The 72,089-nt window shown below is 44.7% G+C and overlaps 1 protein-coding gene across 1 annotated transcript; it reads left to right on the top strand.

The window, feature by feature from the left end:
• The first annotated feature begins 52,836 nt into the window (after window positions 1-52,836).
• Window positions 52,837-53,687, top strand: LOC128307190 (uncharacterized). The gene has a single exon (XM_053044928.1). The coding sequence runs from the start codon at window positions 52,981-52,983 to the stop codon at window positions 53,623-53,625; it is 645 nt and encodes a 214-aa protein (XP_052900888.1). The 5' UTR covers window positions 52,837-52,980; the 3' UTR covers window positions 53,626-53,687.
• Window positions 53,688-72,089: the final 18,402 nt, after the last annotated feature.

The raw sequence follows: 72,089 nt of genomic DNA, 5'->3' as shown, positions 1-72,089 counted from the left end.
CCCACCCCCCTAATGCAGGCCCACTTTCCCAGCGGCTTTCACTCCTGCCCTTCCACCCTCAAACACAACGCTCTCCCTCTCCCTCTTTTCACGCACTTTTACTCTCATTCGGGCCAAGGAAATGGGCCGCTGCTGTTTATTTGTCAGCCCCAGGACTAAAGACACACTCTTCGAATGGCGCAACCCTTAGGGTGGGGTGGTGGTGGTGGGTTGGATTGGAGGGGGAACTCTCAGAGAAATGGAAGAGTGAGCCAAAAAAAAAAACAAAAAACAGGGAAGTAATAAAATTACATCCAAAAAACCAGCCTCACCAGAAACCATTTTCCGAATGGAAGTAAACCAATCGGTTGAAGATGGGATGCTGTTGGGGTAGGTGACATCTACTTCGTTTTTCTAACTCTCTCTCTCTCTCTCTCTCGATCTTTATCATGCCCAAAAGGGCAAGAGGTGAAAGGTTAGGGCTGGTTAGGGGTGGTGACTGCCCATTTCCTCTCGGTTCGGTTCATCCCCCTTGCCAAGGTGCCCTTTTAAATGTCATCTTATCATTTGATCATTTGATGGGTTCAATTTTTGCTGCTGCTGTTGTTGGTTGTTTTGATCACAAATGATTCCCGTTCGTTTGCCCGTTGTTTGGTGGTGCTGCGCTGAAAACTAAAAACCGTTCGCGGACATTACCGGTCAGGATACATGGTGTCTCTGTCTCTGTGTGTGTGGTTTTCTTCGGCACATTTTGGTCAACCAATTTGGTTTCATATCAGGGCTTTGTGTTTGTTATGTGCCTGTCGTGTGTGTGTACTGTTTTTGTTGTTGTTTTCTTTGCGATATTTTCCGTGCCATTCTGTGCTTGTGTGTTTGTTCTTGCGTAAAGTCTACCGTCAGCGTAAACTAGGACGCACGGATTGAAGCTGGACATATTCCACCATCCGACTGCATTATATCCATTTTCCTTCCAATGTTTTTCGTTTTTCACCACCCACCGGTTTCGGGGGGTTGGGTTCTTATTTCTTTTTAATGCTGACCTAATTCTTCCCAATCGTTACCGGTATCGCCATCATCATCATCATCATCAACATTATCATCATCGTCGGGAAAATTAGCGCCGGATGGAAGTTTGACGAACCCGGTTTCGAATGAGCGGGGATGAAAAGAATATTCGGTCCACCCCCGCCAACACCGTAGTGGGAGGGAAGGAAGAAGTTTCTTTTTAATATACCTTTTTTTTCTTATCTTAGCTTTTAGGGGGTTGGTGTTGTTGTTTTTTTTCACCGACTGGCACCACGACCAGTGAGGGGGGGGACAGCTAGTGCCGAAAGACACGCATTTACGAATAGGAAACAAAAATTGAGCTGTCATCAACCTTAAACCGTTGGGCAAACAAATCGTTTTGCAGCTGAATGGGTCAGGCCGCGCAGCAGCACGCAATAAATCTTATCCGATTACCGATCGGATTCGCTGTATAGTGTTTGGGAAATTTGATTCCGATTGCGGTGCGATGAAGATTGCGAATATAAATCCGATAGCAAAATATTATTTGTGGGTGGTTTTACGTAACTTCTTGGTGCATATTATATTGAACAGTATGGAAAGCGATCATTTGGCTTTATAGAGCTTTATGTTGTGACTGTGAAATATATATTTAAACAGTGATTATTAATATTGCTTCACAGCTAAGAATTAAATGAGGCTGTCTGTTCTAGGTTACTTTTTAAGCAAGGGAACGAATTGCACACTATTGTGAAATACGTGTAACATGGGGCTCGCACTTGGGCAGCTCGTGTTTCGTATCGCTGGGTGGCTTGGTCGCTCAGGATTCATTTCATTCTTCTTCGTTGATCGTGCTCTAAACAGATGAGAGACAGATGATAAAGAAGATGCATCTTTGGGAAGATCTTATTTATTTATCAAGAATTTTCGTAGGAAAAAGAGCTCCACTGGGGCTGAATCACTCATCACACTCACCTATCTTAGCTTTCTATTAACTTTAACCTGTTGGGACTCCTGATGTTGGGACAGGTTGTTTAAAGTTTCTAAAAGCTCCGATAGTCGGAATATTGGAGGAGCATTTAGAATACCCCGGAGCAGGTGAAGACACATTTAATAAATACGGAACAAAAAACCCCTTTTTTGACTCAATAAACGTTACAGATTTCACAGCGAAAACTCTCACAATATAAAATTCACATTTAGAGTATTATAGCGGTGGGAAAGAAAATTTATTCGTCCTTCACAATTAACATTCGTACATCTCTAAGGAAAACACACATGCTAGAACCATCAAGTAATTTAAATGTAAGTATTTTGGAAAATTCCTGTGACGGTTGACGAATTGCTGAAGACCATCAACGGTACAGAGCTCGAATTCTCAGTACCTTAAATCACGAGGTTCTCATTGAACCAGAGATTTGTCAGTACTTCTAAATAAAACACTTTCGGTAATGCATCCCGCACGGAAGTCCCTCACCCCGGGTTTTCCACGACGTTTGCGGAATGGAAAATAATGCTTCCGAAGCTGATTAGCAACTATTTTCATATCGATTACCGGGAAGCACTCTGGGCGTCTAATGAACCGCAACGGATGAGACTTCTGACGTTTGCCTAAATTCGTTTGCCCAAAATTTGGAGACGGAATGGATAGCTCCATCGTTTCCATATTGCTCGTTTGAATATTGTATGATTATGTTCTTTCGTCTTTATCGATCGCACAACGTGGAGTGCGTGGATCGTTTGATGAGCGATAAATTGGTCCGAAGCGGCACTTTTATCTGACCTTACAAACGAAACCAAAAAAAAAAAAGAAAACAAGAACGAGAACGCTGCTCAGATTGGGGCCTTTCGCATCTCCGTGGAAGAGGAGATTAGAAAGGGGTAAGAATTGGGCTGTACAGAAGAGGGGAAAAAAGCTTGTTTTGCTCCCGGAATCGAAATGCACAGCACGGGAAGACCGATAACCTGGGGCAGAAGGTACGATTTTTGGGTGTGCAATAAAAATTGACGAGCCTCCGGGTTCGGTGAGAGGGGTTATTTTTGTTTCACCGTCAGCAGCGCGAAGCCTGCCGTGCCCTTCGTGCTTCGGAGCCTAAAGAGTTAGCGCCCCGATCAGCGGGCTCGAACACGCTCAAGCTTTCTGCCACCAGCATCATCATCATCATCATCACCATCATCGACCGGTGCAGTATGAATATTTATATGTTTATGTTTTATTTGCGCCTGACAGAGTGGGCTTTCGTCATTGCCGCGCGATGCTGTCGGTTTGTTTTTGGTCTGTGAACCGATTGCGTGTGTCCGAATCAGCAGTTCGGTTGATTTTACGACTTTGCTACCGGTGTTGCCACCGCCGAGACGGAACAGAGATAGCAGACACTTACCGCACACGGAAGCAAGTTGACGGATGCTCCCGGCCATTCGGTGGGGGGAGAGGTTTAATGTCCCGATTGGGGTAGCAAATTTCGGTGATCGACGCGAAAGCAAATGGACTTTCAAGCAGATCCACTTTCGCTGAAGTGATTAACCTGCTGCATAACGGCCGGCGGTAAAGGATCTTATAAATAAACATGCGCCAGCTAATACCCGCTGTGTAACAACAACTGGTGATGGTGATTGCTCCCACACTGCCAGACCTTGCCTGGAAGCGTAAGAAGCTTTTGTTGTCGGTCTGTTAAGTCTTCTCGCTGTGGGGTTTTATACATTTGCGTTTGGTTGTAGCATTTCGATAACATGGGAACTCTCTTTCGTTGGGTTGCGGTTTTTGAAAATCGCTAGCGGACTAATTTTCTACCCCGTCCTTCGGCCATCTTAAGTTTCCATCAAACATGACGCTACGATACCGTGGGCAACAAAGAACGAACAGCGACCCCGCCCATGAAAACCCCAACAGGTCACACACATTTGCGCCAGATCTAGCAGTTTATGTCATTATTGCTACACACCGTTTCCAACACCGCGTGACGTGCAGACGCCACCAAGGTTCGCAAAGACGTCCGTTCCAGAAGCCGCCCGGTCGACCCCTGGCCTGGTCCCCGCCTGGTCGATTGGTTTATCTGTGCCACCGCTCGGCTCGGCTAAAAGTTTTCTCCGGGTGCGAACGTTCGATTTCGGATCAACACACGAAATTCAATTAAGCTCGAAACACGCAGCCGGTCCGACCGGTGGTGGAGTTCTTTGCGTTTTTTTTTCCCCCCTGGGAGGCGTGACTCCATCCCGTTTCGAGTGTCCGACGCGGGAAGAAATCGTGATTGGGCATTTCCGTCCCGAACCGGTCCACGCTGGTTCGTCGCGTGCGGTAGCAAAAGCACCCGGTAGCTAATAAATATTTGAGTCCCGGGCTTTTCAATTTCAGCTTCAGCCGTGTCCTGTCGTGGTTGCGATTTTCGTATTTGGAGCGGGAAGGTGTCATCGTTTCCTACCTGTCCTAACTGCTGCACCAAAAAAAAAAGAAGGTTAAGAAGAGGGTGATAAGGGATGGAAGGGGGGGGGGGGAGGGGCAGGGGGAGGAGAGGGATGGGTGGTGGTAAGGGGGAAAGGAAAAGCGAGAGGAAAAATTAAAGCGAACATCTCCAAGAACCTTGTGTGTGTTTGTATGCGCCATGAACGAATCAGGGAAGCGTGGTGCCGTGACTAGGATCCACCAACCTCATACCACCTTGTCGAGACTTTGTCCAGCTGGCAAGTCTATATTTTCCTCAACGACCCATTCCACTCCATAGTTATTCCCTCAATGTTATCTCCCACCACCCCCTCCCCCCTCTCTTCCCCACCCCAACCCTCCCTCCCACCAACCATGTACCCTTGGGAAGGTTTTGTTGCGGCGGTACGTACGGCGGTCGACGAAACTGACGAGCTTTTCCTTCGGGGAGTCCGTCTGAAAGCTTTACGATAATGGCAAATGGTTTTCGGCTGTGCCGGCAGTGAGCACCATCCGTGCTAGGTGCGGCAGGGCAAGCATACATGAGAAGCCGGAAAAAAGCTGGGATTTACCTTCCTTCGGCCTGCGATGGTGGTAGGCTGGTGGAGGGCCAGGCTAGACGATGTAGTTTTGGGAGATTTCAAACCCCATCACAACTTGTACCACGGTGGCGACTTAAAACTGTTTCGACGTCCTAAACATGTGCGCTGAAAGATTGGTTCCAAATAGCTTGACCCTTGCTGTTCAATGAAGAGAAGCAATGATTACATTTTGCGACTGAAAAAGGAAAAGCAAACAATCATCGCTATACAAATTTTAGTTGGAGGCGACGCTTAACGTTTCCATGGTAACATTATTTCCCACATCCATGGATAATTTTTTTTGTGTGGAGCATTTTTGATTTCACATCTCTTCTTTAAACTCCTTTCTTTCGCTATGCCTTCTATGATCCCCTCGCCAACAATGTATTTTTCCATGCATACTATTGTTTTACCAAATGGAAGTTTTCACGTAGTTTATATCGACCTTCACAGACGCGCAATTTGAGGATGTTTTTAATTGTTGTCTTTGGGTATTTGCGCGTTTTCTACCAGTTTGCGTTCGGATTCTTTACAACATTTTCAAAAAGATTTTAATTTTGGTCGGTAATACAGGGTGAACGGTTTCTAAAACGACAAAACTGGTGCAAAATCCTTTTCGAGCCGTACCCCTGTACCCAGGACTGACTATTTTTTCTTCTATCGGCACAACAATCTTAAGAGGTGTCTTAAGAGCGGCCTGACATTTTTGACTTTCTGTGACTTTATTTACCCGTAGCTGAATGTACAGTCCAAAGTACGGGGGATTGGTCCTGGATGACATTTTGATCCCGGTCCGTTCGTATGAAGACCGGCGCTGCTACACCATCATGCCACCGGGCCGACCGATGGCTTCTAAGTGCCAAGTGAGGGCAGGACACACTATCCTGATTCATACAAATTAAAGAAGACCAGAAACGGCCACTGATCCCACAAAGGTAGCAGCATAGAAAAGGATACATCTATAAAGGTATTTAAGACGCTGTTTTACTGCTCATTCGCTGCAATTCTTCAAATTTTTACTATCAGATTAGCGAGAGTGTTTCATAAGCAGTTGCTGTGGTTGTTGTACTCTATTCTACTTCTCTGTTTATATAGAGGAAATTTTTATCAAACCAGACAACCAGGAGTCTGGAGACACAGAATTTTGTGGAGTTAAGTCCCAATGGTCAAGACGCAATGAAAAGCAAATAGACAAAATATGTAATATCGCCATAAACTTTAAGAAACCTAAATTGAATTAAAAGCTCGCTAAAATCATTGGCATTTTGAAATCGTCAGTTCAAATCACATCAGCCAAGAGAACTTACATTCATTATCATCTTGATCATTGTACTTCATCGGATATTTCGGGTTTGCGATAGCAGAATTGTTACCGTCTATGTTTGGAGTTTTTACGAAACAAAAAGATTTTTAGTAGGGTAAACATTTTTTTTTATATTGTCAGTGTTTCAATAATCCATTACACAAGCTAAGCACAACATCAAGAGATCTTGGCCTGCTAATACTGGGCTTTTTTAACTTTATTTACCCGTAACCTCTAGAATTGTTCCTGGGAACGAGGGATTGGTCCGGATGCAAGTTTGTACCGGTACTATCGAATGAAGACTGGCGCCGTTACCAAATACACTACCAGGCACATCTGATAAAATGGCACAGATCATCAGATTTCATATGATCTAAACATGTATGTGCCTGTTACTGGAAAGGCATGACTCAAATATACTGTATCGGTGGGAGAAGTCAGATAAAATCATTGGTAATCAGTGGTACCTGTAAGCATAGTAAGCAACAGTGAATATAATCTGACGTAAGCATGTTAAAAAGTGCTTAAGTGTAATTTGGAAAACACATGTTAAAATGATATGTTGTATATGAGTTTCACAGTCCACGTGGGAGCTGCACGCAAACAGGACGTGTCTTATATTTTTACGATACATTTCATTCGTGATAACTGACCAAGGTCCGGGACTAATCAACAACAATGTCTAAATATCTAAAACACGACGCTAGATATCCAGATCAGACAAATGGCTATCTCAGGCTAAGTGACGAAGCCGCTAAGTCTCTATGTCTTTAAAATCCCAAATAACAACAATAGCTCTATGTAACTTGGAATATGCTTTGCCGAATAGTTTTTGTATGAGTGGTTCTCTGGTTTTACACGATTTCACTCACACCGATGTTCGGGGCTTTTGTATGAATCGCATTCTTGGAAACCAGCTCGAGTAGAAGCTGACGACTACTTTTGCGACGCTTCATCATAGAGAGGGTTTTTTGTTTTGTTTTACACATCCTTGCTGTGTGTATGTGTTAGTTTAATGTTGCCTGTTGATGATGGAGTTCTCCCCTGTAGCTAATGCGTGGTTAAAGCACCCTCTGGTTTTGGTGTCGTGTCCGTGTCACCCAGTTAACACACATACACATGCGCTTAGCTCCAGTCGGGGTTGATCAACGTGTCATCCGATAGCGAAACACAGTGAAAGAAAGAAGAATAGATTGCAGGAACGAAATACTGCCGGCAAAAGAAAAATCAACGCAACGGAACGATTTCAACCCAAATGTTGCAAATGTTGCTCTGCTCTCTACAGGTAGTACGCGAGATAAAATAGCAACAAAATATAAAGTTAAGAAATTTTATTGAACTCAATTCTGGTGACAAATTTCAATTCCAAATATTTATTAGCGTCAGATGACGCATTAACTACCGCGAACTGAGATGTATTGTATATATTGGATGCAAAAGGATAGCAAATTTTACTCTGTTGGATTAATTTCGAATCGATCATTGTTGGAAAGCGTGGTGAAGTTAATGTAAGGTGTTCAAAATTCCAGAATTATATTATTCTGGACGCGCCTGACGTAATGGAAACTGTTTTTAAACACGTCGTCTATTTCCCTTCTGAAATACATTTCTCGCTGCTATCCTTTTGGTAATATTTTCAGACCATTTGATTACGGTGATTTTGGTCCGAATTTGGAATATTTGGTGTTGGTTTAGGTACATTACACAACACAACAATGCATTACGAACTAAACAGCGCATACCTCCTGATCCTAGTAGAGCTACTTATCCTCAGCTTCCTTTACTCTAGTGATCATCTTTTTGTCGCTAGTATATATGCAATTTGTGTACCCAAAACAATCTCTTAAACCTTCCACTTAAAATGCTAAATGTTAAACTCAGTCAATAATCAATGTCCCCTATTCTCATCTGAATCTGTTTTTTTACTTCCGTCGACCGTAGGTTAATCGCCACATTTAAACTGTTCAGCATTGGACGATGGTGCAGTGCTGTTTTCCTATCCTTCATGATCAGCTGGCGGTGATGTGGCCGCTTCATTGAAACCCGTAGTAACGATCATGTCTTGCATCGCCGTCAGAAAAGTCATCACTGGCAGTGGATCGTCCGGGTCTTGCATCGGTGGTACGTTCGAGACATGGATACGTGACGAGCCACTTGGCACTTCATCGAGGATACAAACCCCTGAAATGTATGGTCCAGTCTCATCCGGGGCGGTCGGCTGGGGGTTGTATTCGCCGCCGACTTGCCAGATAAGCCCTTCGTCGAACACAGTCATGCCGGGCTTCAGCCGCAGCATATCCAGCGTCCGTTGGAACAAGTAGTATTCGCCGGGCGGACCACCTTCGCGTAAACTCTTTACCATCGTAAAGTCGAAAACATCGAAACAGAGACCATCGAACAGTACGCGGTTGACGACTGCCGTCGGTACAACCAGTCGTTGGGTGTACATGAATTTCCGTAGATAGATGAGGTTTTGGCGCGAAACCTGTTTCAAATGCATGTACTTATAACTTCCCGACTGTACGGCATGCTGCATTACCATGCGGTGAAGTTTTGGCGCGCAGAACGCTACAGTGTGTTGGTGGAAATTGACGACCGAGCCATCGTCCACCGTGATCGACAGATCTCCGCGAACCCCAAGATCCAGTTTGGTTTGTACCAGAAGCCAGTAGTCATCCACATCCTTGTTCATTGTCGCTAGGGATGTTTCCTTCTCGAAGTTTCCGGAAAATATAGCAATTGCCGAAATGGATCCGTTGCAAACCTGGTTTAGTTGGATAGGAAGATAGGGGAAAACAAGAATATTCCACGATAAGTAATGCAGAAAGTGCTAAAATGTGTGTATAGAAATGTTTTAATGTGAGGCATGCACAGTTGATATTTTTTCCGAACAAGCGTTAAAAAGCCCGAATCAAATAATCCGCTGTCGTCTGAATAATGCCGGAATTATTAAGGCGTAACAGCTTCTGGTCAAGATTGCGTGCGGCGCTAGCTTGTCCGACAGCGCGTCGGTTGTGAAACGGAGAACACGATTGTGCCAACGCTTCTGTATCTCGTTTTCGGTTGCTTTGTCTCCGGGGAAAGGGGACACTTTTTCATTTATGTATGCAGAAAATTAACAAGCCTAAATTTTGAACAAGCAAATTCCGCAACACTGCTAGATTTTGGAACGGGGCACGCGGAAAAGAATACGACGCCGAAAAAAACGCGCCAAACGCACGCCACTCGTGTGAAAGAAAATGGACGCCTGCTAATTCGTAAACTGAAACGCATTGCGCTTACATGAAATTTTCATGATGTGGCGCTTCCGTGATTTCGAATCAAAGGTACCGTAACGAATATTCACATCTTAAACTTCAAGTATCACTAAAAGCATTCTATTGCAAGCAGAAAATACTGTTTCTATACGTAGAAACACGTGCTTATCCGCACCCTGCGCCACTGAATTAGCTGCGGCGTACCCACACTATGAACATCATATGCAAGTTTAGCTAATTCTCGACATTAATATCAAGTTTAACAGCAATACGGCCTGGCCGTCTCTGAATAAATAAAAAAATATCAAGTTTAACGTATTTCACTTACTTGTGCAAACTATTTTGCAGAACTATTACTTCACAAGGATTGTACAGAGACACGCAAGGCACAGAAAGACCGACCACACCGTTCGAACGTTCGCTGAAAAGTGACTTCGGCCGCTCGGGATGCGAGCGCACGGCGATCTTCCGATCGTGCTAGTGTGCGTGAGATGGTTGATGGACTTACCGCACCAGTGCTGCCAGCGCTGTATCCAGCACGATTGCGAAATGCTAATATTGCACTTACATTAAATTTGAACGATATTTGTAGGACGTTTTGATAGATGAAGCCACCGTATCTGTTCGTTGCGTTCTAAGCTTATTTTCGGGATAGTTTCGTTGGTAAAATATGTGTGTTTTTCCTTGTAGTACAGATGAGGTAGTGGTTGCGATGCTTTACACACACACACACACTAACGCAAGCAGGGCGACTCGCAGCTTTAAGGCGTGTACGCACAATGTGGTTTTGGAGAGAGACAGAAGGAAGAGAGAAAGAGAGGATAGAGAATTGTTCTCTGGCTCTCTGGTTTTACACGATTTCGCTCACACCGATGTTCGGGGCTTTGGTATGAATCGCATTCTTGGAAACCAGCTCAAGTAGAAGCTGACGACTACTTTTGCGACGCTTCATCATAGAGAGGGTTTTTTGTTTTGTTTTACACATCCTTGCTGTGTGTATGTGTTAGTTTAATGTTGCCTGTTGATGATGGAGTTCCCCCCTGTAGCTAATGCGTGGTTAAAGCACCCTCTGGTTTTGGTGTCGTGTCCGTGTCACCCAGTTAACACACATACACATGCGCTTAGCTCCAGTCGGGGTTGATCAACGTGTCATCCGATAGCGAAACACAGTGAAAGAAAGAAGAATGGATTGCAGGAACGAAATACTGCCAGCAAAAGAAAAATCAACGCAACGGAACGATTTCAACCCAAATGTTGCAAATGTTGCTCTGCTCTCTACAGGTAGTACACGAGATACGCGGTTGTTTCTGAAATACGCATGTTGGCGGAGGTTTGATGCAACACATTTGTGGTTAGTTTTTTGTTCGAGAAAGTCGAGAAGAAAAAAAGGTGTCTGTAATTGCGGAATTTATTTAATATACGGGGAGTGACTGTTTTGGGGTGAAAGAGTTTAACTCATGGCTGTGTCGTGCCTGCGACATGAGGGTGATGGAACGGACAGGTCAAAGCCCAGCAAGGGAAGCACAATTGGGCCCATTTCGGCCACGAACGTCGGGAACCAGACGGCAAGAAGCCATGATGGCATGATGAACGACAGCACGCGTCAGAAGTGCGTCCGGCTACCGCCGGGATGGTTCGGGTTCCGGGGGTTAATAGCTTGCACTGCAACTTGGAACTTTTCTTCCCTCCATACGGTGGTATTTGTCACGGGGGGGGTTTGTTTGGTTTTTGCTGTTAAGATTAAATACCTTTTGCTGTTCCAATCTCTGCTCTGCACTTCCACCGTCATCTCATTTAAACTAAACAATTGAGCCCGCCTGGTACGGGGCATCATCGTAAAGCGATGCTCGGGCACACCGAAATCCTCTCTCGCCCACCCCTTCCACCCTTCCCCTTGCCGTCCCCAACCCGCAAGGAGATATTTATTAAAATGTTTATCCCACTTAAGCTGATGCTGGAAATTGAGTTTCCATCATGTCGAGACGAATGAGAGCGAGATTTTGAAACCGAAACTTAAATTTTTCAACACAGGGTTAGTGGGGGGTTGTTTGTGCGAAGGAACCGGCATGTCCGGCACGAGCTGTTTCGGCGTAGCACTCTGCAAACCCGAAAGGTAGAAGAGCGAGAGACAAACACTAAAAAAAAAACAAGAACGCACAAGGGGTTTTATGAAATAAATTAAACATGATAGATAATCCGTTTCCATTATTTTGCTCCACGGTGGCAGGAGTGGATGGATCAATGAGTGGTGCTCACGTTGGCCCAGTGAGGGGTTCGGGTATTGAACAGAGGTTACGCTGAGATTAGTCCGAAAAAAAGGATATACCTCATTTTCTAGCAGCGAGCTGCAAGGTGTTGCGATGGCATGTGGGTGGATCGCGGAAGAGTTGAAAGGTTTGGACTTGTTGTATAAAATCTGATTACTAACTCCGCTCTACCTGGTACCACACCGATAGGCGATGAGAGTAACAAACGAAAAAAAAAGAAGGGATTTGGTCGGTGTTGTTGGTCTACGCGTTCCAGAAGTTAATTTGGACGGCATTCGCGACGAAACAGAATTATTCGCGATCTTTCCAATTTGCAGGGCGTAACTCAAGATATAGAAGTCAGCTTGTATCAGCAACCTTTCAGCTCGTTGTTTCTCAAGCCGGTTGTTCAAGAGATTTTAAAAGTTCGCATGTCGGCTATGGGTGACACCTCGGGCAACTGATGACTTGGCTCTTGAGCACCTGGGCTCATTGCGAACGTGCGTGTACGCCATTTTTACTACTACGCCCAAGGAATTCTACCCATCGCCCGAAGGTTGGGATTAGTTTCCCACCGTGGCGGATTTATTTCCACACTGGATTCACTGCCGCTCTGCCGGGTTCGGATGGAGATATATTTATTTTTTAAACACACCGCTGAGAAGGCAAACGTTCGCTGGTGAGACTCCACTCCACTTGCTGGGAGTGGCACGCCGCTAAGGGCCTTGGTGCGGATTGGTACACGATCTATCCATAGACACAAAACACGCCGGATACATTCGGGTGGATAATGTTTTCTGATTGAAAGTTATGATATCCTTATCGACGTTGATCCTCTCCAATGCCCCTGGCAGCGCTGATGTCCAAGCGATGCTGGCAGGAGTGGCATCTCTACTCCCAACCTCAGGATGTGTGGCTGTGGGAAGGAAATGTTGTTGAACCTCGTTATGCGCATATATATTCCAATCAAAAAACCTGGATTCCCCCCCCCCTCAGGGGGGAGGGGGGAGGAATTTTCGATTTCGCTTTCTGGCCAATCTATTATTGCCCGATGGATTTGGCCCAGTTTTTTTTTTTTGGCCGAAGCGGAAGGGAACGTAACCAAAATAATGTGAGCGCGCGCTCGTGTGTCTTTGCCGGGATTTGACCAACCGGCAAAATACAAGCCAGCAAACAGGGACGGTTTTTGGGCGCAAAACCTGAGTGTAAAGGTACCCGGGTATAGTCATCACTCACTTATATCTCAAGGATTCGCTCGGCGATGCTATTATCCAAACCACGGCACACCTGCACCGTGTGTCACTGACGTTTGCTAGAGCATCGATAAAGCTCCATCTTATAATACACACACACACACACACACGTACCACACTTCAGCACAAGCTGTCCCCCCCCGTATCGGAACGGCTCGATCGCGTGCGTCCGTGCGCTTCTTATCGTTTCGGTTCACCTGCGGCGCGTGTCCCAGTGGCGTCTTGAGTGAGTGGCAAGTGAAAATTGATGGGCCAGCGCACTACCCCCCGGGTCGGGGGGGTTGGGGATGGGAGGGGGTGGATAGCAGTAAATTGAAATATTACCATCATCATTACTGTATGCCCACATGCCGCCATGTGTGTTGTACAAATTGTGTGCTCTTCCGGCAGCCGCTTCGCGGAGTCCTTAGACCCGGAATGATGGAGCGTTGCCAGCGTGGAGACGAATGGTCTATTGATAAGCAGTGGGATTTTGTTTTCCCCCGGATGGTAAAACCCCGATACCCCGATACCAGCACAAATCCATTTATAATTTTCCCTCTCCATCCCCTGTTGCAGGGTTGATTGGATGGGGTGCCGTCGCCGTCGTCGTCGTCGTCGTCGTCGTCGTGTGGGGCTCAAGAAGGTTGGACGAACGGGGCACCGGTAAATTGTAAGTACGCCAAACGGTGGATATGATTGGGTAATATGTATCAAGCGTGCTTACATTTAATCGTGGGTCTCATTAAGCCATCTTCAGCCACCCGGGCGTCGGCAGGAATCGTCTGCCGGCAAAGCACGATACCAGGTTGGGTTCCACAGGGTTTTGTGCCACGTTTGCTCATTAGGCAATTTAGCGATGCGCGTCGATTCCAGGGCCCCAGAATTGTGTGTCTGCCGCCCAATGCAACAATGGCATGTCGGACGATGCGTCTTTATTTGGTGCTTTTGTGGGGGGGGAGCTCACTTGTTGCAGGCCGCGCACCGGATGATGGTTTGGTTTGAGAACATGATTTAATTATCGTTCAATTAGTGCATTATTTCAAGCGAACGCACTGCGGGAAAGCTTATCATTTGTTCTGGGCCGCCGTTGTTGTCTGTTTCCACTCTGGCCAGTGGTTGGGTTTTTGGGCGAGAGTCCTGCCCGGAAACCCGGTTGGTTGGAATTGTTTTGTGGGTGGCTTTGGTACAGGCGTTTACGTCCGTCGCAAGGGGGGGTTTGTAATGTTAATCACCATTACTACGCGTCACTTGATGATGTACATTCTCCTTACGCTCAAGGTCGCTCTCCTCGACCGAAACTCGGCGAAACTCCTCGCAGGTTTTTGTTTCGACAACGGAACCAAAGAATATTGGGAAGTGAGATTATTTCATGCTATCCAGATGCTCCGTATGCACAGCACACCGATCGCTGGCAAGGCGGGTTGTTCGGGATGCGCCCGGAGGAAAAGTGGGCAGCGTTACACACCAAGAATATCACGCTGGAGACAATCACTTAGCAATCATGCCGATTTGCCGAATCCAGCTCGTCACGCAAGATGTTGCCGACCGGGCTAGATATGGTTACACTCGGTGGCTCTTCCTAATTCAATTCACTTTCCCTCCCCCACCCCCCCGCCCCTTCCTCCACACACCCACCTGTATATTATGGCGATTGGTTCCACACAGAACGCCCGATTTGGTGATTTGGCGAATCGGGAAGCGTTTACAACAATGCGAGCATTTCAATATTCGATACCATGTGCTCGATAGCTCTGCAATGTTATTCACCCATCCCTTGTACAATGATGCTCCCCACCCAAGATGACGGTGCGGAATGTTATGATTAGCATAGAATTTGCATAAAACCTTGATGGCGTTATGGGAGCAATTATCTAGCGCATTCGCTAAAGCTGATCGATTTAGTGGGTGGGAAGGAGAGAGAGAGGGGGAGGGGGGAGGAAGGAAACGGTTCAATCCTCCTTGATTTCACCTCCCCCCAATCCCCCTTTTCCTCCCAAAATATAACATTGTCCCCCGGAAAAGGGGTTTGACTTTAAATCTATCTAATCTCTTCATCATCTTACGAGCAAGCGACGCCATTTTTGGGTGGTGTCTTTCCCCCCCCCCCACCCCTCCCACCTCTACCCATTAAAGATGACACGGTTCCAGCCCGCAGCGACCTGGGTACACTTAATAAAATCCTGATCCTCTATTTGCTGAAAACTAAACACATTGCTGTTTCGTGACATTCGTGATCCTGGGCTGTTCGTAACTAGCCCTGGGAAAAAAAGGTTTGGATGTTATCTTTCCGACTCCATTTCGGGAAGCAAAAGGAGTTGCCCACCTGGGGAGTGGGAAAACTAAAACACCCCCCGGGGGGGTGTGCATTCGTACCGGCGAGTGTTTAGTACGCGGTTGTTGAATTTTTCACAATTTTCAAGCCCTCTTGTGGCAACGTTTTTTTTTTTTGTTGTTCGTTGGTGGTAGATGGTGAGTACACCTTCACGATGTACGTGTGTAGAGCGTATTTTTTTACCGCAAATAATTTTCCTTCCCCATTCGTGCCAGCCAAATACCACACCATGACTGGGAGCATGAAGGTGAGAAAGAAGAAAATGGTCGTGGAAGGAAAACTATGTACCCCTACATGGGGTGGGGGGGGAGGGGGAGGTGAGCAGTTTTACGGAGGGTGCGCCCGCTTGATGGTCCAACAGGAGCATGAATGGTGCTTTCGCGGAACCAACCGGGCGGTACGTGACGTTTGAAAAAGGATTGGATTTCACTGGTACGACCGTGCAAAAGCACTAAGGATGTATGTGATTGGTTCTGTGGGCTAAGCAAATGTTGTAAGCTTATAACTCGGGAGATTATTTCTCGGTTCGAGCCCGGGGTTTGAGCGGTAAGTTAAGCTGTAACAGGGATTTTATGCCATCAAAGGACATTCTGCCCGGGTAAAAAGGGAAAGTTATGTGGCTTGTCGGGAAACAAAGTTACCACTTTTCGTACGAGACACAGCTGCCGTAACGCACCAAAATGTACATCCCCCGTACCCAAACAATTGAGTCGCAACCGCTCAATGTTCGATGAAACTTTAAGCTTTATCTGCCCGGGGGAAAGATATTTGCCGAACACGCAGTGAAGTTATGCAGCGCATTATCAAAGCCAACGTTTGGGCCGACAAGCAAACTTTCTAATGGCTACTCGATAGCGTTTTGCACTAAAACTGTGTGGCTGTAACGTAACGAGAGGAAGAACAAAAAAAAAACAATCACAAAAATAGTAGAACAAGTCATTCAAACACAAATCCTTCCCTTCCCTGGACTATTCGTGTTCCAATTCCCGGGTAGCGAGCGTTTGTACCAATTCGACATTTAAATGTGATATTTGTGCAAAAAGAGTAAGGTTGATCGGTGGCCTCAGTGGAAAAAAAACTAGAGCGGGAAAATATGAACCACTCCACCACTCCGCACACTTCCATTCGGGCGGTCTCTCTCCGAACTCCAAAAACAAAATAGGCGACCAAAAAAAAAAAAACGCCCTCAGAACAGAACCGGAAACGATATTGGCAGGGATCGGATGGACCAATTCAAAAACGGGTCTCCGCTTCGAATTTTTAAGCCCCCAAAGCACTGGGGCCCCCATTTTCCTTTCGCTTTCCATCAGGCAAAACCAAACAATATACTGGAAACGCCGCGCTGGAACTTTACCGCGCCTGAATCTCGGCAACCAAACTGTATTAAAAAAAAGAGTCGAATGTTGATAAAACTTGCCCGCCAGGGACCGGCCTTTGTGTTGGGTGGGATTTTCGGGACCATTTCCGGGATGGAATGGAGGGGGGTGGGGGGGAGGGGGGGGGAGGGGGAATTTTTTTTTACCGGGGCGCGCATTTCAGCGCAACAAACTGCGTTACATTAACTACAAAAACCCGAGTAGGGGAGAAAGGGAGAGATTACACCCCAAAAAAAAAAGAATTATAAAAAATGGGAAAAAGAGTAAAGCGAGAACGCGCTCATGGGATAGCATAGTTTTAGGCGCTACGGTGTATCCTTGCGCCGGCGAAACGCACACGATCCCGAAGCGCTCCAAATTTTAGCGATAATGAAAGCGAGCGGCACCGGCAATGCTTGTGAAGCTCCCAGCAGATCAGGTTTTAGTCTTTATCTTTACATTTGACTGGCTCCGTTTGGAGCCGCTGTTTCTTGTATTTTTCCCCCGGGGGCGGTGCGTATGTGTGAGTTGGGCCGATTTTTTTTTCTGTTACGGTTAGATTTGGTTATCAGAGCTCAATCTGGTTGGACCCTCGGGGAACATGGAACCAACCGCTGCGAAAGGTACCCGAACGGAAGGTAATGGGGGGCAGTGGGAGCAGGTTTTTTCGCTTTTTTTTGTTGCAGAAAGCGATGTACTTCCTATACATTCACACGGTGGCGTACTTCAGCGCTGAGCGGTGAGGCGAGAATGGGGGAAGGGTTGCGTGTGCGGGAGGGAAACCACTTGAGTGTCCTTCCAGGGTGTTTCTCTGGTATAAATGGGTAGTGCAAAAAGTAAGAAAATAATATTTCCAACAAAAATCCCTTCCAAACTCTCTAACATATATTCCAAAAAAAAGCATCATCCCTAGAAGAGAACGAACCCGGCCCGATATCTTCTCAAACGGACTGGAAAGCTGTGATATCGGGAATGGTATCGTACGCTTTCCCCTTCCCCCCACCCCAAAAGGAAAGGCACATTCTCGGGCGTTTTTTGATGGACACGTTCAAACTGTTGCTACCTCGTGATTATTATCGCTCAATTGTGTCCGAAGGATTTTGAAAAACTGAAACGCTCGGGAATTCATTTAACCGTCCCTTTGGGGCTACTGTGGCGCATTTCTTACTTCTTTTTCTTATTTCTTACGTTCCACGAACGTTAAGTGAGTGTGTGCCGTCGCCTGTTCGAAGATATGGCTCGAGGGGTGTACGAGATCCTTTTTTACTCCCCCTCCCCCCCCCTCCCCTCATCCCCTCCCTTCCTTCCTTTTACCAAATTTGTTGCTAAAAGCCTGTTGGCAAGGTACCCGATTTGAGTTTGGGGTTTTCCATTCTGTGCTTAACACACTTTCACTCTTCGCCCTAAAGCTGCACTTGCTCGCTTACGAATCGCTACAAATTAAAGCAAGTTTTGAATAGCATTTGTGTACGAAACACTCTTTTGTGCATTGTGTGTGAAATTTTGTTATAGATTTTAATATTTTCTTGCACAATTTGTGGTAAACAATCAAAATCGCATCGATACGAATGAGTTTTAATTTATATTATTATATCATTGTTACGAAATTAACAGTTTAATACAAGGTCTAATTATCCGTGTATATGGTATATGATAATGGTATATGATAAAATGACCTCAAATTATTTGAGAAAACAATCATAGTTTCTTTTGCAACAATAAAACACGCAAGGAAAATAAATTATACTTTATAAACAGCCCTACCTGTGATACATTATACGCTAGTTTTATCATAAATAGGATATGTACCTATTATCGGTATTATCCGATTATCCGGTAACCGTCGAGTACCGATGAGCATAAATAATCGGCGTTCCAATAATAATTTGAACGATTAAACGAAGGAAAACTTTTTAATAAATGAATCATAAAGCTAATGCTAAGCTAAGTAAGTAAGCAACTTTAAAATGGAACTTAACATTGAACCATTAAAGAAAACAACTTAATGATTTTGTCACAACACGTCAAGCAAATGCAAAACTGGATTACCATCATGGGAATCCAAATAAGTTAATTATTTTACTATTTTCCACTGAATGATCTAATCGAAAATCTAACCAAATGAAATATTGATAAAAAGAACAAAAAATTATTTTCTATACTTAAGTAGGAACATGCAAGGGAAAAACCAAAATTTTACCTAAATGTTCAGAAAAATAAACACAAATGACAAATGGAAAATCAACAGTTTATAGCTTAAGATGAGAACTGATCGAATAAAGGAACAAAACATTGCAATTAATATGAAAAAAAACATGAAATTTATAAGTAAATAAAAATAAAACAATAATAACATAAATAAGTGAAAAAGTTACAAATTTGAAACAAAGATAACAAAATAAGTAAATAAGTAAATTAAAAATAAAATAAAAAACACAGAACGTTGAGAAAACAGGAAAACATATGCTTTTGGGTTGGTGATGAAAGCCGGAGGAAATGTAAAATATCGCCGCACCTTTCCTAAATGATGGCCGCATTTGTGCAAGTGAAGCAAGCGAAACGTTTTGTACCAACACGAGCGTATGCAAACGATATTGAACGAAACATCAGCTTTCTTGCACCTTCCTTCCCACCCACTAGCAAGCCGCAAGTTGCTGGGACGCTTGCCGGGACGCGAATAATGTCACACGAATGTTTTTAACAATAAAATTTTATTTACCGATGCCCGTTGCGTACCGTTGTGAAGGTTGCACGTTCTGCCTTTCTGCCAGGGCCGCCATAATCTGCCACCGGGGCCGTAACCATTTGCGACGGGACACAGAGCAACAACGACACGCGTCGTAGGGCCATCTTTTCGTCGTGTGCGGAAGCAATTCGGAAGTAACTTTTCGTTTGCTTCGCTGGCACTCTTGAGCACGAGAATGGTGGCTTTATGTTTTTTTTTGCTTCCTTCCTTTCTTCGTTGACTGTTTTTTTTTGTTTGTTGTTTTGGGCTGGGGCAAAAAGAAAAGGGAAAAAGAACATTCGAGCAGCAACAACGGCAACAACAGTGACAGCCGTAAAACGTGCACGATGCGACTTTCAAATGGCTTGTAGCAGCAGAAAACGGGCCTCGAAGGCGTGCCACATCGATTTAGGGCGCTGGTGGTGGAGTTTGTGCAGTACGTGCTCAAAGCGCAATATCTTGTGAGGCGAAAATATGGTTGCGTGAAGCGTTGAGAGAAGAAAAGCAAAGTGACAGACACCCATACACCTACGGCACTGTTGCTGTTGCCATATTATTGGCATCCTTGTACGCTGTATTGGGCGGGTTAATGGCAGACAGGCGATAAGATAACTTGACCAAAAAACAATTCCCCGAAACACACTCAGCCGGGAAAACTCATACGTGGGAGTCATGTAATCGTAAGTGTCTGTGTTCAATTAGCGGAAAAGATATCCAGTGTCGTAATATTCCCGACACACCTTTACTCTGGTGTGCTTGAATATGAGCCGCTAATCGGGTAGATGGTGTGACTTGATTCAACTCCACCAGCATTTTTCGTTAGTTGCGCCAGTTGTTGTTCCAGCATTGTCTTCCGCGTACCGGCTCCTAATTATATTCGTACGCCCCATTCTTAATATCCACACAAAGGTCGGTTCACCTGAAGGGGGATGAATGCAACAGTTTGCTGAACGTTTCAATTAGCACGCTCGCTGCGGTCTGGTGAAATGGAAAGCGAATAATTGGCGGTGTAGATACGGTTCCGGCTCGGATTGCATTGCTGTGCAACTTCAACCAGTGTATGAGTTGCCAGAATGCTAATCTTGAAGTGTTGCTATCAGGTTCACAACAATGTGGTTCCATTTTATTGGCTACAGCCTGATTAGAATTGAGATAGAGAAATTGCTATGGCGAGGATGAATAGTTGGAAATTGGGTGAAAAATGATTTCGACTGTATTTTTATTAACTGAGAGCATTACACCTCCTTTAAAGCTGTGGTAAAGAAGTTAAAGAGTCCACTGAAGTTGAAGAGATGCAAATTGGGATTTTTGGTCTACTTGATGTATCAATTCATTTCAGATTCGATTTTTTCGAAGATCTCTATAGAACAATCAGATTAGCTATGGTCTCCAATTAATATGAGATAGAATGCGTTTGCTGGACATCGCGGAACTAACTCTGGATGTCATCACAGTCATGAAGTTCTGATAAACGAGGTTCGCAACAAAGAACTACTACGAGATCTGGGAGATTATGGCAAGTCTGCACGTCAGAAAGAGATACCTTTATTCAAACATTTGGCAAAGTTTCATACTTGAAGTTACGAAACTGATCTAAAAACAGCTCGTGAATTCTTGAAGAATTTTGGGAGTTCTTGATGAGTTTCTTTTTTCTTATAGTCGATATTAAGAACTCCTTAGAAAGATGTGTATACTAATTTAAATCATGAAATTGTGTAGTTAGCAGCGCTCAACCGTGGGTTAAATATTGCTTGCCTTAGCGCATACCATCAAAGCCCTTCAAAAAAAGTGATTTATACAGCAGTCTGTGTGGAACTACGTCTAAACCTTCCCGAAGAATTTGAATGTCCGCTGAGCTGTTTGCTGCTACTGTCCCGGAAAGGTATTTCTATTTCATCAAGATGATTGAGCAGCAAATCAACGGTACCTTAAGTCACGTTCAAAATTCAACACCCGATTTGACAGACGACCTTACCTGTGCAAACAGCGATAACGAAACGGATGACGTACCGCGCACCGGTCTGTTTGCTATATTTAGCGACATCTCGGCATCTGGTGGCGAACGGATAAACGCGTTTGAAAACGGTATTAGTAGCTGTGGGGTCCTTTCATCATTCATCAAGAATTAGACACCAGTGGCAGTGCCGAAGTCAACCATCATCATCCTCGTGCCATTCCGCACGGTACGGTGGTAGGGAGTTTGCCAAATGAGGGGAAATCGATTTGAATCATTCGCAAAGTCCAAACAACGTGAACGATTAAAAAGGAGATGAGCAACAAAAAAAAAAACAAACGTGGCGCTACAGCGTCTTGTGCGGTGTTTGCGGGCGTATCATCATCGGGCCCCGCTGTCAGCGTCATCGGATCAAGCGGACGAGCAACCTTGACAGCTGCTCGCGATAAAACGAACAATCGCACTGCTTTTGGGAAAGCATGATGTACCGCAACACGATGATTAAGGTAGCTCACCGATAAAAAGGATCCGCACGTCAGGACGCTGCCAGCGCAAACGGTCTTCTTGGGGGAGTATTGGGGTGTTGGATGCTCGGTTCTACGCGATTGGTTTCTGTCTATTTGTTTAGTCATCAGATGTTTGCCGCGAAAGCATCGCGTTTTCCAGGGCAGCCAACGAGATATCGAGAACACGATAATTAAAACTACGATGATTTATTGCGTTCCAGTGGTCGCGATGCGCGAACCAGACAGCCAGAACAGAAGCCCGGGCTTACCGCACCGGATCGGTGTGTTGGCTTCTTTGTGATGCGTTTGTTTTGGAAAGGTTGCTAAATTTTTGACACGTGCGCCCTCCCACAAACGCCGGGCATCACCGAACGGTGGCGAATGGCGCGGTGACGATGTATTTTCGGTTCCAGAGCCTGGTCTGGCGGTCTGGTACGTGCAATGCGCCGGGCACAACAATGCAAAACCATGCCGGAGCGGTATGTATCGGTTTGTAATAAATAAAATATGACTTGCCGGGAAAGCTGCGGCGCTGCCGTTTGCGAACACAAAAGGGCGGCAGCAAGATAGATACACTTTAATTATTCAAACACCTAGCAAGCTGGGCTCCGGGTGCGCTCGCTGGGAGCAACATTCGGCAACAGCATTTCGAGCAGGTCGTCAAATCCCATCCGGATTCTGGTAACATACGGTGGTTTTCCATTGCCGTGCGGCCCACAAAAACCGCCCACAAGACACCCCGGTGCTGGTATCATCCGGCTTCAGCTGAAGCTTCATCCCGGACCTTCTCGAAGAGTCATGCGGTTACACGCAGGGCACCATTACACACTGCTTCGCAATCGATCGGAACCTTCAAACGTTATTAGCCAACGATCGGAGATCCGTATGACGATGACTGCGTGAATATTCTTCGTTTGCGATGTTGCGGAAAGGGCACACCCATTCTTCGACAACCGTCCCATCTGCTTCAGCCTCAAATATTGACATTGCGTTGATAAATGATCCTGCCGTGGCTCGGTGGGGTCGGCCTTTTGGTCCGTTTGGTCAGCAGCAAACGGATGGCCTGAAACGGGGCCCTGGAGCAAACCGAGAGTCCGATTCGTCTACCATCGTTGCTCGCTGGCAGGTTCGACAGAGAGCGGGAGCCTAATGGCAAAGAAATGCGTACGTTCAATGCGAGGGATCAACTGAAGCAGAAATGTCTGTTGCAAACACACTGACGATGGAAATGTACTGAAAAAGCAAAAAGGGGATTGCCGCGGGGAAATGGACAAAAAAAAAAACCGAGGAGATACTACAGGAAAACATTAACAAATAAACGAAAAGAAAAAAAAACAATAATGAAAACCAGAAAATCGAAAGCTGATGGGTGCTGTAATATGTATGTCAGGAAGCTCTATAACATTTCACAATACTCTTCCTGTCCGGGTGACGAGCGCCAGGGAGAAAACAAGTTCAGGGAAAGTTAAACATCAACGCGCTTAATTCACAATAAGCCAATGGAAACTCTCAGCTGAAAACACACACACACACACATAGTAGAGGATTTTTTTTGCTGTTGCAATTCGGTGTACACATCCATCTTCTTTATCTGCTTGCATGACTACTTGACTTTTCACTGTTAGTGTGCTTTGTTTTTAGACTTCAGTTTGTGTATCTCTGCGTGTTTTCACCCAATCATAATTGGAGGCTTGAATCCTGGGAATTCGGGGAATTCAGGGAGCTTCTATCCAAGATGTGTGATATTCACTACTGATATGAAGCGGTACAATACTCACGCATTGATCCATACAGTTTAGATTCTTTGTCTTTTCCGTAGGATAGGCATTATCAAATGTGAGCATTAGGGGAGTTAATCTACAATTATTAGACAACCGCAGGTCATCTCTAGCGATGACTAATTGCATCGATTAATTTGATTCTCTCAAGGAGGATTAGAATCTGGGGCATTGTACAGTACTTGGTTTAACGACCTTAGAGCCCGAGATAACATTTGATCCGCATCATTCAGTATACTAGACCAAATTTTACGACATCCTTCATGGATCTCAATTTAGTCGTATTTTCGCTTTCTCCTTCGCATGCTGTCACTACATATTTGATTTAGCGCGGTTCTTTGCTTTTTTAGGATGATTGTTTTGATGATTGATTTGTAGGATGATTGTTCTTCTTCCATGAAGAAGGAGTTCTCACCTCCTCTGCCACCTCAAGAATAAATCAACTCGGATACCTGGCGGATACCTATGAACAATTGTTGATATCTCACAGAGTACGTCGAAAGTATTGAGTTCCTCAGAAAGTATCTATATCCAGAATTGGTTGTACTGTACGAATTATATCCTCAATCAGTGAGTGTCAAAGTTTTTGACATAACCTTCCCTTTAATGGATAATCGAACGTTGGAACGAATGACGGAAGAGGGCGCCTCCGTCTGTGGAGATAAAATGGGTTGGGTTTGGAGGATCGAGCCATTTGCAGTTGCACTTAGTGTAGAAACCAGTAGTAGATTTTGAACTTCTCTCACCTTATTCTAGATTCCAGGCTCTATTCTAGACTCTACTCCAGACTCTAGATCCCATATACATCTAAGAACTTATAGTAGCGGTAGTATATTTGAAGACCCAATATATACAAATTCTAGCTATTGAATATACGACAACGAATTTATGGCTTAGTTAAGACAGGGTTATTAAGACGAGAGATCTGAATGTATATTGAAGTCATGCTTATTAGGAGTTGTCTATTTCTGGTGCCTCTAACCGAATTCGTGATAATTTGAAGGGTAGACTCGAATCTTGAGCCTTCGTTCTGTAGAACACTTTATGTCTAACTCCAGCAAATGATATTCCTGACTCCAGCCTTTTATTTAAAACAAAAAATTCGTATATTCTATCATTCGGAGTAGCTTTAAAAAATTTCAGCAATGAAGACTAAAGGTAGTTCGTCAGAATACTCATTTGCAGCGTAAGGTTATCACTAACAAGAACGTAAACAATTCAATATATGTGTGACACATCATCTCAGCCAGTCTGTATATAACAAGTGGTCCAACTATATCGTCCGGTAGTCTGCTTGAGCGGGATGAGATGTTTTTGGAAACTCCCGAAGTGATTACCTTCTTCAGAATGTGCAGAAACGCCGATGGAGTGCAGCGTTTCAAAATGTTTGCATCACACTTGACCCGGACAGGTACTACCCGTTTGGCGGCACCATTCATCAAGTAACGGATCAAATCCCCGCTTCCTTTCATGGGCCTCCCATTCTGGTTGGCTTCTTCTGCCCTCTATCCATATCCGGATAGTAGTGAGTAGCACGTGTGGTAACAGCCGGTCCACAAAACCTACCGGACCGTTCCGTGTGCCTGCGAGCTATGCAGCGGAGCATCACCATGGTGGCGTGACATCGAAGGATCCACTTATAATGGTTGATGGCTTGTTGGTGGCGCACGGCAAAACGGAAGTAATGATGAGTGACAGCCAAACAACGGTGACATTGTTTGGCGGTGTTGCACTACAGTGCATTGCACTCGCCCCATCACCGGCGGAGCACTTACGGGGCCCGTGTCGGTTCGCGCCTCTGAATGTTCAAGAGCCGGCTTAAGCAACCGTCGTGGCCCGTTTCGGGATGGGCTAGCTTTCGGGTCGGACCCTTTTTTGCCGGCGTGGGTGGTGTTTGTTTGGGTGCGAGTGTGTGTGTGTGTGCAACCTGTTGTGAAAATGTACCGAGCTGCTGCCCGAGGCGCTTCGTACACGTGTACAACGGACGGCATCGTTTTTGGGGGAGAATTTCGGTACCAAGCGGCCCGGCATACCTAGGACGTACGGACACCCATCTACGGTTTTTGTTTGCTTTAATTAATCGAAAATAGTACCGTGCGCTTGGTGTGCGTTCTGATCCATGGTTCCCGTACGCGACGTTGCTTTCGCAAACGCAGCGTAATTAATGACGGGAAAATGGTTTCCCCATGGTTCCACCGTGCTTTTGGGAACAAAATAGAAAGGAGCGTTTAAGTGTCTTTCTTTTTTTTTTGGTCGTTAAGGGTTGATGGGGGGCGAAATGGGGGTGGAAAGGGTTGTTAGCTTTCAGACTGCAGCGACCCTAGCAGCAACACTTTCAATAGTCCAAAAACCGCGGCCGTGCCTCTGCTCTGGGCGGGTACCCGATGATACCCGGGAGGTCCTTCAACAGGGGGTTTCCATTCAATAGCCCGGAGTGTAAGGAACGAACGAAGTTTCAATTATTTAATCAAGTACCGAGAAGGTCCGGAAGGTGGCACTGTGCAGTGTCTCGGGCAATGTTTGGGATCGGGATCTATTCTTCTGCCGCTCCGAAGCGTAAGCTCCTGCGCACGATGGGACAGTTATTCATGGCCAGCGATTAGTTACTAGCACCTACATTCTGGTACGAAACAACCAAAAAAAAGAAGAAAAACGAGGAAAAACCATCGCTGGAACTGTGATAAAACACGGGACTCGTACACGCCAAACAAGAGTCGCGGGGATAATGATGGGGAGAGAACACCAAAAAGTTAAAAAAAACGAACCTCCACAAGGGAAATAGATTTGGAGCAGCCAGCGGAAAAGTCGACCTACACTCTCTCGCGGTGCTCCAGCAAACCATTCGCTTTTCATCACCTTTAACCTTTTCCGGGTAAACGTTTTCACTGTTAAAAAATAAAAAAAGATGAAACAAAAACACAAATTCAACCCCTTTATAATCTTACGTGGTATCACCTTTTTTGGCAAACCCCCGGGAAATACCTGGTACCCGAAATTGAGAGACGCGAGATAATTGATAACGAGCTCTGCGGAGGGAGCTTTTTTTTTCCTTCGCGGGACGCTGCGCTGAGTTCTTCCCCGTATTGCAACCCTTGCAAACAATTTATCCAAACGTCCATCCCTCCGCCGGTGCCCACCTCAAAACCGTTTCGTCCGGGCGGATGGTTAACGGATGGTCGAGCACCACGTCCGGATGAGTTACCATTCCACCGAATCGTCCATTTGTACCAGCTCGTCGGTGTGACAGGAGGAATGGGGAAAGCAGGGAAGCGGGAAAGGGGCGGGGAAGGGTGTGTTGGTGTGAAAAATGACCACCTATTAATTGAGCATCAAAGTTCAGGAGATGCGTCCGAAGCTGTGGAAATCGTTTGCGAGGCGCATAGATTTGTCTGGGTGGGAGCATACAGGTGGGAGAGTGTTGTAAAGACTAAACAAAAAAAAACACACACACATACACACAAAATTCGAAAAGGTAGTAAGTGCGAAAGTGTGACAAAGGTGAAAAACAAAAAAAAAGGGAGGAATACCTCCTGGTACCAATGTGCGGCCACTCTGGTTAAATTGGTGTAAATTAAAACCGAAACCAACCGACAAACCGGCGGGCGGAATGGTGGTGGCGCTGGTGGATCGGGATTTTACGAGCAAATGACAAACCGGTGGCGGACCGGAGCGTTGGTCATGAAATATCTTGTGCAGTTGTGGAGTGGTTGCGCTAACGATGATGGTATGATTACTTTTGGCCCGATTATGTTCGGTTACGAAGGACCAAACCGGCACCAATTAAAAAAGTGAAATTAAATCTTTTCGTAAGGGTGGGTTTTTTTTTACGGGCCAGGGTGGCAGGAGGGAAGGAGCTGGTAACATGCTTCTTTGGGTCACACAAAATAAGCCTGTACTGTACAATTAATCTTCGTGTGCTTTGTGGCAATGGGACGAAAAAGGTATTTGCTTCGCTCGTAGTGTGTTTTGTCTTTCCGGCGGTGCTTTCTTGATGTACTTCCTGGGGGGAGGTAGTTCCATCCCGAGGGTGAGTGGGAAAAATACACGTTTGGTAACAAACACCCACATAGCACAGACGCATCTGCCCACAAACCACATCGCGTTCGATTGTAAAATAGGCCGCGAACGTTGTTGGTCCTGAAAACCCGGAAAAGGCCAACGTCGAGGCGTTGTACGTGTCCGGCCCCAAACTGGGGAGAACCAGGACCCTTTTTACACAATGCTAACCAGTTCGTTTCGCTACCATTCGGAGTTGGTGTACTGCAACTGTTTGTCGATGCCGGTCTCGGCTTAAACTGCAACCTTTCGGGCCATTGCATTTTTCGAGTGGCCATTTTTGGGGCACGTTTTCCGTCCGGGTCTGGCAACGCTGTCGACATTTTGTCGACCCTGCCACACGAGTTAACACCCCCCTCGAATGCCCATAACTCCCCTTTGCCGGTGGGGTGAGAGAAAATGGCGTTTATACACATGCACACTTATCCAGCCGGCTGGTCGGTGGCCTCCAAACGATCAGATAAGTATGTGTGTGCCGGGAACTCCCCGCTGTGTGAGTAAATTAATTTGTACGGCACTAGATAGTGCAGATTGTGCCCGGACACCCGGTGGAAGTGGATGGGTTTTGCGTTGCGGTAAAAGTTGCTCCTTTCCGGGGGCCGGCAATCGGCGGCATATTTTTCGGGTCGCTCGGTTTACCCCTTTCCATTTCCAACCCCAACACACCCTACGCTGGAGGGGTTTTTCCGGGGTTGGGAAAAACGCTCACCGATCGGTTATGATGTCATTAGGGGATCGTTAGTGGTGTGTGCTGGGAGCAGGGTTTCGAGGGGGCATGTAAGCACGCGGCTTAGCAGGAGGCGCATTAGGCCGGTACCAGGACTCAGCGGACGGCCTCGAGCCGTGCAACACCTAAGGGAGTCCTGCGGTTTGCGTTTGTCTACCGAATTTACTGACGGTACCGTTCCCGTATTGTCGTAATTAATTTCGTTTTTAGCAAATTAAACAATGAAACAAATCCAGTGGGCTGAGAACAAAGACACACACACACTCACACATATATATTCTCTCAACAAAACAGTGAGACGAACAGAAATGCAGAGCTGAACGATAAGGTTCGTGCTTGAAGCGCTTGGGGTTTAGTTTTATTGGTCGCCATCGTCGTACCCAATTCTCCAGCTATTGGGAGTTGTACAGGGGTTTTTGGAAACTATTTCATTAGTCCCGTATGAGTGCGGTTACTCAAATTGCTTGTTGTGGCAAAAAGAAAAAAAAACCACGATGATCGAATTCTGAGCAGTTTTCGAAGAATGCAAACGAATTCTGACTTTCCTGGTCTGGATCAATCGATATTCCGGTGGTTAAACTGCACCACGGGGATCTATCTGGTTGCGCCTCAATTAATTCGTTCGCGATGGAGGGAGGTAACGATAAATAATTGTCCACCCGGATTAAGTTACCCGGCCACCGTCTGCCCATCGTCTCAAGCAGTTAAATTAACAGCCCTGTGTACCGGGACAGGGGGCCCCCTAAACAGGTGGCCATAATCTTTCCGGTGGACGAGGTCGCCCAAAAACAAAACAGCAACGAACCATCGCATCCACGAGACAGATACGGAGCAGTCACAAAATATCGGCACCTCGCTAATGGTTGGCGTATAACGTTACCGGTAAACGGTGGAAGCGGTATCGATAAAGCAGCAACGTAATGACGTGATGATGGTGATGTGCCCGGGACGACAACGATGGCACGGTATGTTGATATGCTTCGCCCACTGCATAACACAAGTAAACGGCCCAGGCAACAAACCTGCTTAAGAATGGGCGGCACAAGAACCGTAATAAGCTCGCGTTGTAGTGCGAAGTGTATACATTTAGGCGTTTTTTTGGTGGGGTTTTCCCTATTTGAACTGGGATGTGGTGAACAATACGGTCTGGACGTTCTTCATGAGGAAAACAAAAAACTCAATTGTGGAAGGGCTTCTTCTTTTGTATTCTCGCTTATAAGCTAGTTGAAAGAGAGAGAAAGATTGGAAAAGAGAGAGATCTTTGTAACAGCTTCGATTTCATATTTTATCAAGCTTAAGAATGGTTGAAAGATTTAATCTTTCTTTTTGAATTTCAACTTGAAATAATACCAAAACTAGTTAACTACTTGTACTCGAAACCTTTATTTATGTATTTAAAATAAACCCCTAAAGGTATGCAATTCGCATCACATAAGTATCTTAATTAATTAGAAAGGTCTTACAATATAAGTTGGTAAAAGGGAGCAGAAAGAAACTGTTTTCTTTTCACTGAAATTCGTCACCTGGGACAGACAACCGTTCACGATGGCAATGGCTGATAACATCGATGAAACGCGGCCCATTTCGATGAAATGGTTGTTGCCAATGATTACCGCAATCAACGCGCACCGGAACGTAACAACTAACCAAAGACGGGGCACAATTTAATCGCGTTGCAAAGGGACACCCCGAAGCAGGTGCAAATGGGTGGTGGATTTGTTTTGTTTACCATTTGCGTATTTTGTTGTTGTTGTTGTTGCTCTGCAAACCATCCCCTTATGCTGGGCACCCATTAAACTGCGCTACGGAAACAAGATGGCGCGCGTTTTGAACATTTTTTACTGGTCGTTAGCACGGCGTTGTGGTGGGGGATGGTTGTGATTGCAGGTGAACAGTAATTGATGAAAGTTTAAAAGACATTATGTGCGTGTGTTTGTGTGTATGTGTGTGTGTGTATGTGACTTCACTCATTAATACACCTGTCATTCTTGGGGGTGTTTGGAAGCAGTAAGTTGATTATTTATATCGAGTCTCATTGCACCTGTAGCGTGTTGCTACCGAGATTCGATCATATTTCATTGTGATTTCATGGAAAGATGTGGGTGAGCTGTTACAATTTCGTACCATTTACAGACTCCCTTTAATACGTGAGCTCACCAAACGTGAAGCACAATCAGAGGTGTTACTCATCTAACCTGTCCTGCCTCCCCCCACAAAATGAGACCGTGGAGATTTGGAAGAAATGTTACCACAGAAACATGTGGAAAGCGTGCATGAATATTTTACCGAACCGTAGCCACAATTTCGCTACGGGGTACCTGTTGGTTGCGTCAAAGAAGAAGATGAAGAGATTTTAAAGTAAGAAGAAGAAAACAATTAAATGGAAAATGTGTTACCACACTACCAACGGTGTCCAGAGGCGCTGTAGAGCGTTACCGCTTCGGGGTGGTATCTTTTCTAATTTCGTGTATGGGCGAGAAATAAAAGTATATGTATGCCAATTTTTCAGCCTCACAAACGTGACTGTGGTTTGCGTTTGGAACAACCGAAAATTGAACACGCACACCCTTACCAGTCGTAAAGCGTGTACGGTTTTTTGAGGTTGGAAACACAACCTTCCATGCTGTTGGTGGTGGGGCGAGAAGAAAAAAAAAGCGGGCGACGACTTTCCTCATGGCATGGACGGTGAGGGGTTCTCTTTTATCGACACCCGGGGAATAATCGTACGCGCTGGAAAAACGCGCTGACATCAAGCAGAAAAGCATTACACCGCTACCTCCCATTCTGGTTCGTGATGTACGGCTGAAGTATCGGCCACCAGAGCGAAGAATCGAGTGCAGTGCAGAAGGTTAAGGTTAGCAAGATGCAAAAGAAAGTCGCGCGTTTGCGCTTGGTACTGGTACGTTTTTATGGGTTGCCTACATTTAGGCGTCAAACCGGTTTAAAAGCTTTTTTTTACAGAAAGTATAGAAAGGATGCTATTTAAATGAAGCGTGATGAAAGAGACTGATTTTCTTATATGAATTGCATCACTGTGTTTTAAAAGTAATACTTACATTCTTAAAATAACATTTAAAAACGTAAAAAACGCCTAAAGTGATGCAATTTGTACGACAAATTAGTTTGATAAAATATAGAAGATACCAAAATAGACTCAAGTTGTTATAAGAATTATGTAACAATGCTGTCATGATTCTCTAAAGTCGTAAGACAAATAGTTACTAAAAATAGCGCCTAAAGATATGCAAATTTGGAAAATTGGTTTGTAAGCATTAGAAGAGCATGAAAGAGAGTTACGTAACAATGTGGATAAATAGTGTAATTTATATTCCTGTTTTGTTAAAAATGTCGACCAAGGATATGCAATTTGTAACAGCAATCAGCTTGTTGTGATGTAGTATTTCTACGCACCATGCTTTTCGTAAGAAATGGTTTGTTTTGAAAGGAAATTGTTTACACGACGCATTCCTTGTCAATTTCAATTATTTCGTACGGTTGCTTTGCACAACAGCTCATTATGTCCTTGTTAGTGGTAGTTAGCGTAATTGGTGATCGTCTGAATATTTGAAAAAAAAAAATCCTTTACAAGTTTAGTCTTCTCGTTAGTTAGAATGTTTCTCGGAATCATCAACATCACCTTGCAATTAGCTACCTGCTTCCTAATGGTACATCATTAGTTTCTTGCACAACTTCAATAAAAGTCCTGTTTGTCGGCGTGTGAGTCAGAAAATGTCGATCTTTTCTAGAAACATTTTCGCAAGCGAACTGCAAAAGCGAAGAACCATTTCCGTATCGTTATCAACCACTTCAAGAGTTAATTAGATTCCTGCTGCTAGAATGCAACGGTGGTCGGTATCGTCTTGTATCGAGTATCAACTTTAATACAACCCCCCCCCTTTAATCCCCGGCTCCCCCGTATCCGTACGTTAGTTGGCAGCAAATGAAACGAATTTGTGTACGTTGCTACGGCCAAGAAGTCACGTCACGCAGATAGAAGGCAACCGTGTGCGGTGGAGAACGGGAGACAAGCGATACACGACACGTGGTGCAGGAATATAGGTCGCCTGGAACAGCTTGCCTGGTACGCTTTCATCAAGCTCACCGAATCACGGCTAATCTCCGGTGCTCAGGTGACATCTTGGGTTTGACAAATCGTTCGCAAGAAAGCAAGCCGGGTAAGGCAACACCAGGGAGGGGAAAACGGGCCGTGTCCTTCCTGATGGTGTTGCTGCTGCAACGGATCCAACTATATGCTGCCAGGTCGGATGATGTGGAAACGTCGATGACGATTGGCTCAAATGGCACCACCTCCCATGTTCCCGGACGCTCGGCAGTTAGGAGCCGTGAATGGTGGTGAAGCAGCAACAACAAAAAAATCAACTAGATGCAATGTGACCGAAGAAAAAGAAAAGCAAAGTGTTGCATCAAACTGCATTCGTAATCGAATGCTAAATGGATCATAATAAAAGCTGACGGCTGTGGCGGAACGATCATATCCTTTCACCGTTGGGTTCCTGCTTTCCTGCACACGGAACGAACCAAGCTGAGCCTTAGTGCTGAATAGCGTATAGGGGGGTGGTCGTTTTTTGTTCGTTTTTTTCCTAGCTGTGTGCGTATGTGTGTAACAGCTTCCAATTCGTTCGTTTGCGCTCGTTGCCACCGAACGGCACTGAACGGTGGGGAACAGAAAGCGAACTTCGATCGAATTTTGATGTTTGCAAAAGCCGGTATAGTATGGGAGGGTTTTTTTTCCTCTTTCGCTTGTCCTATCTCCTGTTCCTCCTCGCCAGTCACGTGCCGGTGGCGATGCTTTTTATTCCATTCTAATACGTTCGTGCAGAAATTACCAGGTGTTGCTCAGAATAAAGAACGTGGGTACGTTTTCAGAAGGCAGGAAAAATGGGATGGGTGGAAAGGGGGGAAGAGGGTAGGATAAGGGTTTTGCCAAAACCGGTTCGACTGGATTAGGAAGATGGTTTGAAAGCTGTAGCCAAAAATATCCTTCTACCCCGCCCGGATTGTTGCCGAATAGCATATTTGCAGGCGCCCCTTCCCTGAATGGTATGCAATCCGGCCGACACGTCGTGTTTGTAGTATAACTACACGGCGAACAAATATCGGTTTGTGCGCTATCCAAGCTGCGTTGTAGACGGTCCAAAACAACGACACTGCACGGGATCGCTTCGAAGCATCCGGGATCGCTTATTCGCCTTTATTGCTCGTGCGGTGGGGGAGCTTTGTTTTTTTTTCGCTGTATCGTTCCACCATAGAAAGGACTGGTCTGATTTATGCACTCGTGATCGTGCAACTGTCGCCGGGCTGCGTATCACTTACGGTGGTGTTTCGCTTGAAAACCCCTGGGTGGGGTTTATAAAGAGGGAAGGAGGAGGATGGTGGTAGTAGTCTACAATTTCCGGTACGTAGCATGCTGCGTGAATAAGGGTAAAATGATCCTCACGCAACACTTGCAGAGGGCGGTGTACGAAGGGGCTCCGTCTTCAACCACGTGCAGCAAAAAGGTACGATTCGATTGCGGTTGCTTTTTAGAAGCTGCTTATTTTCCAACATACTACTGCTTTTCTTTCTCCGAGGTGGCTAAGAATCGAACGAGCAAACGAACGAAAAAAAAAGGTACGAGAAGGGAAGTAAACCTACCGGTGTGAGTGTACGTGAGTAAATGTGAAAGCTTGGCTGACAGGATGAATGATTTATGATTCACCAAGCCCATAGTCGCGTAGTGTTGCTACGAGTACGAGTGTCACTCCCCACTCCCCTCGTTTGGCTGGTGGAAATCTTCTATTTTTTTTTTGTGGTGCAGATGTCACGCCGGACGGGCATCGAATCGCAGTTGCGTATCGATCGGAAATATTTTTCGGTGCGTGAATCGACTGCGACTCGTGACGGATGATGCCGCGCTGTGTGTCGGTGGCAATTTCTGTATCGGCATTGACAGAATGCCGCTCCAGAAACGGAGGGGGGAGGGGGGCCAAGTAGGTTTTGGGTAGGATTGCAACAGAAATGGATAAAGCTGTCACTGGTAATTATAGGGCGCCGGCTGACACTGCGTTACTGCGTCGGGAGCGAGATTGCGAGAGATGTACAATTAAACAAGCAGCCTCCACCGCCTCCGTCTTACATGCGCCCGTACTGTGCCTGACACAAAGCGCATCATATGGTGGAGAACACGAGCGCACCACGCCACTGACACGGACACCCAAAAACGGTGGACAAACCTCAACGTACGGGCGGATGAACCGGCACATACGCGTGCCGCCGACAGCCGGAAGGATGATAAATTATACAACAACATCATATCTAAAATATTAATTACATTATTTGCACTTTCCATCGCAGGCAGCTGGAGCCGCTTGCAGTCGCTCTGCTGCCACCAACTGAGTTCGCGCCTCGCTTTGTCTCATCCCGCACGGCTGTAGCTTTTCCCTCCGGAAGGAGTAAAAGCTGGGTAGGAGATGAAGAAGAAGGAAAAAAAAAACACAACAACAACTCCTTTGCTGGGGCAATTGGTGGTGCTGGCAAATCTCGACTCAGAGCGCAGTGCATAAGATGCAGATCTCGGGAGCAGACGAAGCTGCTGATAAAGATTTATTAGGGGTTTTTGCACATCCCGCATTTAGAGCTCACTTTCGCAAACGTTTCGCACCACTGGCTGAAATAGGATAGGGGGGGAGGGAGAAGACGATATAGAGAGAGAAGGAACGGAACGATACAATAAGTCGCGAGATGTGACTCTTGTGAAGAGTAGACAAAGATCCTATTCCACCCTCACCAACTCGACGCAGGCAGTATCTAGAGTGAGTGCGTACTCTGCTTGCATGGGGATGGAAAGAAGTGAGCAATTTCTAGATGGAGAGAGCGAAGAAAGGAGAATGGTACTGGATCCTTCTTGCAGCTGGCAAACAACATCATACATCTGCATCATCCAATCGTTAACAAACGCCAACCCCGGAACCATTTTCGCCTGTTACGGGGCGGATTAGGGGCGCAAATGGTTGGACCCCATTTGCCGGCATACATATGAAACTTGAACCCCCTGTACCCGGGATGATGATGAGTCTCTTTCCCCAATGCTGTCTGCCCGAAATTGGGAAAAGCCCGGTGGTGCTTCTCTCGCAGCCGGCAAACAACAAAACAAAAAAAAAAACCCGTCGGCATGCGTTACTGAAGAACATGCACAAGACAACTAATTAAATTTGTACAATTACTCATCGTGCTGCCAGATACGTTGTGTGTCTGTATACCACTGCCGCCCTCTGTCTATCCTTCCGTGAATACTGAAAACAAGGTTCATATGTTTGGTTTTTTTTTTATGTTTACAAACTAAATTGTGACAGATTTCCTCTCTTATTACGTTTATTTTTTTGAGTAACTTGAGCGTTTTCAAGGCAGGTTCTCTGACGACCCTCAATGTTTCATCCTGTTGAACTACTTTCTGTCTGCAGCTCACTATTGGTTGTCGGATCTCGAATATTTAGAACGCTTTTAGGCAACTTATGGGATATCCTCAATTTATTTAATTTAATTTATATTATGACGGCAATGCCGTATTTTCAAGTCATCTTAGCTATTAGACATATGAATTTATTAGATGAAGCACTAGAACTAGTCATCATTGGTGGCTTTTCAATGCATTTCCTTTGAAGAAAATAAAAGTTTAGAAACATTGCCGTCTTTTAGGCGTGTGCTCCTCCAGACACGTTAACATTCTTTATGAGCACTGGCTTTCTTTTATTTATCTGTTGCCTGTTCTGCGTCAAACGTTAATGTCAATTCTAATTAAATATTGAATTCATTTGGATAATGCAGTATGTAATGTTAAATGGTAGCATAATATTTAAGTCATATAGTCGCCGCTCTTTTTCTCAAGCCATTTTTTGTTCTTCGTCAGCGCGAATTTATTTTCATTTCGTCCAGAAGGACGCTATACGGTTGTAATGATTCGTTTTATCCTTTCTGCGTCGGGCGTATTTGACTTTCATATCCCTCCTCAATCCCTTCGTTTTCTTTTCCTTCAGTATTTCGACTCTCTCTTTGTTTCCCCATCTAGTATTTTATGTCAGGGTAGTTATAAGGTTTTTAGTTGTTAAAATTAAATTAAATTTTTAAGTTTTGCAATATTAAGCTCTTTGGTGACAGATATCTGTATGCTTGAATTAATAAATAAATAAATGATACAAAATGTAATGCAATGTAATGTCGTTAAGCTTCTTCTAACATCTTCACCTCTGAGCAGCTCAGTCTTCCACACGCTCGCTCTTGAGAGGTTCAAGAGGATGGAAGAAACAAGTAAAGAAGAGTATTAATCCGAACCCTATCCAAATGCTATTACGCCACGCTGGAACATCTCCGCAAAGCTTTTGATACACTGTTGAAATGTGCTGCTGTTTCGTTTTTTTTTTGTTGTAATCTTCAATTTTCCACCACCATGCAAAGGTTCCTTAATCCACGCTGTACATTGAGGCAACCGAAGCAAGACGCAAAAACCCATTTCACCCCATCATCTGTACGGCCTTGGTAGGGTTGCATATTTGTGACATTTTTGCTAATTAATTTAATTTTATTCCGTTACTGGAATGCTCGCTGCAAAACGACTTCTACGGCAAAGAGGGTTTTGCAGTTTTGGGTTTTGCGAGTTGCACATTCTAGCGCTGGTGCACTCCTTTGGTGCAGTGACGGTTGACCCAGGTCCTTTAAAACGACTACGTAATGAAGTTCCTCCCAGTGCGTATCCGGCAGGATGGACCGGACCGGAATGTCTGTGCCGAGGTTGAAAGTCCGGGAATCGTTAAGCGGCTTTTCACGGTAAACTTGGGCGAGATATTTTGCGTGTGCAGCACTTGAAAGGTTGCGGAAGAATTTCGCCACTTATCGGACGGTGCGCGCCTGGTGGATGTGGAAGGGCATGGCAAATGGTGCGTAATTAGGCAACGATCTGTATAATGACGGTTATTAAACATCGCAAAGGGAAATGATTGTGGCACGGCGATACGCCGAAAGATATCAAACGGTTGGCCGGATTTTCGGTGTGCGCTTGTACGTTGCCAAACTGTTGTTCGTTACCGCAGCAAGGTTTCTACGCCGGCTGCGAGCGACGCTTCAATCAAGGATGAAGGCAATTGATATGTGCCGGCGATGAACCCAAAAGACATTGGCTTGACAGACAGCCCGGACAGCCCGGTGGCGCCCGTTCGACCATTTGCTGCTGCTCGGTTTCGCAAGGAAAGCTCGGCCCGAGCCCGGCAGAAGGGAATAATGTGCCTGGATGACGATTTTACGGATGGATGGCAACGTGACAAAGTAACGTGGCTATTGATTAGTGCTGAAGATACGTACAACGGGAGGAATGCCGGAATGAAAATGGCGACCCGATAAGACCGGCCACCATCGGGATTGGATTGGAGTTCCGAAAATCGACGGAAAAACAAATACCGAGTGTAAAAGCAGTTCTCACGCGATGACTTTCCCCTTCCCCCTTTTCTTGATGATCCAGCTGCCTGGACGTAAATGATGCTGTGAAATTTGCTGTCGCATCCGCCGCTGACCGGAAGTATATAATATGGCGTACGGGCACATGGCCAAGCATTCCTGTCGGTTGTTTGCGGTGCGCAATGTTTCGTGCACCCCCATTGTTTGGAACGGTACGGCTTCCAAATTGGCTCGCTGTACGTTCTTGCGGTTGTTACTGGCCGTGCGTGAAATACGGATATACGGCCGAGGTTCACCGAGGTACCGGTTTCCTGCCACTCGAGAGAAGCGTAATGCCTGATCTTGAAGCACATCGACAAAATTGAAACACACCAAAAAAAAAAAAACCCCATCCGAACCCGGTCGGTCGGAACATTTTCAATTCCGAGCGAGCGCGGGCATGAGCTTGTGCACGGACAAACCCGAAAGGCCAGACGGGAGCTTTGAGGGGGGAAAACGGATGCAGAGTGGCGAAGGAGCGGGTGATGGCTAGATGAGTGCCGGGGGCACGGCAAGATGAACGCGAACGATAAAGTCTTACATCACAAATACAATGTAAACAAAACCCGGAAGTAGGGACAACGCAAAGGCGTGGGGGGAGGACCAGGGGGAGGACAAAACCGGATAGCTTTTGTCGCATGCTGTGTCCCGCATCGACCGAGAAAGAAAACGGTGGCAGTTCCGTTCGGCTACGGATTGATGACCGTGATTTATGAATGGTTTCGGGGTTCTTCAACGAATCCCTTCCGTTGCTCGGTGGCCCCTGCGTCGAGGGGTTGAGGATTTTTCGTTTTTTTTTGTTCTGTGAAGCGGGACAGAGAATGAAGTAATTACAATCGTCATTTTCATCCATGCCACATCAGCGCATCTATTATTTTTCCGTCCCGATCGGTTCACTTCCACAGCAAACACCGCACAGGCGGTTCGATGGGAGGGTTTTTCGCGGTTTGGGGAAGGAGGGGGGGGGGGACCAAAATGGACCACAAAATTTTGTAATAGGACTTGAGCTGTGGATGAAGGTATGAAATATGAGATATGACCATTTCCCTTCGAGGTACAAATGAAACTGAAAAAAAATCAAGAATGTAGCTTGAAATGTGAAGAATTTATGTAATTTTAGCATTTTTTTTTACAAATGAGGGATCAACACAATTATTTCGTATGGTTTAAGCTTAAAAATATCAAACTATGACTAAAACGCTATAAAAATTAACAAACGCCTGAAAGGTATGCAATGCCGCTATAAAAGCTATTATTGTCATGCACATTGCATAACTTCAGGCGTTTTTACTAAAAAAAGCTCCAGCATGGATTAGTTTGTACTGTCCTGTCCTTAGGGAGCAGCACGCCCTAAATAATTCGTTCAAGATGCCGGCAATGTAACCGCTTTCTACCAAGAAAAGCATTACTAGCCACCGTTTGCTGGTCACAACAGCTTTTCCGTACCGGCTTCCGGCTTTTTCCTCCCCCCCATTCCCTTACCCACTAATGTTTGCATTAAAAAAAGGGAGACCGAACCAACTTGGCGAAGGGCACAGAAAAGGGCATGCGAGATTAAATTATCGTTGATTTAATTGTTTCTTAATCGTCGTAAGTAGGTGGCACTTTTCCCTCGTGCGCTGCTGCTACTGGCACACGCGGGTTCGAGGCAGCCGCGCAAGGGGTTTGGGTTTGTCTTTTCTCATCTTTCCGATTAGCGGGTACGGGGAGGTTTTCCTTTTGGGGGGAATGAAGATTTGGGAAGGTTTTGTTGCGCGGGCTGGCACAGAATGCTTCATTTGCTTCGCACAGCGCCTTTGCACGGGCGTTCCATTCAACCCGCTTCCGGGTGTGTTGTACGCCTGCAGTAGAAGAAAGCGTTTACCTTTTTTTTATTGTGTGCAGTGCGACGGCACAACTGGCGAACGGCGGCGCGGGAATGGTCCTGTATCCGATACATCGGTTGGGAAAACAGGGAATTTGCTGGCTGTTGTTTTAGTTTTGCTTCCCCAACAGTGCCGGAAAGCGTTTGTTTGCTTTGTTTTTGTTCGCCTTCCAACGTTACGATTCGAGGTTGGTGTGTTTTTACTGCCGCACGTTTCACGAGCGAGCGGAAATGGTTTAGGTAATGGTTTGTTTCAATGTCGTTGCGCTTGGAGAGGTCAGCATACTTACGCCGGGCTCATAAAAACCACTTAATTGTTAGCTGGTAACATGGTTGTAACGTAGCATTTTAAAGAAAAGGTTCTTTTCCGTTGCAAACGGAATAGATCACTACGCTGCTCGTTCTATTTTCTTTTGATTTTTTATACTAATTACGCAATATGATGAAATGAGTTTTCGTAGCTCGCTGGTGCTATTGAAAATTTTTACTGAAGACAGACATTTCTACTGCAAAATGAGGATGTAAAAGGAAATGCATACTTTGTTTCGCGCCGAAAGTTAGTGAACAAGACTTATTGTGTACCAATTTGCAAACTGATGCACATAAAGCTGCTCAACGCGCTGCCTGGAAACAAACTTAATAAATAAAACAATTTTGCTGCAAAAAAAACACAAATTCCTTTTCACGTTAGCGGTGGCAACACTTCCCATCCTGACACACCCATCCATCCTACCTGTGCTACCAGGTTTCGCCCCCAACCGAGTTGCTTTCCGTAGGCAGGGAATCAACTGTCGGCATGTAGTTGCTCGGTTTTTCGCGGGTTTGTGTGTGAATTTTTTTTTCTTTTGCTGCCTAGAGGCGCTTCATTTTTCGCTCACAATAGCAGGAAAGGAAACAATATTTGCGTGCTAGCAAAAGGCCCGGCTTTTTGCGTTCGTTAGATAAATTCATGCGTTACCTCTGCGAGGGCAAACATCAGAGTCACCCATGCTACGATCTTGTTAAATGCCCATAATGAGTTAAAATTCTAAAAGATCAGTTTTTTGTCTCGCATTGCCTACATTCGGGCGCTTTTATCAATAAAATAACAGCAACTCATTCGCTATGCTACTACTGAGCGCCTAAAGTTATGCAATTTGATGAAATACGGGGAATATTTATTTAACTAAACTCACAGCTCTTTAAAGTAGGTTTCAAGACTGCTTGGAGATGTTAAGGTCATTATAGAAGGGCCACAGTCATATATTTAACTAATGAACATTAACGTTAATGCCTACACATTGTAAAATAAAAATCTTCACCAATGCGCCTTAATTTATGCAATTGGAAAACCGAAACTAGTTGAACAGATTTTTATATACAAATTTTTCGATCAATTTTGCCCGAATGTTTCGAGTTGAGCTCATGAATGCTTTTACATGACAGAACTGTTACCAAAGCTTACCCAGAGCCCCCTTATGTAGGGCTACTATACTAGCAATCAAATTGTCACCTGGGAATGTTCGTGGCTGTGCGAAGGGTAGCCATGGGAAACATTAATGTGTACTCGTCGTTTGCATCATACGCACCCCTAAAACCCTAATCCTAACGATGTGTTTTCATCATCTTTATCGAATGGGGCTGGCACCATGGTGCTCGGTTTTTTTTCCCCTGAATTTTGTTTCCTACTTCGTGAGGGAGTGACTTAATAAATGTGATGGAATAAATGGGAAGCTTATGTTTTGTTTTGCTTTGGAGAAAGTGGGAGAACGTTTTAGCCTGTAGAATTCATACAGGCTTTCAACGCGATTGTAGCACATGTAAAGTTGGACCACATTTCACCGTTAGCGGTTTGGGGTAGAGATTTGGTGGAAACATTTCCCACACGTAACACACACATTTGCATCGTTTTTTCGTGTGAAAAAAATTAACAGTTGCAGAATGTAGAGGAAAGTTTTGGAAAAAAATCTGTCTTTTCACTGAGCTACGCCCTTTGTCTGGCTGGTTGTATTTTCTTTTCCATAGGCAAGCTAGCAGACTAATGGTAAAAAAAACGCAAAAGAGATATGAAGGTGGAGACATAAAGGCAGAGATACAATGAAAAAAAGAAAAGGACAGTAAAGGCGAGAATGCATATTTAATAGCATTTTTTCAAACCATTTATGACGCACGCTCGACCAGCCGAGTTGTTTTCCTTCAGTTTTTTTGTTGTACTTTTGTTATCGAACTTTGATGATGGCATCACACACATCGTAACTGTTTTTTTTTGGTTGGCTTTAGTGAGGAAATGGAGGAGCGAAGAAAAACTGTGGCCCTTGTCTCCAGTGTAAGCTGCGCACTGTGCGCAAAACAAGGAATGCTATTAACGGTAAGAATGACGATGGAAATTAACTATGAAAAATGGTTAGTGCTGGTTTTGACGTTTCGCACAGGAATACGCACATCAGAGTTAGCTGAACAAAAAAAAAACAACATTTCTAATCGGCACACACACACATACAGGCACAATAATGTACGCACTTCTGTCAAGTGTGTACGTGAAAATATGTTTCACTCCCCTGGCTCGACAATCGACAACACCAACTAACAATAAAGGGGCCAAACGTCGCTCGCCAGTCGCCGGTATGGCCTACGGTAAGAAGCTGCTGCAAAAGGCAACCATTTCCGCTACCCAAAACATTTCGCAGTAATTGGTCTGCATATGGCAAATTAAATTCCATTACACATTCATGGCCAATCTCGTGCCCACACACACACATACGTGCGGTTCGTCGCCCACACACAAATGGGGTTTCAATTAAATGTAAACAGTCGGTACCCTGTTGCGGGCCCCGTTTCGGCGCTTGGTTCGATTTTTGTTGGTTTGTTTGGTGCCACCCCCGCCCTGTATGTGTGTGTGTGATTTTCACGTACTTCTTAGCGACAGTCAGTCAATTTGTTGAGTTGCGTTTGCATTTTTAATAAATCGGTTTTTGTAACCGATGGAGTCGGGTTGTTGTTGTTCGGTGCGTTGTTTTTTATTTGTTGCATTAAAAACATAAATGTTCGCGTACCATTTGCTGTTGTTTCGAATGCAAGAAAAAAAGAGGATATATTTGGCCGTGGCTTGCTACCGTATCATGGAAACCGTGTGCAAAAGGGGATTTAAAGAGGGATAAGCCTTACGTTGGCAGATGATTTATGGTGCTGGGTGCTGGGGAAGGGATGGAAATGGAATCGCGGATAAATTTTGTTCGCGTTTCGTGACCGAAAAAGAATACGCGCACGTGTCGCTGTGTGTGTTTGTGTGTGCGATTGTTTAAGAGTGTGGTAAAGGGATGCATGCAGTGGGCAGGACAATCACCATAATCAATTAGTCGGAAAATGGGATGCTACATGGATTTCCATTACGTGAAGCACTTCATCCCCCCAAAACTGTGACAAGCCATGCTCTGACTCCGGTATTATGAGGCGAGGAAAGTCCGGGAGGAGGGAATTATCGAAGAAAGGCTGATGACAGCAGGAAGCGGCACAGCAATGCGCCCAGCTACCTTTCAGCGGTGGCGCATTGTCAATCTCTTAAATTGAACATTTTATTTTCGTTCGCCTACCATACGGTGGCCAGCGGGCGCTGTGTGCCCCTGTGCGGACGGGGGGGATTTTGTTTTGCTGGTTATTTTATTGTTTGCTTCGTATTTTATTCGTTTGCGGTGTACGCACGCTGAATTAAATTACACGTTTTGCTCTCTTTTTCTCTCTCTCTGTCAACAAACGAAGTGTCTTCTTGTGCAAATGGGAACAAGAGAATAAAAGAGTAAATAAAATTAAGCCACCACAACAGCTTGCCGGAAGCACACAGTGGTATTTTTCCTATCAATATTAATAAATTAAAAAATAATATATTAAAACTAAAATAAATAAAATAATAAAACTATAAAAATCGTGAACAAAAAATGACCGATGGAGACGCCTAGTACCTGGTGTAATTTTTTAAATAGAGCGTTGATTTGATTAATAGCGGTAGGGCTTTTCTCAAGACTTAATTAAACGGATTCAAGTTTTTTTCACTCAAGCCTCTTATCTCAATAATCACAAACAATTTAGACGTAAAGGATTAATTAAATAAATGAATAAATAGATAAATAAATAAATAAATAAATAAATAAATAAATAGATAAATAAATAAATAAATAAATAAATAAATAAATAAATAAATAAATAAATAAATAAATAAATAAATAAATAAATAAATAAATAAATAAATAAATAAATAAATAAATAAATAAATAAATAAATAAATAAATAAATAAATAAATAAATAAATGAATAAATAAATAAATAAATAAATAAATAAATAGATAAATAAATAAACACGTAAACAGTAAAATAAATAAACACATAATTAATTAAATAATTAAATAAATGAAAAATTAAATACCCAAATAAATACCTTATTAAATAAATAAATAGCTAAATATAAGAAATATATATTTTTAAACGTTTATTACACTAAAAAACCCATTGTTTACAGGCATGCGGTATGAAGCGTCTCAATTATGCACGACTCATCAAGTGCGTTACATTGTGAAACTTAGCAACAACAAAAAAAGAAAAGAAAATTAAAGCTGTCTATGATCAGTACCGTACATGGGACGTTTATCATGCAGGATTTTTTAATTTGCACACGGTGCACGGTAAGGTGCAAAGGGGCATGATTATGAATGGAGTCGTAAAGGTAGGAAAATGAGTCGATGTAGCCGGTACCAATCCGCGTGACAAAATTGCCTATTTAGAGGTTTGTTTATTTCTTTCCAACGACTTGTTATGCCACCGTCTGCAAGGACGGGAGCACGCCCAACACGGTGAACAGGTGCGTTCGGTAAATCCCACGGTACCCGTAATTGCTCGCAACCGCTTCCACCTAACGCTTACCCGTTCCTCTATACGATACGAAAGCAAATTAAAAAACAATAACTCAACAGCTAAATCCACCCTGGCATGTATGAATAAATGTGTGTGTGTGTGTGTGTGTGTGTGTGTGTGCGTGTATGTGAGAGAAAGAGAGCGCGAATGTGCATGTTTTAAAAGCATTGCCATCAAACCAGAACGGTATTCCCATGACCTACGGATCCCTCCCGGGAGCGCTACCCGCCACCAGCTGCGGTAATGTTGAGTACTGCCGAGAGTGGACATGGAACAGCGATTACCGAACGATCCAGTAACGGTTGCGAATGGAGCAGCAGCGAGATGGAAAACGGCAAACGGTCGGCAGGGGGAAATGGTTGGTTTTAATTTAATCCCCAACGCTCGCTTGCGACGCGCTGCTATGCTTTGTTTTTTAATGATTAATGGAATACCGGAGCCGAATATTATTGATGATCGCGCTGCTGGAGCGGAGTGCTGTCTTTCACTTTGTAGCGAACGCGGGCGGTCTAGGTGTTGGTTGTTGTTTCCTTTTGCATTCCGTTGTCACATTTCATTTTCTTCGCGCCCCATCCACCCGTTGGCACTTTGTACATCAATTAGTATGCACCAGCGATGACTGAATATTTGTGCGGATGTGTGCGCGTTTTCGATAATATTATGTTTGTGTGTGTGTGGGTTTTTTGAAATCAAACCCTTTTTGTGCGATACAAGTTGATGTTCTGTCCATTATATTTTTTTCGCACTTCCGTTGTGTACTGAAGGATGGTTATGAGTGCCTTTTTGTTCGCTCCAATATTTTTAATGCGCAGCGTACAGCGTGTAGCGTTGCGCAACACTAAACGGGCAAGCGGAAATAAGATCTTTCTGGGAACGAATACTGTGCAACAAAAAAAAAGATAAAAAATGGCTTTTCGTCGCGAAATAAAGAAAATTCGCAGTTCGCCATTTTTTCGTTGCCTTGATTTTATATTTTATCGCGAAAATAAATACTGAAAGGGTAGGTTTTTATAAGAACTTTGATGAAGGTTGGAAATGCTTCTATTTGCTTCATATTCAGTTATTGTCAACTTGAAAGCGTTGAGAGATAAGGCTGAAAAAATGTCAACTCTATTCAGAGAGCTTAAAGCTTTTTAAAGACTCATATAATCACACAAATAACGTTGGTTAATCTTTTGATTTTCATTGAGGTATCAAGAGCAATAACTGATATGTCTGGTAAGAGTTGGAAGTTGGCTTGAGTTCTGGAATGCAAGGTACTCAGCTATCTCTGATTCTAAAGCCTTAACAATTGCAACAGGAGTTACTTGGAACCAGATGTAGTATTCGGACACGCCGCGTGAATTCTTGAAGTATCTTGGTGAACTTTGTGCTGTTTTGAAGTAGTGGAGTCCTGTACAACGGAGTTCCTGACAGGACACGATTTCTTCTAGGAGTTCCAAGAGCGAGGACATCATTCCAATCAGGATGGCACAGAGTGCAGTGTGTCCTAGTTTCCAATACTTCCAAAGCCAGGATACTGAAGCTGAAACAAATTCTCAGGAGTAGACAGAAGAGACCGTACGTACTCCTCAAGATTACTGCTCCAGCCAGAAGGTGGAGGCACCAAAGTACCTGGACAGCAATTGGTGATGATCTTGAAGCTGAGTACCTCGTTGGAAAACTATTCATCTATAAAATATCTCACGAAACTAGACGCAAATACTAAGACATTGAAGAATGGACATAGCAATAAGGCATTAATGTAACAATTCTGACTATGCTGTCATAAAGCCATCTTAGCAGACAAGTTCTTTTAACAAAGAATCACAAATTAAGTAATTATGTGAAGTGCATATTCTAAAACGTTTTTAAAAATGATCATAATCTAATCATAATGATCATTACAATATTACAATATTTCAAGCAATCAATTGTCGATTCGTATATACATTTTTTATGTATGACATCAACATATCATATCATATACTACTAAACCGTAAGCGGCAAACAGCATGCATGTTGGCAGCAGTATTGTACTTCGAATCGATACGCCTTTCGATATGTCACCCAGGGGGGATACGAAAGGGACACTGGCTGCGGCAGTATGATTCCCTTTGTTCGGTGTGTGGTGCATAATTTCAGGCGCCAGCATTACGTCCCCCGGTTGGAAAGCGGCGCATCCAATTAGGAATACAAATGAGCTAATCGGAAAATGAAACTCTTTCCAGCGAAGCCTTGCCCCAGTACGTCCGCCCAGAAATCATCCACGGCAGTAACCTTGGACGAAATGAGGGGGGGGGGGGGGGGGGGGGGGGTAAAGAACACGTACAGCCTCAGTTGCCAGTCGCTACCCATCAGCGCAGCAGCACGTATTACATTGTGCCCGCGCTGGGAGGGCCGACAGACGCGCGCGCATAATGGTGATGTATCACGGCATGTAACGCCGGGCACGGCACTGCCGTAGAACGCACGACATGTCGGTGGCACACCTGAATGGTATGCGCCGCAAAACCCGTGAAACAAACAAAACGCTGCACCGGTTTTAATGGAGCATTCCCGTCGCCAGGAAGCATCCGTTGGTTATCGATGGGAGTTGATGTCGCAGGCCGAGCGATGTGTGGCATGTCTCAGGGATAGCGCTGCTCGTGTGACAAGGCGTGTTTTGTAATGCGGGTGTGCATACTTGGCAGGCGCTGATGACAAACTCGCTAAGAGCCTGCAGTTATGCAATCGGAATGACAAGATTGGATTGTTAAGAATTGTTTATTGCTGCAGGTTGATAATTTTGTCGAAGAAAGTTAGTCAAATCTCAATATCCTTTGCGCTGGTATCTAGTTTGCTTGAGTTTATCGTCATCACGGCAGGAACTGTTCACCAGTAACTCATCAACAAGCTACAAAACAACAGATTTGTCATGAGAGCTGCGTGGCCTCAGTGCAAAAGGGAAATTGTCACTTAGCTTTCCGACAAGGGATAGAGCGAGAGAAAGAGAGAGAAGAAAAAAAAAATAGTAAAATGAAGTAAGACATAATGGGCACGGTGTGTGATCTCCTTTTTCATCGTGCAAACCCGCCTCGCTTCCGGCCCAGACAGTGCACATAGCCGAGACGATTGTTCCGTCAACGAGCGATGGGCAACACGGACCGCATAATTAATTATTTGTCCGCTCGGAAAACCGATACCGTCTCGGTGCCCCCGGTTTGTGTGTGTGTGTGTGCAGATATGGGCTTGGGTCAGGTCAAGGAAAAGCATCATCTAAGCCCAAGACAACCATCTTAAGGGGATTGGTGGTTGTGGTGATTTTCTTCCTTCTTCTTCGCTCATTTTTTCGCTGTTGTATTCCTCCCGCTTTTTGTGTGCTGAACGCGCACACGGGATCGGCAGTGCAGTGAACGCGATAAACACATTCCTATCTGCTTCTTCTCATCTCATTAGTGCACTTCCGGTTTCGGCTGGGGTGCTTCCGGGTGCTTGAAGAGGGGTAGTTAAGGGTAGAAAGTAGAAAGAAAAATGCCCATCGAGCCGAACGCGGCCGGTACTGCCCGATGATGTCTTGTCCGGAACATGCCGACGCTACCGGCCGTTGTTTCAATGGGGCGGGTGGTTATAGTGTCCACCCCTGCTCCAGCTGCAGCCATGTTCCAGCCATCAGGTCGCAGTCGCGAACGAACTAAATGCTCACCGGAAATGGAAGAAAAATATCTAGCGCTCGCGCCATTTTCCTCACCCCCTGCATCCCACCCCCAGCAAAGTCATCACAAATCCTGTTTGTTCCAGGGGAAATACTCGGGATAAGACGTCAGTCGCCGGAGCATATTTTCCTGTCCCGACTGTGTGCGCGCGTGTGTGTGTGCGCTTTTTTTTATCTTTTTTTTTGCAAAATTCATCCCCTAATAGTGGGGTGGGGGGTAGGGTACAAAAACGCGAAACCGGAAGCATGCTTCAAAGCTGCCGCTGCGTACTTTGCGAATAGTTGCTTATTTTGCTCCGAACCGGACCATAACCATCCCGCCCATTATCTCCCTTCGCACGGGTGGATGCGTTACTCACACCATCAAAAAGATAAGGTTGGGTACAGCTTTCACTTCAGAGCGGGAAAGAGCGGTAAAGAGAGAGATATTTTCTTTTCTATTGCCATCTTCATAAGTGTGTGCACCAGATGAGGGCGGGACGTACACACTTCACACTAAATTCCTGTTTTGCAAGCAAAAAACAAAAAAGCAAGCAAATTGGAATTGCCATACGGTAAAAGTTGACAAATAAGGGCACATCAATTTAAGGTGCACAGGGGTTAAACCGGCCAGCATATACTGGACGCATGCTGGAGGGGGGGAGCATTGGGATGAATAATGGGCCACCGAACCAATCGGTTGCAAATTCCATTTTCAAGCACATTACATTGTGCTTCCATCATCGGTTGGGTTACGCGTTACGTCATCCAGGTTTCCCCATTTTGCTATCCGAAGGGAAAGTTTGATTTAGGGGTTTGCAACTAACACACCAACAGGGTGGCTTAGTAGCCACCCTTCAAGTTCACTATCGTGTTTGTTACAGTGGCACAAAGTCGAACTTTTCACCGAGCTTCCATTATGCTTCCTATTTTTCGTACATTTATAACCGACCCTTTTTTTGCTTTGGCTCGCAAAATAATATAACCCGTAGTGCTTTTCTTTAGTAGCAAAAAAGAAAAAAAACCCCTAGCGGGCATTGGTAAAAGGAAATAGAAAGTTTAATTCAAAGATTAATTTAAGTAATAAATTTCGGTGTGAATTTGTTACTCCTTTTTCCGGGATGTGCCAGCACCCCGTACCACCATCGAACAGTCAGCGGGGTTGAGGAGGTTAACCTTTTTTCAACCCTTGTTTGCAAAACTTGGTCGACGGTGCGATATTGCTGTTCCGAGGAGGGGGTTTTTGAAAAGTTAAAACGTTTTACTAGAAAAGTACCCCCGTGAAGGTGCTTGTCCGCCCACCGAAAGCCCGTCAATCGATGTATCTGTGTGGGTGAGTATTTTGCATGTACACAAATGGGGGTAAAAAGTGTTGCGAATTGCATGCAACAACAAAATAAAAAAAAACAACCTCCCGCATTAGAGAAAGTAGGAGCACGAGTTCTAACTATACGGTGGGCAGTACGCGGGGGATAAAAAGTTTCGGAGCAGCAAAAGCAGTTAGAACTTTGCTTAGTATATGCACCCCGCAGCTGTTCCGTACTGGCAGCGAAAAGTGTAGCTGCCCTGTATGTTTTGGTGTATTTTTGAGTGACTTCCCAAGTGAATGTCCAAGCCGTACCGTGCGTCGCTGCCCTCTTTTGGGGGTGCCAGAGAAACTTTTAAGGAAACGTCTAAAATAATAGTTTACGTAAAAGGAGGAGTAAGGTCACGAAAAAACGACACGGAAAAAAAGCAAATGCCAGCACCGAGGTGTGATGTTGGAAGAATGATTTATTTGCATATTTCTTCCTACATGTTGGGGCCGGGTTTTCCCTCCTTGGGACCGGGAAGAAACAAACATGGCAAAAGATTAAGTACCTCACACTTGGAACATTTTTTCACTGCACTATGCTCTCTTTTAGCAGTGCAGCAGTGAGTTGTTCTGGTGGTGTATTTGGTTGTGGCCTTCACACGACAGGACCAGTCCAAAGTCTTATCCAAACCAATCCCCCCAAACGCTAGACTGGTTTTCCTGCTATGGGTTAGTACAGTCCAAAAAACAACTGTCCACAAGATTAGAACAACCGACTCCTTGATTAGACACCACTGTCTCTGTGCTACTCTGTCCAAATGATTAACACAATAGTCAACTTCAATTGGAAAACTGTCGTTCTTCCCATTTAATCTATGTTTATTAAAGATTTTATTTAATAAACATGTTCATTTATGTTTTAAATATGTTTATTTGTTACAATTAAGTGCAACGTTCTGATCGCTTCTCTAATTGGTCCTGATCCTTTCTTCTTCCTGCGCTAGCTAATATAAGCCTTTTTCCAGGGCTGTCAAATCCTTTCCCACAGGTATGTAAGAAGATAATGGGATAGGTGTTTATTGATTACGATTAAGTGAATCGCTTCTCTGATTGGAACTGATCCTTTCTCCTTCCTGCGCTAGATTATAAAGCCTTTTCCAGGGCTGTCAAACCTCTTTCCCACATGTCCCACCTAGCTTTTCTAGATTGCCTAAATTACTATGCAGAGGTGAGTGAGGTGAGATTGAAATGTAATACGTAATGGCAAAATTGAAAGTCAATTGTTAGTTGTAAACGAGTAGCTTGCGCAGTCTGTCACAGCGGCGGATCAAACGGTAGGCGGAGTAGGCGGTCGCCTAGGGCCTCGCCGTGTTGGGGGCCCCAATAAATTTGTGCCTATTGTGCGATTTTTAAAAATTTTAAAACAAAGTTAAGTTATAACAAAAAAAAATTAATTTACAAGGTAGAAGATTGATCAAAAATATCTTCCTTGGTTATATAAAACATTTTTTTCCATGTGATAAATGAAATGCAGAGAAGAATATCGACTTTGTGACTTTAAAGTATAAACGAAATTGCACCAGGACCAGGACACTAATTTTCCCGTTGGTCGTGAAAAATTTCTTCGAAAACTACCAGTTTCCGAATGTATAATACCAGGAGAGCATGCACGGAAGAGGTAGCTCCTGGTACTGCGCCGTAAGGTATGCAATGTTTAAACACTAACTTTGCAACCAACTTGCAACGCAATGCGCCGTAAGGTATGCAATGTTTATACACTAACCTTGCAACCAACTTGCAATGCAAGTTTGGTGCATGCAAGAAACTTGCAGCAAGATGGCGCCCAACTACAGCAAAATTGCTGTACTAGGTGCTACCTCTTCCGTGGATGCTTTCCTGGTATCGGCAATCTGAAAACAGCTGGTTTTGTATGGAATTTCGTACCAGCTAATGGCGATCCAAGTAGTGGCGTTATCGTTCTCCTTAGCGCATACAAACGTTTATATATAGAGACTAGCTTACTAGGCCCGTTTACAGCGCTACGCAACAGAACTCTGAGATGTACGCAAGGGAGCTTTCTTTCCGAGACTTTGCTGGTGTTGTTACATCATGTTTGAAGTACATCTCCCTAACACCTATAATGCCGTAGCAAAATTATGGGCCCCCCTTGAAAAATTCCGCCCTGGGCCTCCAAGGGGATTGATCCTCCACTGGTCTGTCATGTGGTACAAGTGGTAGACAGTGGTGTCTAATCAAAGAGTTGTGTCGATAATCATGTTGACAGTTGTTTTTTGGACTGCCAAAGCCAGGAGAAAGCCAGAAATGGGGCAGAACACTACTATAAACCTCTTTTAATTGTCATACCGGCAAAGAAGAAGATGCTCTATTTCGACTACTACTACCTACAACTCGTGAGGACGCTCAGGAAAAATGAAATGAAGAATAATTGACGAGACGAGATTGAGTTCCACCATTCCGCAGGAAATGAATATTCTCACCCAGCCCAATAATGCTAGCAATGACTCACCATTTACCCGATGGAATTTTTAATCTCCGGAGCCCATCGACTGTCACTTCCGTATCGTTCGGCCCGCAAAGCATGGCAAGCACCTTCAGTAGCCTTCCCGGATATACAAAAAAAAAAGCACAAGCAACAGGGTGTGGAAAAAAAGAACATCGTGACGACCTGTTGTTGTTGTTTAGCGTACTGTTGCATCTCTGCGTTCGGTGGGGGGAGCTGCTCATTATCTTGGTTCGTTCTACGTAAAAGCCTGGTAGCAGTAGTGCTTCACTATCACCGTGTGCGGACAGCATCCTCCCGCAGCCGTGCTTATCGGGGCTAATGGAATTTAAATAAACAAATGACTATTAGCGTCCAGATGAGTTGTTGCCCGGGGCCTGGTGACAATGACATTGGTAATGCCGCTTGTTGACAGCGAGCAAATTGGACTGCGAGCTAGCGAGCGGCACTGGGTCCCCTATACTGACGGTATCTATGCACCTTCTGATCTGTTGATCCGATACGTAAACAGGCGCCTGGTAGCACGGGATGGCTTGGAACTTCCGATATTTTTCATCCAGCAATCGCGATTCTAGCCGGAAGTGAAGCAAATCCCCACTGAGCGCGGGCGGGACTATAAAAGCTGCCAGCTGCTATCAGATAGCATGTCAAAAGGTGTTTTCACTTCGAAGCGATACAAACCGATTCCGAAGAAGGGCCCATCACTTCTATACGAGTACCGGGGTGCCAGTCTAGTGCTCACGTATTTAACAAACCAAAAAAAGCGACTTCTTTCCCGCTAGTGTTCGCAGGATCTTCGTGTCAAGCTACAACCAATCAACAGGCAGGATGACTAAGCTACTTACTGGTGGAGTTTTGGTGCTGCTCGTGGCCGGTTCGTTTGTGTCCGGATCGCTGTTCGGTCCGTTCGGACCGTTCGCCCCCGCCGGGCAACTTCCGGGAGCGTTGGCTCCGGGCTTTGGCGGTGCGGTTGGTGGATACCCGGGTGCGCTGCCAATGTACCCGGGCCGTCCCGGTGTTGGACAGCTTCCACTGTTCCCGCCCGGTCTGTACCCACCGGTGGCTTACCTGCCCGGTGCGGTACCACCGACTCCGGTCGCTCCGGCAGTCTTCGGCCGTGCCTTGGTGGGACCGTCGACGGTGGCTCCGGCCGCCGCCACCGGTAATCTACGCAACGTCGCTACCAACGCGGATGTGCTTGGCCGTCTAGCGGTCGCCGATCTGCCGGAGGATTTGCAGCAGCGCGCCCAGGACCTGCAGACCGCCAGCGACCAGGGCTTCGATGCCTGCGAACAGCTGCTGACGACGACCGGCGGTTCCTACTGGCAGTACAAGCGCTGCAATGCGCTCCAGCTCCGCACGGTACTGACCGCAGCGAAGGCACTCGAACAGGAGGCCACCGCACGCGCCACCGCTGCCGCTGCCGCAGCCTCCGCCGACCAGACGGCTGAGGCTGCACCGGCCACCGTCTAACCGTGTAAGCCGACTCGACTGAAACGAAGGCGCGAACGGATCACCTCACAAGACGTGTACTGCGATACCCTGCAGGCACGCGTGGGAAGACGACGACAGGCACGACAACGAACCCCCATTCTAGAGTACAGCTGCATGCGAGCCGCTCCCGCTAGCAGATTGAAGCAGATAAAATATTACCGAAATCATTAAACTTGCTGTGCATAATTTATTAACCTGCCTTTTGCCCCCAAAATTGCGTACATGTCTGTACGTCCGTGTCTGTATGTGTTGGTGTTTTGTGAAATAAAGAGTTATGTTGCCGCTGCCGGGAACAATCACCCAGCTGGGGTTGCTCCGGTATAGGAAACAGAAGTAAAAAAAAAAAACAAGATCGTTTGTTTTGTGATAACGCTTGAGGCGGTCGTGCCGAATGTGGGGTGGTGCGCGCTTTACAATTTCTCCCGCACATTGCGAGATAACTCCACATTGTGCTGATTATTTATTCTTCCGTATATTCCGCGCTGCTTATGTTGGTGGAAATGTTACAAATCGTAACAAATGATACGGAAACAATGAGAAACTGCTATTGTTATGGTGTATATTTGTTTGGGTTCTAAACTGGCGTCGTTATATTATTCGCGTGGATTTAAATCCCGTCTCGGCATAGGGGTATTTGTTGAACTTCTGTTTAATTTATGTTACTTTTTTAATAGAAATTCAATTTCTTATTTTCAATGCTATAATTTATTTGTAGTTCTCAAGATAGATTCAAAATACATTAAATAAAGCAAATCTTAATTTTGACTTGTTATTAAAATCAATTTATAAAGTTATTGCCTTCTATTTTATAACAAAAGCTAAAATTTGAAGAATTTATGCAACGTAATTTTACATTCCAACGATTACTGGAATAACGAATGAGTTTATTAAAGCTAACTTTGTACAGAATTAACTTCATTTAGCATATGTTCCAATTTAGACATCTAGTTCTACATGCAGCAATTCAGCTTGTGAATAAGCCTCTACTTTTCGGAGAATTCTTTATTGAACAGTTTTCTCATAGTTTCTCAACAGTTCTATCACCTTCAAGATGATCGAAAAACCAGAGTAAAGTTATGAAGAGGTATTTTATCAAGTGAATACTATTATTCTGCTACTCTTAGCGCTAAAATGAATTTAATTATAAACTCTGAGATATGATGTCTTCAATTTCATCCTCATCTTCTTCAATTTAAGCCAAATAACAAGGTGTGATTTACTTTTCTTACTTTTTTTTGTCTTTTGAGCTGCCATCTTAAATTCTTCACGTCAAGAAAATGAAAGTGAAGAAATGTCTTACGTGTTGTGATACTACTACCACCGAAGATAGAATAAATTTCTAAAGCATTCCCAACTCAGAATATTTTAAAATATCTGAAGAAGCGTTAACCCGATGCTCTTATGGGTTATCAAAATTCTATCAATCAAAATTGCTTTTAGACATTGACAAACTTGGACCTTGAGGTACAATAGTATTTCAAACTATTTCAATAGATAAACCCTCAATCATTGCTTTTTCTTACGCAATAATGCAAAAAGCCTCTGAAAACTGGCTACGATACGAAGCAATAAATTGATTAAAGATCCTTGTAACTTCTCTTGGTGCATCAGATACCATCACTCCCAAGGTACGTCGGACCTCAAGGATCCTAGCGGAGATCCCCTTTCCTATCCCTCGTACGTGATTAGTCTTCTCACCAGACTGTAATGCAAGCGTGCGAGCGTTTAGTGGAACCGGAATCCCCCTAAGAGCTCAGCTTATTGATGAGATAGTTTTAATTTAATCCTGTTTGCCACTTTAACCTTTTAGTCTCTCAGACGAACTGCGTCACTGTTCATCCGGAAGGTGATGCATCTTCAATGTTACGTTGAAGCTGCACGCTGCTACACGACTGCGTGCTTGACAGCAAAATTTACAACCCCACTCTACAGCGCAGAATGCATCGAACTGCACGAAAGTCCTTGAGCTAGTTGTGGGAATTGATTGTTGGTAAGCGAAGGACGGTATGTGTTTAATGGCAATAGTGCGTCGATGCCGCAAAGCGGCATCCTTTATGCTCCCAGTGGGCGGACGCATTCATCTTCGATGGCTGTGGCGTTGATTTGACGGCTGTGCAAGTCAAGGGCGACACTATTCTCCCGGTGCCGAAAGGAAAGTGTCAAGGAAATGATTGGTCCAAATGGTTGGCGATGCCGTCCATCTCAATGTCAATGCCGGTGCTGGGTCGATCGCTGCTTGATTCGATTTATCTCCGAACGGGGGTTTGTGTTTTTCAACGGGTAAGTTCGAGATTTTTCTTCCTTCGCTTCCGACCCAAGTGAAAATTAGCACCGAGCTTTTACATCTTACGCCCCGAGCACGAGACGGATTTTGCAGGCAAGACTTTATCGACAACGAAAGATAGCGTGCTCCGGGAGTCGCCAGCCGTACCGCGTATGAAGCGAAAGTGTGTGCGTAACCGTAGAAAGAAAAATCGAATTGCTGTCTCGGGGGCCCGAAAGTGCAAAGTTGGAAGGACAAGATTGTTTTTAATTAAACCAGCCGGATTGAAACTAGCAAATTAAATTGGTTTTAAGCCCCGGGGCAAGACGAGTTACCCTTCGGTTTTCAACACGAAGCGCTACGGAGCAGGCAGTGATTTGTGCACGAGAAGAAGCTTCCTACGCTCACGGAGCAAGAGGGTCGGGTGGTTGCGGATGGAAAGTAGTAAGATTTATTAAAACGCTGGACTCCGCTTCATGGTCGGTCTGTTTGCTGCTAGGCTTTGATGCCAGCGATGACGATGATGATGATGATGATGCAGATCCGCTAAGGATGAAGTGAGATTGAGTGCTTACGAGATTGTACCAAGGTAGAGACGAATGGATGCCGCTTTGCATAACGCTCTATCATCGTTGAACGCTTTGATTGGTGTTTGAAACGCCTGCAACAATACGACTGTTTGATTTACCGAACAAAGCCCCCAATTTTGCAGTGGCATGAGATATAAATGATTGAAGCGAAAGATTATTATGTGTGCAATTTTTCATCAATATGGTCAACATCGTAAAAAATACACTCCACCGGAATATAAGAGGCTTTTAATTATAAAAATGGTTAAATGCGAATTTACAGACAGATTGCATACATTCAGGCGAGTTTTATTAAAATCGTCATCAGGTATCTAATGTACTAGCAAAATGGTCAATTTCTGGACAAGAAACGAATGAATCTTGTTCTCGTTCGATTAATTGCTAATTTACTGTGTGACAGTTTGCATACATTCAGGCGGTATTTGTAGGCGAATACGCCACGAAGTATGCAACTTGCTGTGCACAATTACCGCAGCAAGACATTGTTAACATCGGGGCTAGTCCTTTTTAATCATGCTGTCATCTGGGTTTGCTTAACTCCCTCTCCCCTCCCTCCCCTTCTTTCTTTCCGCCTTCCCCTCATCCTTAACCGTTGTTGCGTGCTGAAACGACATCAATAAATCTCTATTAAACCCATTAAATTTATGTTGCCCCATCATCATCGACGTCGTCTTCTTCGACACGTTACCGGTGCTCGTTTGGTAACGCGGATCCGTTCGTCGGTACAGCCGTGGGGCCAATCACGCGTTCCCCGTGGGATCAGTGTTGGTAGGATGGACAGGATGGACCGGAAATGAATTCTGTCGAGTTATGCATACCCGGGCACACACAAACACGCACGCAAGCGTGCCTGAACCGTTGGTGTAATCATAATAATGATGGCCATAAATTCGCAACACAACAACAAATCACTGCCCCGAAACTGTCAGACATTAGCTCCCATTTCGGGGAACATAGTGATAACACACTTCACAGCGATCTCCTGCGGGACGCAGCGCTGCGGATCCCGTTCGACCCGTTTCGGGTTTGGAATCACGGTCCATCCGTTCGCGGAATTCATTCGTCCTGGTGTAAGTGTCAATCGTTTCGCTTATCCGTTGGTTTATTTTTTATTTCTTCTTTTGCAGTGTTGAGGATCGTCAAATGCTAAAAAAAAACTAGAGTTCCTGTTGATTTGAACACACAAGAAACGATGTTCGATGTTGCCGTGCCGAGTTGGTCCGATGGTATGACAGATTAAATATGGATTAACCTCACCAGCACCGACGCAGAGGTAGAACGAATGCTGATGGAACCATGCAGAAGATTACTGCGTGCCAGGCAAATGTCACCGAAAATGGACCAGCGTTCGGACGCCATTCCGCAACGGTACCCCAATCTGTCAAACAGACGCGCGGACACTCACGGTGCACCGATGTCTGATGCGAGCGTACCCGAGGCTTTGGCTTAACGGATCAATGGATTGCAAACTGTGCATCCATAATTGGATCATGCAAACTATCATCATTCCATTAGCCGTGGAATCGTTTCGGCCGCTAGAGGGCGCTGGTTGGCCTGCCGATGTCCGTTTCGAGCTATGCGCTTCCGTTCACACCGACACCGGGCGTGGCGAAAGACTCTACTTCGTCGTGAGCATTATTCGTATTGACGCCTCGCGAATGAACAATGCCGAGCGTGGATCAGGATCACTGTCACTGGCATGCCGGCCATCCCGGCAACATTGTGCGCCTATCGCACGTGAAGGGTGTTGTACAGTTGATTGTGTATCGAAACGAAGTAAACCAAATGCGAAAGCAAAAAGAGAGAAAAAAAACCCACACACACACATGAAACTGTCATCGAAACATCGAGTTACCAAACACGGGCGCAACGCAAAAAACTGTGTATTTATTTCAGCACAATCGGTCCGGCCCGTCGCACAAACCATTTTACAGCGTTTAGTCCGCTTTTCGCCATTCACTTTCACGCGCTGCCTGATATCGTGCGGCCGGGTCTCTTCTACGGTTTGTTGCCGACTTCACTGCACACACATATATTATTTCATGCTGGCCGGCCAGCCGGTCATATGAATGTAAATTTGCGCAGCTTGTACTATACGTTTGTGTTAGAGGCATACCTAAATAATAAAAAAACGAAACAAAAATGGTGGACAAAAGGCAGTAAAATTCCTTCAATCCAACTGCCATAAAGAAAGACTCGTGTTGTGAAAGCTAACCGGCAGCAAAACGAGATCACATCCTGTCGTCTCGCTTGTATGTGTGTTTGTTTCTTTTCCCCCTTTTTTTAGAAAGATGAAACGATCACTACACCCTTTTCCGTACGATGGTTCAATAGAAGTGAGGACAGCAAATAACAAACAAACAAAAAACGAAATAAATATAATACTGCGGAAACTGTCTACCGTAAATCCGAAACGGAAACGATGACGGTTTACCCCGAAAATTGCACACGATAACGAAGCGATGGCGGTAGACTACCGCCGCTTGCACTCCGTACGCGTATCGGGATTTTCCGGGTTGTTACATTTCCATAAATCAATCAAAAACTGTAGTTTTCAATTATTCTTCCCGGGCGTAAAGTGGGTTTAGTATCTGGGGAGGGGTGGAAGTTTTTGAGGTAGGTCGTTTAGGTTTTTTTTTTATTTTACTTTATCTGTTGCTGTACCGTGCTGGTGATGCGTTTTTCTTTTCACCCTCTCCCTTTTTTGACAGCTGTCATCATCGCTGAGCTGTTGAATCGTTTATTTATAATTCTTTTCGTCGCCCCAATTTGCTCGGTATCGTGTTATGCTTTCGTCGCAACAGAAGACGGCTTAGGATGCCGATATGTTCTGAGAATCTTTAAGTGTTGTTAACAAAACGGTGAGATTGTTTAATCGTTCGGATAAACGCTGTTATAAAAGAAAAAAGAAACAAGTACAATCAAGAATATTTGAGTGAAAAAATCGCCTAAATGTATGCAATCTTCATTAAGTTGTTTGTTGTTTTTATAGAGACTTTGAACTGGGCAGCTGCATTCGCCTCTAATCTCCATTATAAAAAGTATATCGTAACTTAGAATTTACCTCTTGCACTAATGAAGAGCGAACCCGTCTGTTTACTATTTTATAACAAAAAACGCCTTAAGTTATGCAATCATGATAACAGAAAGCGTGTTTTTAATATAGCACGTTCTAGAAACAACCCAGATGCGTGGATTTTATAATAAAACAAAACAAAAACGCACAATCATAATGCAAAACAATCATAATTTTCCGTAAAATAGAAGCCAAAGCTAGAGGCCGCGCGCAGAAGGTGAGCTCAATCGATCACCAGCTGGTCTGGTGACGTGTTAGCAATTATAAAATTTTCACCCATAATTAAGTGGAAACGCTTCACGCTTTTTGCGCTGTTCTTGCCGAAAAGTACCATCGCTTCACCCATTCCCGTCCCCATCGGTTTTGGAAGAAAAAAGGGGCTCGCTCAGCAAACGCGAGTCGGAGTACCGGTGAGCACGCCATGCAAAACTTCGAACTCATCGAACTGGGTGGGAAATTAATTAGATGTCTGGGGGTGTGGGATGGGTGTGAGATTTTATCCCCCGTTCCACGGTTGATTCATTGTGTCACCGTACCCTGCGCACAACCAGTGCCGCTCGCACACGTGCTGGTGTTCAATTGATGGTGAGCAATGATTTGGTGAGCAATAAAAGCGGACGCGGATGATGGTCTTGCACCGGGCGCCCGGATGTGTTTCCTCGCCAGGGCAAGAAAGCGGTGTTGAGCTGGTGGGGAAAAAACGGGGGAAAAAATCCAACCCTACTACCCTACATCCAATGGACTGTCGGTAGCTTGGCATCACCTGGCACACAGGTGAAGCTATGGTGTAGCCAATTATAAAGCAGCTTTGAGGGCGATACACCAGGAGACACGAAGGCGGGGGGAGGGAGCATGCAAGAAAGGGTCCAGAAATCAGGTAGCCCAAACTTCAACTCACCATTCCGAGGGGGTTTTTCCGCCAAAGCTCACCTGCTCTGACGGTGTGTGTGTGTGTGTTCCTAGCTGGCAGAAGGAAAAGTTTTAATGAAATTCAAACATTTGACTTTTGATAAAACGGATTCATTTTTCGGGAGGACACGAAACGAAGTCGGTACCGGTATCGCAAACATCATCATCATCATCATCATCACCACCACCATCAGCACCATCATCGTCGGCGACTGTGTGCACCCGGGTACACCGTACCGTTTGGACCAACCCGGCACTGCAATGCCATTTACATCCCGGCATGAGTGAAGTGTTGGCAATGTTTTGGTCCTTGCTTTTACTTTTTTTTCTCCCCCTACTACTGCTGCATTTATATGCAGTTCGCGATGCAATAAGTTACTGTACCCCATTATACCATTGTTTGCATGCAAAAGATGTTTTCTGAGCTGCTGTTTTTGCTCCTGCCATAAATATTTCGTATTGCCTACCTTTCAGGCGCAATTTTTTTGTTGTAAATTCATTTCGAACATCGGCTGATTAGCCGGGGGTATAAGCATTTTAATGTCAGTGTTTTATGTCGTGCACTCTCGTTTGTTTATGAATAGTTTGTTCAAAAAATTCTCATACCATCGATATGTGCTTAGTTCAAATAAATCTGTTCATTGCTCATTACCGATGGACGCGGCGGATTTTCTATAAATTTATTTCCATTCGGTGTAATTAATACGCAAAACTGGTTGATAATTACCCTTCATTTTGCCTTCTCTTTCATCATCCACTCTCACATCTCATAGCTGCACAAATAGATCGATTAATGAACTGGAGGTATCGCATGGTTACTGCTCGGGCGTGTGTTTATTCGTCTAGTTCCATACAGTGTGCGCCTCACCTAATATCTTTACTAATACTACGCCGGGCGGTATGCACACGGATTTGTGTTTTTTTGGTTTCAAACAACTTGAATTGATCAATATTATCGAGCGTTTGAAGCGGTACACAAAACGGGAACATTTTAACTAGACACCAGCTGTGTCCTGCTGCTCCGTCGGCCAGTGCAACCATGCGACTGCATCAGCAAAACTGCAAATGGATGCATTTCCTCACAACAAAACGCACCATTTCCGAGTGGTTGCATGATGTGTCATTTTTTTGTTTGGTTTTTCTAAAAGTAGGTTGAATGCTGTGTCCATAACGCTTTTCTCCCCCAACCCCACCATGGTATCCTGCTCGCACCATTCGGTGCAACATGTCGAATGTTTACAGTGCACTCGGGGTTTTGGAAATGGACCATTAATCGGCAGGATGCGAAACACAATCGGTGACTATCTGTTGATTCCGTACGTGTGCGTGCGCGCATTCGCTAGCGTGCGGAATCAAAGCTTCACATCCGGTTCACGTTTATGTTTTGTGTATATTTTTGCGTTTTGTGTTTTCGCCCGTAGGGTGCCTTTTTTTCGTTTTGTTCGAACCTGCACACGTAACTGCTGCATACTTCGCTTACGGCTCGGATGGATTTGATCCATCGTTAATGGAATGGTCGCATGCTACCAGGCAGTGTCGCATACTTTTGATGGGTTTCGCTCACCGCTTGTTGTGGGATTAAAGTGGGCTTTTGGCTGTTCGTCGGTGGTTGGCAGGGGGTTGGTCGAAAGGGTTGGTATCAATTTTTCTTTTCACCCCACATCGATGATATAGAATCGCGTAGGCTTTTCATGTGTATTGCATCGATTTGTTTTAACTCTATAGATAGTTTTCTACTATTCCTCACTTGTTTTGTTGAATAGAATACAATTAGCTACTTTTTCAAATAATTGTAATGAAAAGTGAATTTAAAACCTCCATTCATATTTTCGATTGCATAACTACCGGAGTATTTGATCTACTATCGTTAACCGCCTAAAGTTATGCAATACGCTTGATTGAAGTTCTGTTGATTTTCCCACGCTAATAACATTCATTCTCTTGACTGTTGTTTATAAAACAGATTTTGAAATGTGCAAATAAATGGCAAATGGGCTTTTCTAGATTATTTGGAATTTATTTTTTCTGTGTTAGCAAATGTTTGATGTTGACTTCAATAGGCTATTTATGTGTTTTACAGCGATTTGCTTGAATTATGTAGATGAATTTTTAGCTTTTAGTGAATTGATGTATAGAAAGGTCACAATTCGATGTATTTCAAATTTATTTGCATAATTTGAATATGTGTGATGATTATTGTATCAGCCTAAAATTATGCAATGTCTTTGACTTTTTTCCGTTGATATAATTAGTGTTTGTTTCCGCAGCCCTCAATACAGAATTCGTAAGCAAGCGGCCAATACTGAAATATTTATACTTTCACTTGCAAACCAAAAGTTGGGAAGTAAAGAGCAAATGTTCTTTTTTTCTTCAACATGCAAAATTATGAGCTTGCCAGAATGTTGAAAAAGGGAATAGCCGAAAAATCCGAACGCCAAAACACGTCATCAACTCCCGCATACCGGTGCGACGTGTCGAACATTTGGGGAAAGAATTGACCGAAACTCCCCGCTGATCCCGTGCGCCCGAATGGTAGGCAAACCGTGTTACCGACTGGCGGAGTGGCAAAACTTGATGCCTTCCGCCTTGACACCGGGATCAACCCGAATACAACTGTTAAGGGTGAACGGGGTGGGTAGGATAAGAAAGGTCCCCCCTTTCGCCTCCCGGTTTTTTCTCACCCCCCCCCCCCCCTCCTTCCACCCACCCCTCTGTCACACTCCTGTCAACACACTGCATCGGTTGCTTCATTTTACCAGTGTGCGGTGTGTGCAGACATTCAATAATATGGAATTCCAATATTGAAATTCCGAAAAAGTTTCTTATTTCCATAAAGCTATTTGCAACGCGGACGCGCGCGCACACTGCCTGCCACATTCAGCCACATCCGTGAGGTTTGTATATATGCGTGTGCGTGGGTGTGTTGGTGTGGTTTGGGTGTGTGTACGTGTTGGTTTGTCGGTGGAACTGTCTTTCCGTTGCTTGTCCACCCATGCCCATGCCATGTTCGATGTGTACTCCGTGTACACCGGTTGGGGTAAGATGAAGCTGCACGCTCGGTACGCATTGGATAAGGGCCATCGAGGCAAGGGTCCGGCCGAGCCGATGACTCAAGCGGATGTTGGTTTGAAGGATGATGTAAGAAAATTGTAATCTTCATCTGGGCGAACGTTATTTGGGTGGTGGCTTTTGTTTGCAAAGGAAATATGGAGGGTGGAGGGGGTAGAGGGTGGGTGTTGGTTGGGACTCCAACTGACAAAAAATCAAACATTCCCGTGCCCAGCACACGGGTGTGAAAGCAATTGTGGTTTAGAAAAGGGTGATCGGTAGGTAGACTGGGCGTCGAGGTATCGCGCGGTGAGCTTGATGTGTTAAAAGCATCGACATGAGAACCTCTTGCCGCACTCGCACGCATAATCCGGTCGTTTCATCAGATTAGCGACAGAGAGAGTGTCAATCAGTTTTCCCCCAACGCGTGCTTTCGATCTCGCTCACGCGCCCGACGCACACGGGAAAGCTTTCCCTGATCCAGTCACAAATGCTAGCATGATAGTAATGATTCTGCTGGAGATTATTGGCCCGGCACGGTCCGGTGCTTTTGGTGCGAATGTCCAGGAAAAGAAATGCTCTTTGTTAGCCGGATCAGTCCCGTCCAGATCGTCTAATGGTTTCGGTCGGTGGGCTAAAAGAACCAACCACCGGTACATCAAATCGAGTTGAGGATCGTAAAGCTACTGGAGACATAGTGCCAGATATAGCTCAAACTAGGTGTGAATGGACGTGGAAAATTATTCCCTTTGCTTAAGAATCTAGACACACATAAACACGTTCGTCTATAAACGGCATGGATATCGTTGTACCCCAAATGATGATTCTATTCAAGCTCTTCTCTACGAAGACATTGCTTACCTTACAAAATAAATCTTTAAGCTACTAAGAAAATCAAGAATACGTTGTGATGTGAATTGCATAAAATCAGGCGCGTCGAAGTTTATGAAGCATACTTTTAGGCGTAATTAATATACGCCTAAATGTATGCACATTCAAACGCACACACTATTATATTGTGATGTGAATTGCATAAAATCAGGCGCTATTTAATTTATGAAGCATACTTTAAGGCGTAATTAATATACGCCTAAATGTATGCACATTTAGATGCACACAATAGTATATTGTAATGTGCACTGCATAAAATCAAGCGCTTTGTAATTTTTGAAGCATACTTTTAGGCGCCATTTATTTACGCCTAAATGTATGCATCTGTAATCAGTTAAGCAATTGTGATGCATTTTTAACAACTGATTTGGTAGTTTAAACATTCTGTTTTTACCATCACAATCTTCTAAATGGAGACGACTGCGTGGCTCTAATGCGCAGAACCATTCTGATCGCAAGCGTTCAAACCACCGGTGAGCCTTTTGATAGTGGCATACCGCGTAATGCAGGTCTTCCACCAATTAAAGGATTAGTTTCCAGCGGGGCTGGTTATGTGCTTTTTTTTGTTGCGTTGTTGCAGTTTGGTTGGGTGGATTTTTCTTTTCCATTTCCGGTTGTATGTGCGAGCGTTGTTTATCCCGTCCCGCATGGGGGAAAACTAGGTATCCAGCTGTGCTTGAAATGTGAAACCAGACCGGAGGCGTTTTCCAGACGGACCGCACAATGGGTTACGCGAAACATGAAAACCGAAAGCCTTGTGGCACCGACCATCTCCTGGGAGTCGGTACGGGGTTTGCAACTAGTCATGCTCAGGTAGCCACGTAAATGCGGCACACACCCACAGCACATGGGGTGGTGGAGAAAGAGTGGGTGAAGAAGGGAAGAAGAAAAAATGTTGAAAAAAAAACCACACTCACACATAAAAGCGGGCAGCGTAGCGGATGAACAGCATGTACACAAGTACACGCGAGCGGAAATAAAGCAATGCGTCGGTAGCGAGTAAACTGAACCATGAAAATTGAGATTTTCAGGTTCATGTTCTTTTGCAGCGCCTTTCTGGTTCGTGTGTTTTTTTCTGTGTTTTGTTTTATTTTTATTTTGGGCGAACAGGGTGAGATGGGTGTGCAGTGAGGTTCAGGTATTTCAACTCATTTCGCTGCACCCATCACACGCTAGAATAAAGGACTTTGAGGCGGAGAAAGAGGGTAAAGTGGGGGAGGGGTGGTGGGTTAGGTGGTTTGTATGGTGGAGATATATTTTCCACCAACTGTCCAGCGTTCAACTCTGTCCACTGCAGCAGGCGTACTTTTAAACCCGTGGCGTGGTTTAGCGTGGCAGTTTTACCCACTGGAGGATGTAATCGTGTTGCATACCCACCAGGCGCGAACCCGCGAGTACTCTCTCCATTTGCCGTCTCTCTCTCTCTCTCTCGCTGTGTGTATTTTGGACCGTGCGGTTCGTAAGATGAGCTAACATTTCTGGTACGGAAAGGGCAGGATGTAGCTGGACGCTGCAGGCATGCGAGGTGAATATAAATCAAAGCGCACTGCGAGCGAGGGACGGGCTGTGGTGACATCAACAAAATACGAAGCAGCTCTGGTTGAAATGAAAGAAACAAAAAAAACCAAGTGGTTTCGGGGTCAAAAATCTTGCCGGCTGTCCGATGCGCTCCGGCATTGGATTAGTGGTTGCAGTTGGTCCGTGTAAAGGAAGGTGAACGGGTCGGTCGGACAGTGGCCAGGGCATGTCCGGTTCCAATTCCCTTGGGTAAGCGGACCAGAACCAGGAGCCGAGAAGAGTCAGATGGTGTAAGGATGAGCGATAGAGCTTCCGGAGCAAAGCAGCGTGGAGGAGGGAGTGCGTTGCTGTTTGCGGCACTGCTCCCAAGTGTCATTAGCATTTTTATTGAATCGTTTGGATGGAAAGTTGCCTCCTTTCGGCTACCTTTTTCTCGACCCGACACACGATAGACAGCTTCGCTAGCGCACTGTCAAAACCATCTCGAAAGAGCACAAAATGGCACAAAACTGGCGCAAGTTGTGTGCAGTTAGTTGGGATTTCTGTTTTTTTTTTTTTTGTTGTACAAGTCTGGTAGGATCTTGCCCTTTCTTCCAGAAAAGTCTCCCGCTGCTGTTACGCGTTGATATCATTCCGAAACGCCAAGTCTTCCGTTGTGCGCTGTGTTTGTTTTGTGGGTGAAAAACTTTCACCACCGTCCCGTCTGAGTGTGAATAGTTTTCCGGGACCAACAAGCCCAACAACGTAATGGGCGGGAACTCTCTATCCACCATTGCCTACGAATGTTGCCACAATTATTCGAATAATGGTGACATTGACGCCGTCGCGGTACTAATCATTCAACCTTATTGCACTATAGTACCGTAGTGATGAGAAAAATCGTTCCCATGTGGGATTCGATCCAACCGGTCCGGATTTGCCATGGGATCGCTCCCCCGAGTCCGATCGGAATCTCTCTTTGGAAACAAGAAAAGGAGTGCTGCTTTATAATTTTACATAATATATTTATATGCCTCCCAGAGAAGATATATTAACCTTGAAAACGCCATGTAAAATCGTGCAAAACGACTTCCATAGCGCATCACCTGAACTCGGGTGCTACGGCGCTGAATATGGTAATACTTTCAAAATTTTCTTAAAACACGCCTGTAAGATGAAGAATATTTTATATGTATGAGAAGACATTTTGTTATTTAAATATTTATTAGTATTAAAGCGTTAAAATACTGCAGTCGAATGCAGTTAAGAAGCTCAAAGATTCTGTAAGCCAACCAAAGAAGAAGAGAAATATTAAATCAACACAATCTTGATGCATTCGAGTTTATAAATTTATATTTATATTTATATTAAATTTAGTCTCTCTAAGGTAGTATCTCTTAGAAATAGCAAGAGGAATGAGTCTCTCTAAGATGAAAATTTTTGACAGTTCCTGCATTTTCAATACATTTTATACAAAGATTCAAAGTATTAATATTTTGGCATTCTCTAAGCTGCACATATTCTTTGTACAGTAATGTCTCCCTAAGGTAGCCATATTTTGGAGTTTGCCATAACACATTTGGTGACAGCTCGTGATGGCTGCGTTTACAGAGTATGGTTGAAGACTTTTGCCATACATAAGTGGTATACCATCCAAGTGTGTTAGTCTCCCAAAGCTGCTCGTCCTTCTTGGATAGCAGTCTCTTCATCTTGCAGGGTAGAAAGACTTGACTGGACTTGAATTTGTTTAGTATATCCTAGCTAATTAAATTAGTAAATTATTAGAACATGGTACCCTGAATTAATAAATGTCAACTAATTCAGAATTCAGAATTAATAAGTCTAGCTTCTGTGTATCAGTACATTTCTAGTGAATGAAATACTAAATTATTATAATTATAGCATAAAATATTCAAAAATTAGTACATGTCTAGTATACTAATTTGGCATATTTATAGCATCATAAATACTAAATTAGTGCAATTCTGCAATATTAAATTAGCACATTTCTATAATGCGGTATAGTAAATTAATATATTTCTAGTATACGTTGATACTTAGATGTAGATATCATAATGTGATATGATATCCAATTTTAAGTTAATGGTTCCATTTATTTAATAATTATTTTGGTTTCCAATTACATTTTTTATTCTGTTGTTTTGGATTTCGATTCCGGACTTGCGTCATGACAGATCCGGAGCCTAAAGGACTCTTGTTTTAGATACTAATCCAGAGGATCCTGTATTAGGAATTAAATCCTGGATTGATCCGATGATGGTTGGAATCCCACAATCCGATCCGATCCGTCCAACACTATCGTACCGCTGATGGAGTATGGCGCCTATCCGGTGATGCACGTAAAGAGAAACTGTAAACCTAACGCTATGTCAATCGCATTTCTGCTGTACGGACAGCGTGGACGTGACGCACGAACGGGGTCAGCAAATCTTCCTTTAATGACTTCTATTTCCTCGGTGTTGGTACTAAAACAGTGAATGATCTCGGCGTCCTTGAGCTATCACTGTTGCCGTTCAACTACTTCCAAACCGGGTGGCGAATTCCACGCGCTACACTGCCATTTCCCGAATGCACATTAATGTCCCAACATTGGAACGTGGCGTTAACACACCGCCGGGCCGGTTCCAAAATAATTCAACCACCAGCCACGGTAGGCATGGCGAGCCAATGTGTGGCCAATCTTTCGGAAGTAATTCACCGATTACGTACGCCGGAAGAAAGCAATTGAATATGGAAATTACGACTTCCCTATGCACTCCGACTCCCCGGGCGAACGGCGACACGGCAAATCGAATGCCACGGTATCTGTGCCGTACCGTATGCTGCCGGGTGGGGCCATAAACAAGATTAAACCAACTGAGAATCCAATCTCAGCCGACCAGGGTACCGCTTGGAGGCATTTCGTCCGGGCAGGGAACGCCTATTGTCAAAGCGTTGACGTTTCGATATCCTTCGCAGACCGTCACCGTCAGCAATATGGGGGGAGTGGGGTTGTTTTTTTTTGCTGCTGCTGCTACTGCTGTACGGCAGTGAGGGTAACCTTACCTTGCAACCGAAACTCTTAATGCGTCCATCATACTCCCGGGGTTTGTATCCTTGGAGCGAGCTGCTGTCTCTCCTAACGCTGATACTATTCTACACACACTGAAGCATACAGCGTCTCACGCGCGTCTAGGATGGTGCCGGGAAGTAGACCCCGGTGGATTATGATACAGGCATCGATAAATAAACATGAGCTATCGGATTGTCTGCCCGGAGCCATACGCCCAGCGTCCACCAAGGGTGCCACCCCGGCACGGAAGCAGCCATTTGGCTGGCCAATTTTGCCCCGATCGCCAAACAGCTCATCCTTCTCACCCATTTTATTGTTGTTGTTGTTGTTGATTTGCTGTAGTACAGTGGGCAAAGAATTCCACGCCAACAAAAAAAAAAAACATTCCCCGTACAGATTCTGAACTTTTGCGGACATCCGGTTCCAATTAGGTGCCATTGTTTGACCGTAAGTGGATAAGGGTTGTGAGCGTTTCGTCCCACATTTGGGAGATGGGATAAGGTCTTTCATGAAGATGTGTGTGTGAGCCTTAATGTATGTGTGCGCCTGTATATGTGTGGTGGAAAATCGGATCTCTTCGTTACTGATCGTTTTCGGTCGTTTTAGTAATGGAGTAGCCACAAACACCAAGGGTGCCCCCTTTACACAAATCCTACGATGCTGCTAAACACCCAAGAATACACGAGTGTGCGTGCGCGCGCCTAGCTGCACACTTTACTGTCTGTGATGTGAGCCTGTCTGAACGTTCTTGAACGGCACTGAACGTGTCATACAAGGTCCGGTCCCGCACACAGCGTCCGCTCCCCCAAACGGACCTGTGTGAATGTTGTGTCACTCGGTAGAAAAGAATTTTGTTTCATTTTTCGTCGGAAAAACGCTTCGGGATGCGCCGGCCTTTTTTTATTTTGGAGGTCCGTGCGGTAGCAGGGGAAATGTGATCATTAGAGAAATTGGATGCCCACTTCCGACGATTGTGTGTTGCGTTTGCGCCCGGCAGGTTATGCAATCGGGGTGCGGGCAGTAGCATTTGTGACTGTGGCGGCACTCTTGCCGTAACGGTCAATCAATCAGCTTGCGAAAAGGGAGGGAGCAAACTGTACCAATTTATTGGCAGCTTGGGGTTGTTCGCAATAGAAGATGTGTGACTAGAAATGAGCATTTCCACCCGTTTTTGTAACTCCAAATGAGTAAACAAGTGTGATTCTATTTCTTTATAGTATGGTCATTTTGGTAAACTAAACGATTGCATAGATACAGGTTTTTAAACTGTGGTAGTGACAAATGAGCTGTTAGAGTTACATCATAACCCTTGAAACAATATTAAAAATGCTTTAAAAGCACTAAGTAGTTATGAGTTATCAAAAATGTTAAATAATTTACAAGTACTGAGTAGCATGATCAATCAAATAAGTGGCCATTTAAACGGCATTCTAAAGTATAATTATGTTAAAATTAATAAAACTTCACTATCAAAGGGGATATTAAGTTATTCAATAATTAACCGTGAAAATACCATTATGTGCGCGGCAACGAGAGTTGATAAAATGCTGACAAATTTGTCAAGTGACAAAATCAGTTGGTCAACTGCGAAAAACCACAATACCGTTGCCGCGCACACAACTGTTTTCAGATTTCCGATACCAGGAGAGCATGTTTTTACAGAGGTGACATCTGCAGCTTGGGACAAATTTGCCCATCACAATTGCTATTGCATACTATCAAACACGTGAGAACGATCGCTAATAAGTAATATCAACAAAACGGAAAGCATCCTTCATCTCGTTCAAACTTTCCCCGGTTGTTAAAGTAAAATAATCCATACCGGGACTCGATTGACTTGCAGCGAAAAACCGTCAACCAAATCGGCAGCCCACATGTTATCTCGATTACTTAGGGGGAAAAATGGAACTTTTGCTAATTGCTGCAGCGCAAATTTTCTCATTAGAAATTGCCCTTTTTCAGTGCGCTCGTGTTCTCGCCCGTAAGCGGTTGTGCGATCACGATACCCCCGCGTACCTGTACCCGGGCGCTAACAGCCGATCCAGAACGTAGTTCGTTTGCACGAATTTTGTTTGGCAAAAGCTACCCGTTAACTGTCAACAGCGCGCCCGAATGGTAGGCAAACCGCATACCGTAAGTGTATACTTTACTCCTTAAGCCCAACTTGACGTTTCAAGGCAAGCTGCCTGTTTTCGGTGTGTGTGTGGGCATACATGTGAGTGTCTCTCTATGAATATGTGTGCAGTCAGTGGAGGATCAATCCCCTTGGAGGCCTAGGGCGGAATTATAGTTGGGGCCTCTAATTTTAAAAACGATGCAGGAGGGAAGGGGAACATTGAGGGGACTTGAAATGAGACAAGGCGAAAAGCACAGTAAGAAAGGGCCTACTCCGCCTACCGTCTTATTCGCCGCTGGGCCACCCCTAATCATCTTCTTCAAATGGTCCGCCAGGGCCATCACCATCTTCGAATACAATAACGGAACCGGCTATATCACCACCAACACCAGTTACCACTGTACCTGTACTCTTCTAAATGGAGCTACAATCATACGTGCGCCAATTTCGAGAAGCAGCACGTGGTGGAATTTACAGCTACAGCATTCAAGGAGCACTTTGCCATCGAATTGGTTCGCTCGCAGTGCTTCCGGGATATTCGCCATGCAACACTCAGTTGCAGCGGATACATGAGGACACAGTATCAAAATTCAATGATCATTGTTTGTGCTTTTGGGCAAACCAGATCTGTTCACCACCGTAACTTGTAATCCGAGTCTTGATAACCAATCCGAGGAGAACCATAACGCCACTACGTGGATCACATTTTCTACGATTTACGTACATTTATGATTCCTGATTAGTCCAACGCCTTCTACGATTTCTTCGTCCAGCATCTAGAAGAGCACCTAGTACAGCAATTTTGCTCAAAACCGCCGAAAGGTATGCAATGTTTAAACATTAACTTTCCCGTTGGTCGTGAAAAATTTCTTCGAAAACTCCAGTTTCCGAGTGCATAGTACCAGGAGAGCATCCACGGAAGAGGTAGCACCTTGTACAGCAATTTTGGTCGAAAACCGCCGAAAGCCGTCGATTAGCCG

This window comes from Anopheles moucheti, chromosome X (genome assembly GCF_943734755.1).
Source record: "Anopheles moucheti chromosome X, idAnoMoucSN_F20_07, whole genome shotgun sequence".
NCBI lineage: Eukaryota > Metazoa > Arthropoda > Insecta > Diptera > Culicidae > Anopheles > Anopheles moucheti.
This window is presented reverse-complemented; position numbering and strand designations above follow the sequence as displayed.

What these genes read in the sequence shown, in the direction of transcription:
- LOC128307190 (XM_053044928.1), top strand. Translation starts at nt 52,981, where the DNA reads ATGACTAAGCTACTTACTGGTGGAGTTTTGGTGCTGCTCGTGGCCGGT.